Genomic DNA, 72,089 nt, shown 5'->3' on the forward strand with positions numbered 1-72,089 from the left:
GTTCAATGATGTTTTGAGAACCCAACAAAGTCTTAACTAGCACTTTATTTGTCCATTGTAAAGTAAATCAAATCTGCATAAAATCTGCCCTCAAAATAAATTACTGGAAAAAAAAGATATATATTGATACCTTTTGTTTTTTGCACAACAGTCACTTCTGAACTTACCCTTCCATTAAAAAAAAAAGGTAAAGTAGATTCAGTAGTATCAGACTTTAAACTATATTATAAGGTTAGAGTATTGTTGAAGTATTTAAAAATTCCAATTATTTTAAATTTAAATTTTTTAATTTTAATTTGTGTATACATAAAATCTTTGCACCCAAAAATAGGAAGAATGTAGAAAATTTGGGGAAATTTTTCATTAAATCTCTCAGATAAGATGTTATTGGATTGGAATATTGCTATGGTATAGGAAATGATGACCTGGTTGATTTAGAAGAACAATGAAAGACATGAACTTAAGAAGGAAAATGTGAGCCAACTTCAGGAAAACCAATAATAGGAAGAAATAATCATAGTGGAGTTTGTATATATATATATATGTATATATACATATATATATACATAGTGGAGTATATGTATATATATATATATATGTAAGAATATGTGTGTATGTATGCATATATAGAAAGAAAGAGCATGTATGTGATATATGTGGATATAGATATAGATATGGATATATATATATATACATACTTAATTATTGACTTCTTTAGGATAAGGGGAAAAGAAGGGGGAAAAAATAAAGTAAAATATGTGTGATGACTGCGTTAGCACCCTGGGTACCTTAGAATCAGCCCAGAGTCAGGATAAGCAAAAGTCCTTGATCTTTATTCTTGGTCTTTAGAAGTAGGATTGAATTGAATGGAAGCAGAATCTCCTCAACCTTCCTTCTTCCTCTCCCGCCCAGAAGTGACCCTGACTAGTCTTACTCCACCCCCTTCTCCCTCCTACAATTCTCTGTATACACCAATTATCGAGCCAGCACAGGATAGTGGAAAGTGCCATTTTCCAAGTATAAGTTTATAGAGTATCGTCCAATCGGTAATTAGCCTTAAGTGCTCTAATGGACCTCAGTGCATTGACTCAAGGGTTTTAGCCCTTTACAAATATGCACAAGGGAGAACAAAAGAAAGCAACCAGAAAGCAAAGCTGGACAACTCTGAAAACAATAAATACTACAATATTCATTACATAGGTTTTCTTGAAGTAGAAATCTGTTGTTTTTTATCAAATCCTATTATATGGTCTGCTGTATACAAGACAACTTTTTTCATTTTGCATTTAAGTTTAATTATTTTTAATTTACCAAAGACAAAACATCCCTCCAGATTGCATCTTGGCTTTAAATAAAGAAAAACAATTAGTTAATATCACTCACAAACCAAAGAAGCTGGTATTGCTCTATTCTCACCAAGTTAATTTTTCTGAAATGTAATTCTGACAAAGACTCTTCACAACAAACTTCAATGACCTCCTATTACAATCAGGAAAGTATATAAACCCCTCTGTTTGACAGTTAAAGTTCTTCATAGCCTCACACTTTCTCACTCTTTTTTCTTGCAGGATTCCAAATTGAAAACAAACAATCTGGATTATTTCATCCCATGAACAATCCTTCAACATGCCTCTTTTCCAACAGTTTCTCCAGCAGTACTCATGCCTATTTTCAAAGTTCTCCGCCAGTTTTCAGGATGTCAGAGTTCATTTCATTTATATTTCAATTCCTTTGATATATCCGGAGCATGTTCCATATGATCATTATACTTTATAATTCTTCTGAAAACTTTTTCTTCATATCTTATGATGCATCACTTGTAGAATGGTGCTTGTATATTACTATTAATTTCTTCCTATTTTATATCTCAGATGAGTAGTGAAATTTCATGCTTTCTCACTCTTCTATTTTTCTTCTATTTCTGTTTTTGCTGAATGTTTTCAGCAAAAAAATTCAAGTCAACTTTGAATGGGTTATTGTAAATTCTTATTTCATTCTTTCTATATTTGCTTCCATACAGACTCATGGAAGGGGGAAATCAGTCTGCAATCTCAGGGTTCATCCTTCTGGGCCTTTCAGACCAGCCAGAACAACAGAGGGTCCTGTTCTTCCTGTTCCTCCTTATGTACCTGGTCACAGGGCTGGGGAACCTGCTCATTATTCTGGCTATTAGCTCTGATCCCCACCTCCACACCCCCATGTATTTCTTCCTCAGTAACTTGTCCCTGATTGACATCTGCTTCACCTCTACCACCATTCCCAAGATGCTGAATAATCACATAACCAAAAACAGAATGATCCCTTATGCTTGGTACCTGACACAAGTATTCTTCAATATTTGGTTTGCAGGGATCGATAGTATCCTCCTTGCTGCCATGGCTTATGACCGTTATGTCGCTATCTGTGCCCCTCTACACTATAGTACAATCATGACTTTGAAGGTCTGTGCTCTTCTAGTACTAGTGTCTTGTTCTTGGGCTTTTATTAATTCCTTGACAGTCACCGTCTTGCTGACCCGACTCTCCTTCTATGGCCACAATGAAATTCCACATTTTTTCTGTGACCTCAGTCCCCTTTTGAAGTTGGCCTGCTCAGACACCTTCATCAATGACTTGATGGTCTACACAATGGGAGCACCAACAGTATTTTTCCCCTTCATTGGAATACTCATTTCTTATGGTTATATTTTCATGGCAGTAATGAAGATCTCTGGGAGTGGGAAGCAGAAAGTTTTCTCCACCTGTGGATCCCACCTCACTGTGGTCTGTCTCTTCTATGGGACAATCATTGGGGTATACTTCAGCCCCACATCCACCCACGCAGCCCAACAAGATACAGCAGCAACCGTGATGTACACTGTAGTCACCCCCATGCTGAACCCTTTCATTTACAGCCTAAGGAACCAGGACATGAAAAGAGCCTCAAGGATGCTTATCCCTAGGAAACCGAGATTTATCATAAGACTATGAGATATCTTTCTGACCTTTGGTGCCTGTGACCCAGACAACAATCCCAATTCTGTGAGAGAAAATTGGCAAGGAGTCTTCTCTAGTGTCATGTGAAGTCAATTGGTTCCTATCCTGACCTTCTGAGATGATGAGTACAGAACTGGACCATTTGTCAGGATTTCTCATTCCAGTGCTTTTCTACTGAGGCAATTGTGATTATCTAGTGAATCACACTAAGATCATTTAATGACTCAATTCTATATCTGGCTCAGATCCTTTTTATTCAGTTGTGGGTCTAGTCCAATTTCTTTCTTATGAGAAAATTGTATTCAGTTTTGGAAATTGTGGGGAAATGTTACTGCATTATTTACACCTAGCCTCACATGACTGGGAAGCTAGACTACCTTTGTCTATCTGCCTTTTGTTCAAAAACCCTTTACAAAGGATGCAGGTTACACTGACCAGAAACCAAGCCAGATCTAAAACTGATGTAAGAAGTTTTCTCACCATTTTACATCTCAAGCAATCCATGTATCTTGTCTGAAAACTAGCCCCATGTTGGTCAGTCAATTGTGGTTTCCATGTTCCTTTCATTGAATCTAGATATTTGTGAGGGAGCAAGACATCTCTTTATCTAATTTCAGGAAATTGGATCTGTTTGATCTATTTCTCCCTTCATCAGACACATTTCAGACTCCACCTCAAACGATTTAGCAAGTCAAGCCAGGTTGAGTTAGAACTCTGATCTCCTAGACAACAGCCTTCTACAAAAACTCTCTAGACTATGCTGGTTGAACTTTCACTGAGAGATTTCTTTGCTGAAGACTGCCCCTCATACCTTCTAGATCAAGCTTTCCTTAATCTCAATCTTCTTCCTATCTAAAGTAAAGTTACTCCCACATTACAAGGGAAGATTAACCCACACACTGCTGGAAATTTTCATACCCATTCTGAAGGCTGAGAAAGATTACTGCCTTGAAAGGAACAACAGGTTCCAATAATAATTAGATATGGAAAAATTCTGCCTTGGAAAAATTCTGCCTTAGAAAAATAGACATGAGACTACAGAAATAATGTGCTGTTAAATTGAGATTTAGGGAATCTTTAGGAAAGTTCTTTAGGAAAATTCTTATTCACTGGGAATTTCCCAAACAGTACTAGAAAGGATAAATAAAAGAGAACTTTTAAGTTAGGCTAAGATACAAATAACATAACAATTTCAAGATCCATGTGGGAAGATAAAGCATAAAAGAGAGTCAAAAGATTGATGATATATACCTACTTGGGGAAGGAAAGGTGGCAAAATTCTGAGAATCATAAATACTCAGTGTTTAACTGAAAGGGGTATGAATCCTAGCCAGCTTTGATATGTACCAAAAATCAAGATTCCAGGAGACACTTACCAATGGAAGAAGGATGGCAAGAGCAAAGTTATCTTCCAAAGCAGGAGGGCCATAGACATTGAGAAAGATCCAGAGGGACCAGGAAAGCTGAGGCATTGGGACAAGGTCCTGAGGATCAGAAACAGACCCAGGAATAGAGTAAAATAATTGGAGTTATACTTTTGTTTTAAGAAAAGCTCAGTGAGTAGAAGAGGGAGAGATACAACCAGAAATTAAGGTGATATAAAACATAACAGCAATAAAAATTAAACTGATTAAGTAAAATTAATAAGGAAATGAGATTATTCTTAAAGTCCCTTTCAACTCTGACATTTTATTATTATGTGACTATTATGTCTCAGTTTTATGGACTTCAAAGATTATAGAATCTATCTCTAATGGAGAATAAATGGTTTCTACAGCACCAATTTAAAAAATCTCTTAAATACCTCCCTACTGATACTATGTAGATAACATATGACTAGCTAAACAAAAAGTAAGACATAAATGTCATGGAATTTTATTGTAAGGAACAATGTATATAAAGATACCTGGAAAGACTAACATGACTAACACATAGTAAAATGATTTAAGAAAGCAATATTGAAATTATTATAACCATGTAAAGGGAAGGAATGACTATCTCAACATAATTAAAAATGGATACTGAGAAATTGGAAAAACCAAGCTCAATACCAAGAAGAAATAAAAGACCTTTTCCTCCAATTTTTATTGAGATGAGAAGGAGTATAAAAAAGGTTTACAAAATTACATACTTTTGATGATTTTGCTGATTTTTTTCTTTTTCTTTAATTAAAAAAAAAAACCTTCATTATAAGGAATGACTCTCTGAGTATAGGAAGTCAAGTTAAGTGGACACTTGTATGCCTGGCACTATGCCAAATGCTAGGATACATTAAAAAAGCCAAGCAAAAAAAAGTTCCCTTCTCTCAAGGAGTTCATAGTCAAATTGGGAAGGCAACAGGCAAACAGCTATAGACAAACAAAATATATAAACTAAACATAAATTGCAAGTAATCAGCAGGAAAAAAAGCATTAGCATTAAGGGAAACTAGGACAGGCTTATTGCAGAAAGTATTACTTTAGCCAGTACTCAAAAGAAGCTAGAAGGTGGAAATGAATAATGGGATAGTGGAACAGCCAAAAAATGCTCAATCTGGAGTATTTGCAAGAACTATGTGAGAAATAAGGAGGATGGTGTCATTGGATTACAGAATATATGAGATGTCGGAAAAAGTAAGGTGCAACAACACTGGTAAGATAGTGGGACAGGTTATGAAAGTACCAAACAGAATGTTATGTTTGATCCTGAAGGTGGTAGGGACAAAACTGTACATACTCTTTGATCCAGGAGTGTGTCTACTGGGTCTGTATGCCAAAGAGATTATTTAAAAAGAGAAAGACATGCATGTACAAAAATGTTTGTAGCAGCCCTTTTTGTAGTCATGAAACTGGAAATTGAGTGGATGCGTGCTGTGGTATATAAGATAATAGACTATTATTGTGCTTGGGAAATGATGAACAGCCTGATTTTAGAAAAGCCTGGATTTATATGAACTGATACTGAGTAGAGTAAGTAGAGCCAAAAGAACATCATACACAGTAAAAACAAAATAATTTGATAATCAACTGCTAAGCTATGGGACTCTATTGAGAGAGAGTAACAAGGCCACTTCGACCTTTGGCACAGAATAAGTTTTCTGCCCCATTGAAGAAACACCCTTGTTGAGCAAGGAGCAATGATTTGTGATCATGGGAATGGGTGAGCTGGAGGGTCATAGCCAGTGGCTCCATGAGCAGGGATGCCTTAACAGGGCCTCTCACCTGTGAGCAAGTCTCTGAATTGCTGGATTTACTTTCGTCCCATTGGCAGATACCATGCATAAGCAAAGACCAGGAGCTGCTTCTCTGAATGGTGATTGATGATTATCTACTATTCACATGCTGATCACGCTTGCAAAAAAAATCAACAAGACTGTATGGCATAATAAACTGGAGCTCTTTTCACACTGTATGAGTCTTCCATCTTATTCATCTGGTCTCTGAGATCAAAAGGCTCATATGCTTTGATCTCATAAAGATGGCCACAACAATCAACCATGATGGATGTGGCTCTTTTCAATGATGAGGTGATCCAAGGCAATTCCAAAAGCATTGGGATGGAAAATGCCATCCACACACAGAGAAAAATCTATGAAAAGTGAACGTGGATCAAAGCACAATATTTTCACATTTTGCGGATTTCTGTTCTTGCCTCCATGTGAGCTACATCCAGGTAGAATCATGTGAACTTGCTCAGAGTCACATAGACAGGAAGTGACTGAGATTAAATTTCATATCAGCTCTCAATCTACTGTTCTCTCCTTGAAGTGACAAGCATACTTCACTCTTTTTCAGGAAAATGTCTTCTAAGCATCCAAGCCTAGGTAACTGTATTTAGTCTATCAAGTCATTCTTTTAGGTAACAATGGTATTCAGAAGAAAAGTGCCCCATTGTACTCATATCCCAACCAATAGTGTGAGTGTTTTATCATAAGATAGCCCTCATTATATGTGTATGTAGCAAAAATACTTTATGCATACTTCCCATTTTGTCACCCAGAATATTTTCAAAATGTGTGCCCAAGAATCAAGACGTAATAAAACTAATAATTTTTTATAATTTCAACAAGAACATTATGTTTTTAAAACTGCCTTTTTTTCAAGAAGTGCATTAAAGTGGGGGGAGCGGTAACTAAATGGTGCAGTGAATCTAGAGAAAAAGAAGGAGGAGAAGGAGAAGAAGGAGAAGAAGAAGAAGGGGAAGGAGAAGAAGGAGGAGGAGGAGGAAGAAGAGGAGGAGAAAGGAGGAGGAGAAAGAGAAGGAGAAGAAGAAGAAGGAGAAGAAGAAGGAGAAGAAGAAAAAGGAGAAGAAGGAGGAGGAAGGGGAGGAGGAGGAAGAGGAAGAAGAGGAGGAGGAAGAGGAGAAGGAGGAGGAAGAGGAGGAGGAGGAGGAGGAGGAGGAGGAGGATGAGAGGACCTTAAGGTGAAGAATACCAGGATCACTGATGGTGTCTGATGTTGCATGCTAAAACTTAGCAGGTTTATTCACCATTATTTTTGTTCTATCCTGTCAGTGTCAGTCCACTTACTACAAGAAAAACTATGAGAGTGAAGAAAGGCATTTAACACTGAAAGTTTCAGCATTAGTGATGTTTTTGTACAAAGCATTCACACAATAGATTCTTTGACGATTATTTGATAAAGCAAAACAATACAATCCAAACAAAAGCGCACAAGTGGAAATTCATCTGTTTACAAGATGAAAACAGAATTCTACAGACAATTAACTCAGGCTTCATGTTTGTGGTGAAATCTTTAACTTATATAGATCATAAATCTATATGATAGACAAGCAGACACTAAACACTGATGTCTCCCTAAAACAAAACAAAAATGGGGAGTGTCAACACTTTTGAGAATTTAGGGAATATTTTTTCCTCTAAAGCCTACCCCAAACCCTGAAGAATTTGTATATTTGAACTAAGAAGACAAAGAACTGGAACACAAGAGCAGAGGTATTCATTAGCCAAAGCTATATTGTCAGACCATAAAGAATGCCATGGATACTAGAGATGGAGATTCAGTCACCTGGAAAATGGAACTATTGCTTCCTTCCAGAAAATAATAGAAATACAAGAATCATGACTCATAGTGATCGATAGAAAGGCAACATTGACTGGCCACACCTATATAGAGATGTTAAAGGGATGGAAATCAATACTGCACAGAAAATGAAGAGTGTTATTAAGGGAAGCACCAAGATGGAGGGGTAACCACTGAACACGCTTTATCCATTGATTATGCTCCATCTTCTGAAATCTAATGTTTCTTCCTTAGAAAAGATCTAGAAACACAGAAAAACATTTCATTATTTTTAACACAGTAGTGTTAAAAATAAATAAATAAATAAATAAATAAATTGAAAAATAAATTGAACTTGAGCCAATGTTTTCCCTCAAACAAGCTCCCTTGCTAAGGGGCTGGCCTAGAAAATGGACAATTACTTCAACATTTCTGTCTAACAAGGAGCTCTGGGAATTAGAGCTTAAAGTCTAGGGACTTCCTAGAAAAGTACCAACAATACTCATATATCCTTCCTCAGACAGAGCTGAATCCTGTTCTCCTGCTCATGACTTCATTCAAAACGTCAAAATCTTTTTCATCTGCAAGATTCCAGAACTTGAGGTAACTCCCTAATTGAAATTCTCAGCTGTGAGAAGGAGTCAAGGTGAGACAAAGTAGCTGAATCTCTCAGGAACAGAACAAAAATCCCAGGTCAAACAATTAAATAGGAAGATCTATAGAGGCATCTTCTGTTAATTTTAAGGGGAAAATCTCACACAAAGTAATGATGGAGCCTTATAAAATCATAGAAATTTAATCCTTAAAAGGACTTAAGAAAATAGAACAGGACAACTGAAAGGACCCAGAAACATAGACAATCAGATTGGAAATGATTTAGAAAAAAATTAAAATGAAAAGACATCAAGGTTTCTATTCCAAGGAAAATAAAATATTAAAGATCAAAGAGAATTTAGCACCTAGAACAGCAGAGACACATGGGGCTAGAAAGGATCTTACAACATAAAATATTCAAATTTTGAAGGGCCTTCTGACATAAGAGACAGAATGTGAGATTTTGGAAAGACTAGTACATACATTTTCAAATATAAGAGTAAATGGGGTATGGAAGGCAATAATCATTTATGCAGCACCTTCTATGAGCCTGGATCCTCACACCTTTTGAGGTAAGTGATGCTATAGTTCTCTCTTTACAACTGAAATAATTGAGACTGACAGAGGTGAAGTGACTTGCCTAGTAAGTATCTGAGGTCATATTTGAACTCAGAAAAATAAGTTTTCCTTTCTCTAGACCTAGACCTCTATTTACCTAGCACCACATAGCTGGCTCCAAAGAAATGATATGGAGGATCACATGAGTCAGGAAAGAGCAATGAGGCTAGTAACTATGACATTGAAATGTGAAAAACATTTGTTTTTCTGTTAATTTCCTTTATGAAGAAAGGTGACTCTTTCTAAAAAGACTAAAATGCCTAATTCAACTTCCCCCTCTCTTATCTTGGTAAAAGGAAGGAAGGTCAGAATAGAAGGAAAGTGATAACAAACCATTGCCTTCCCTATACAAAATCTGCAGGATTCTGGACATAGAGAAGCTGAATCTGAATTGGCAACAAGAGTCAGGATACAGAATTCATGGGGAAGACTTTAGACCAAAGAACAGCTAATAGGCGTCTGAACTAAAAGATCTGAGAATAAAGAACGGGAGACCCAAAACAGACCACCCATCAAAGAAAAAACTGAAAGAAGGACACTAAGTGCAGAGAACACTGATCTTTAATGAGATTGAAAGGAGTTTAGAACAAAAATATCATACAGCTGCAATATCAATACTGGAAAGAAACGTATATATTAGAATATCAAACTTGGAAAGCATCTCAGAGACCAGCTTGTTAAAGAATCTCAAGTACAAAAATGAATAGATCTGGGTCACAAAATCTGGAAGATCTGGAGATGGAGCCTAACCTGAATAATATGCCAAAGGTATTTCTACTACAAAATGTTGCCTCTATTTCCCAAATATGAAGCTTTAGAGAAGAAAACAATATCTAAACAGGAACAAGGAAATTGTCCTTTTCTAATTTTCAGTTAGGATAATACCCTGATTCTGAATAGGGATGTCAAGAATTTTTGATCATTTTCCTTCCATGCTAAAATTCCTTATTTTTATCAGGATAAGAGAGGGAAGTTAAATTAGGCATTTTTGTCCTCCTTTGTATCTGCCTTGATCCCAGTAATTGTTTCATATATATTATCTTAGGGGAAGTAATGAAAGAGTGCCATGATTGCAACTCAAAGGATCTGATCAAAGTTGATGTAGTATAATGAATACAGGGTTGAACTTTGAACTGCAAAGACTGAATTCAAATCCTCAGATACTTATTGACCATATAGCCATGGTAAACATACTTTCATAGAGGTAATGGATGGTGCAAGGAATAAAACACAAGACCTTGAATCAGGACAATATTTGTTCAAATCTGACCTTAGACTCTTCCCCCACATAATATCCTCAGGAATGTGGGACTCTGTCATCCTAGTGGAAATATGGAGCCACTGATTATTTTTGATGAAGCATTTTAGGAATAATAATTTGTCACATTTTTTGGAGAATGGATTGGAGAGGAAAAGACTGGAGGCAGAAAGACTAGTTAGGAAGCTATTGCAGTAGTTTAGGGGAGAGGTAATGAGAATCTGAACCAGCATGGAAGCCCTGTATGTTAATGGAGAAGACAAATTTGGGAGGTGTTTCTAACAGGGGGGTTTAAACTAGGCAACCATAGAGATACTTGAAAGGAGGTCTAAATTTGAATAAGAAAAAAAATCACATCTTAATATTTACTAATATCTGACTGAAATTTAGCATTTCATACAATTATTTGATATATTTAAAACCCTTATTCTGAGAAGGATCTTTATTGATTCATCTTATAGTTAAAAATAGTAAGACAAAAGATACAAGAAATGTTGAGAAATCTTTTTTGGTGAATAAAATCATTGAATCTTTTAATCTCAGTTTCTTCATTAGTAAAATGAAGATTACAATACCCATAATGATACAGATGTACTAAGTATGGGGTTGTTGTGAAGACTAAATGAAACAATATATCTCATTGATTTTTGACAATTTCTTCTGACATCTTTCCCTCTCCAATCCATTCTCCAAAAAAATGTGACAAATTATTATTCCTAAAATGCTTCCTCAAAAATAATCAATGGCTCATTTCCACTAAGATGTCAGAGTCCCATATTCCTAAGCATATTATGTGGGGGAAGAGTCTAAGGTCAGACATCTTCAGGATGTGAAGTCTGCTAACATTCAAGTATTATTGGTGATGATGATAATCACTATATTGAAGTAAAGGCCAAAACCCAGCCCCTTTCTAAAGCAGGAACCTCTCCTCCAATGTTCATACAAGTAATTAACCATTCTAAGAAATCCCAATTCTTGACTTTTGATATAGAGGTTACAGTTAGAAGCTTGGTGCAGGAGGAGAGAGTGGGGAGAGATCTCAAAGAGATTATGTAGTCCAATTTATCCCAACATATCTGACAGTAAGTACCCTGTCCTTGTTTCCTGTAGGCTCAAAATTCTTATAAATATTTTGAATGAAGTGAAAGATGACACAAATAAATTTTGGGGATGACAAAACACTTCAGGAAATAATATATTTGAATCAGGATTCAAAAAACTCTGCAAAGATGAAATCTAGAAAGTTCAGTTTTGCTAAGACATCTTCAATGTTTGAGAGTTCACTACATCCAAAACTAGACTGACATTGCAGAATCATCTAGCAACAGTTCTCCCTGTTGTCCACTCTAATAGCAAGAGAAACTTTTGAACACTTTACTAATACCTAGGTGTACTGAATTTGCCATTATGGCATAATCTAGCTGTCTATTAATATGTAAAAAAATTAAAAGAGTTTAATTTGATCTGAGTTTTTCATGAAACTAAGATGACTCTTAAATACTCACTACTCATTCTTAGAATGTTAATAAACTGTCTATTCAATCATGACTAAGAATTTGCTGAGAAATCAAAGTCAAGGTCAAATTCAAATTTTTATCTTTATCAAATCTTAGTGCATCTCTCCCATTAGCTATAATCTCTTAAAAATCAAAAACAGTGGTTTAATATTCATATTCCCTAAGAATTTACAGATCCTGAGTTGTTGTTCATCCAGATCTGGTCACTAGGAAATTAACTATGGACAGCCATATTCTCTCTTACTATACCTTCATTTTGCTTGACTTTTAGCTTCATTTTAACAATGCATTTTCCAGCCTACAAGACCAATTCCTTGTTCAAAGAACATGCAATTTGTCAAAAAAGAAATCATATAAGATTTCATTAGTCCTTCCTTCTCTCCTTAATTTTCATCATTCTAGTCATCCTAAATAAACTCTCCCATCTCTCCTTTTGATTTATTCTCCAAAAAAGATCTCAAAAACTCCTTTTCATTATTGATTGATACTACTATGCTGAACTTGTTGTAAATTCAAGGATTCCTGACAAGAAGCACATGGAACTGAGGCACACATTTCTATTCAATCTCCATTCCTTATCCTTGTTTCTATCTTCTGAGCATATGTTTTAAAAATCTGAGATAATTAATTAGCTCCCAATGAACAATTTTTGGTCTCTTCAGACAAATATCTTATTTCTACCTTACCACAAGTATTTGAATCTTAAAAATTTTATTTCTATAATTGAATCTTTTCCATTTTGCAATTATAAAATGATACACTCTGGTCAATGACCTTTAAAGAGCCCAGCAAACCTTAACTAACATTTTATTTGTCCATGGAAAACTGCATAAAATCTGGTCTCAAAACAACTTATTGAAATATAGATAGATAGATACCTTTTATCTTTTGCACTTCTGAACTTGCCCTTCCATGAAAAAAAAATGTAAAGTAGATTCAGCAGTATCAGACTTTAAACAATATTATAAGATGAATGCATTATTGAAGTATAAAAAATTCTGATTATTTTAAATTAAAATTAAATTTTAAATTTAAATAAGTTCTTGTATACATAAAATCTTTGCACTCAAAAATAAAAGGAATCAGGGCAGCTAGGTGGCGCAGTGGATAACCACCAGCTCTGAAGTCAAGACAACCTGAGTTAAAATCTGGTCTCAGACACATCATTTCCTAGCTGTGTGACCCTGGTCAAGTCACTTAACCCCAATTGCCTCAGTAAAAAGTCAATCAATCAATTAATTAATTAAAATAAAAATTAACAAATAAATAAAAGAAAAGAAATGTAAAAAATTTGGGGAAATTTTTCAGAAAATCCATCAGATAAGATATTATTGGGTTGGAAAATTGCTATGGTATAGGAAATGATGAGCTGTTTGATTTAGAAGAACAATGAAAGACATGGACTTAAGAAGGAAAATGCCAGCCACCTTCAGGAAAACCAATAATAGGAGAAAATAATCATAGTGGAGATATATATATATATATATATATGTATATATATATATTTACATATATATGTAAGAATATATGTGTGTATGTATGCAGATATACAGAGAAAGCATGTATGTAATGAAAGTGGATTTAGATATAGATACAAATATATGTATAGTTAATTATAGACTTCTTTAGGTTACAGGGAAAAGGAAAGGGAAAAAATAAAGTAAAATATGCACAACAGAGAACAAAAGAAAACTAACAAGAAAGCAAAGCTGGACAAATCTGAAAACAATAAATGCTACAATATTCATTACATAGGTTTTCTTGAAGTAGAAATTTATTTTATATCAAATCCTCTTATATGGTCTGCTGTGTACAAGACAACTTTTTTCATTTTGCATTTAAGCTTAAATTTTTTTTTAAATTTATCAAAAATAAAACATTCCTCAAGAATGCATCTTGGCTTTAAATAAAGAAAAACAATTAGTTAATATCACTCACAAACCAAAGAAGCTAGTATTGCTCTATTCTCACCAAGTTAATTTTTCTGAAATGTAATTCTGACAAAGATTCTTCTCAATTAGCTCCAATGGCCTCCTATTATAACCAGGAAAGTATATAAACCCCTCTGTTTGACAGTTAAAGCTCTTCATAGCCTCACACTTTCTCACTCTTTTTTCTTGCAGGATTCCAAATTGAAAACCAACGGTCTGGATTATTTCACAATCCCATGAACAATCCTTCAAAATACCTCTTTTCCAACAGTTTCTCCAGCAATACCCAGGCCTATTTTTGAAGTTCTCTGCCAATTTTCAGGATTTGGAATTCATTTCATTTACATTTCAATTCCTTTGATTTATCTGGAGCATGTTTCATATGACAATTGATACTTTATAATTCTTCTAAAAACTTTTTCTTCATATATTACAATGCATCACTTGTAGAATAGTGCTTGAATATTTCTATCAATTTCTTGTTTATTTTACATTTCAGATGAGTAGTGAGATTTCATGCTTTCCCACTCTTCTATTTTTCTTCTATTTCTATTTTTACTAAGTTTTTTCAGCAAAAACATTCAAGTCAACCTTGAATGAGTTATTGTAAATTCTTATTTCATTCTTTCTATATTTGCTTCCATACAGACTCATGGAAGGGGGAAATCAGTCTGCAATCTCAGGGTTCATCCTTCTGGGCCTTTCAGACCAGCCAGAACAACAGAGGGTCCTGTTCTTCCTGTTCCTCCTTATGTATCTGGTCACAGGGCTGGGGAACCTGCTCATTATTCTGGCTATTAGCTCTGATCCCCGCCTCTACACCCCCATGTACTTCTTCCTCAGTAACTTGTCCCTGGTTGACATCTGCTTCACCTCCACCACCATTCCCAAGATGCTGAATAATCACATAACTAAAAACAACATGATCCCTTATGCTTGGTGCTTGACACAAGTATTCTTCAATATTTGGTTTGCAGGGATCGATAGTATCCTCCTTGCTGCCATGGCTTATGACCGCTATGTGGCTATTTGTGCCCCTCTACACTATAGTACAATCATGACTCCGAGGGTCTGTGCCTTTCTAGTCCTAGTGTCTTGGTTTTGGGCCTATACAAATTCCCTGACACACACCATTTTGCTGACCCATCTCTCATTCTGTGGCCACAATGAAATCCCCCATTTTTTCTGTGACCTCAGTCCCCTTTTGAAATTGGCCTGCTCAGACACCTACATCAATGACTTGATGGTCTACACAGTGGGAGCACCAACAGTATTTCTCCCCTTCGTTGGAATACTCATCTCTTATGGTTTTATTTTCATGGCAGTAATGAAGATCTCCTCTGTGAGTGGGAAGCAAAAAGTTTTCTCCACCTGTGGATCCCATCTCACTGTGGTCTGTCTCTTCTATGGGACAATTATTGGAGTGTACTTCAGCCCAACATCCACCCACACAGCCCAAAAAGATACAGCAGCAACGGTGATGTACACTGTAGTCACCCCCATGCTGAACCCTTTCATCTACAGCCTAAGGAACAAAGACATGAAAGGAGCCTTAAGAATTCTTATCACTAGAAAACCAGGATTCAATATATGACTATAAGAAATTTTCCTGAGATTTCCTGAACTCCACAGTGTCCCAGACAATAGCCCCAGTGCTGTGAGAAAAGGTTGAGAAGGAGTCTCCTCTAGTGTCACATAAAATCAATCTTGTTGACTTTATGAAATAATAGGTAGAGAACTGGACCAGTTGTTGGGATTCCTGTTTCTAGTCCTTTTCTACTGAATAAATTGTAGAAATTGAGTGCCACACTGACTCTACTTTATGACTCAGTAGTCAATCTAGCTCAGTTATCTTTCTATTCAATTGTGGGTTTAGTCCAGTTTCTGTCTTATGAGAAAATTGTATTCAATTATGGGATTTGTGGGAAAACTTTATTGCATTGTTTAAGCCTAGCCAGATATGACCAAAAAGATTGTTTCCTTTTCCTATTGCTCAGAGACTCTTACCTAAGGAGATAGTTTCTGCTGATTAGATACCCAGTCAGATCCAAAAATTTATGCATGATTTTATGTCTCAAGAAATCCATGTATCTTATTTAAAAACTAACTCTCTATTGAATCCATCAGTTGTTTCTATATTCCTTTGATTGAAAATAGATACTTGGAGTCTTGGGAGGAGGGGGTAAGATATCTGTCCTTATATTTATGTTAGTTTCAATCTGAGAAAGAACTAGCTCCCAATCTGTTATGCAATTAACATACAATACTTAATAAAATAAACTCAGAAGCTCGAATTTTGTTTCCTCAGACATTTCACATTCTACCCATCACAGTTCTTGCCAGGTCTAGAGAGGTTAAGTTAGGACTCTGACTACCTGGACAAAAGTTTTTTTATAAGAACTCCATAGACTACTCTGGTTAATCTTTCACTAAGAGAATTCTTTACTGAAAGACTGCCCATACCCAGTCCCCAAGATCGAATTTTCTTTTATCTCAATCTTCTTCCAAATTAATGGTAAGATTGACTCCCTACTACTACTGGTGAAGATTTACTCACACACTGCAAGGAAAAGCTTTTCTCCCTCTGAAGGTTGGGGAAGTATTAGTGCTTTAAAGTGAGTGATGGCTTCCAGTAATAGTAAAATACTGAAAGATTCTGCCTTGGAAAAATTGACAAACAAAATAGAGGAATAGTATGTTGTTAGATTGAAATCCCATTAGAGAAATTCTTATTGGTCTAGAATTCCCCAAAAAGAACTGGACAGGGTGAATAAGAGATAGAACTCTTAAATTGTGTCAAAATATAGAAAAACCTAAATGAATCCCAAAGTTGGCCAGAGAATAGGACTTTTAATTACAGCAAGTTACAAGTGTGGAGATTAGACTTTCAATAGAAGATAATGAGACCAGCAAGTATGTCTTTGTTTTGTTGTTTTGTCTGTGGGTTTTTTCCTTAGTAAAATGCAGCAAAATTATTGTCTTCTGTCATGTTTAGTGTTGTTTGTAGATTTTGCAACCTTGAAAGTTATCTAAAAGGAAAATGACGAAAGCCAGGAAGACTGCTGAAAAACTACAGCCAAAGAGTTAACTATGCAAGGAAAGGCTAATAAAATTTCATACCTGAGACAGTGATGTCAAAATCACTTTATCAGTAAAAGCAGGACTAACTAGCACTTCAGGCTGTTAACAAAAAAGAAAGAAAGAGAGGGAGAGGAAGAGAGGGGAAGAAGGGAAGGAGGGAGAGAGGGAAGAAGAGAGAGAAGGAAGGGAGGGAGGGAAGGAAGGAGGAAGGAAGAAAGGAAGAAAGGAAGGAAGGAAAGAAGGAAGGAAGGGAGGGAGGGAGGGAGGGAGAGAAGAAGAGAGGAAAGGAAGAAAGGGAGGGAGGGAAGGAGAGAGAGTGGGGAAAAGGAAGGAAGGAAGGAGGGAAAAAGAGAAGGAAGGAAGGAAGAAAGGAAGGGAAGGAAGAAGGAAGGAAGGAACAGAGGGAGGGAAGGAGGGAAGGAGGGAGAGAGGGAGGAAGGAAAGAGGGAAGAAGAGAAAGAAGGAAAGAAGGAAGGGAAGGAGAGAAAGAAGGAAGGGAGGAAGGAAGGAAGAAGGAAGGGAGGGAGGGAGGGAGGGAGGGAAGAAGGAAGAAAAGAAGGGAGGGAAGGGAGGAAGGAAGGAAGGAAAGAGGAGGAGGAAGGGAGAGAAAGACATTCTTTCCAGGAGTTGTATTTTGAGCTATATGACAGTTTACAAGGAATTCTACATAGAGACAACTGGTCCCCTGTGAAATGAATCTTCTGCCAACTTTTGGGAAATTATGAGAAATAGTATTTTAAAAAATCATAGTAGAAATCAATGTTTGACAAACCACAAAACGTCGTGGATGGGAGGGAAAAGCCACCTTCAAACAACAGAAATGGAGCACCACCCAGGGCTATTTTATAGAAGAGGATTATCCATTAGTGGTACTCTTCTATTAATTCTGATATGAGAAGAAAACAAGCATTTACTTAGTTAATAAGCATTTATTAAATACCTGTTTTGTGCCAAACGTTATGCTAAGCACTAGAGATAAAACTACAGGCAAAAGACAAGAGTCTCTCCTTAAAGAGCTAACAGTCTCTTAGAGAGACAACAAATAAATAATTATGCAAATAAGACAGATAATTAAGAAAAAAATCAGCAAAGGAAAGGCACCAAAATTAAGAAAGGACAGAAAAGGCTTCCTGGGAGTTTTCATTTGGATATTTCTTTCAAGAAGAGAGCAGTTTCAATCTCCTTTCAATTTCTATTTTATACTCTTGTTCTAAGATATCTAGGCAGATTTCTTTTCTGAGTTCTTGAAATATGAACTGTAGGTAGGTGGAGTCAAGAGTACAATATCCAGCTGAACTCTCCCCAAAATCCCCTCCAAACAGGAAGTTCTAGATGGTTAGGTATTCAGAAAACTAGTTAAAAAGAGATTATAGAAAACTCTTTGCTGGCATTTGGATGCACCTGGTGTTAAGTGGAAATTCCTTTGCTCATGAGCATTTCAGGGTCTCATTTAGAGGGTGAAGAAAACTACTTAATGATTGGTCACAAGGGATCAAGGGCCTTGGATATAGTTTCAGGTCCAATAGCTGAAAGAGTACTTTCAACTACAGAGAATCAAGAGCCAGTTCTGGGGAAAGACCACACCTAGACTAGAATAACACCACCTTAGAAGCACCAAAAACTTGCAGATGCCCAGAATCAATTCTGGAAACAGTAACATGAATAACTTGAAATTTAGGATTGTCCCTCTCCACTTCCAGATGAGTAGCACCCAACATCATAATGTTCAAAAGTTTAAAAAAAAAGCTGGAAAAATGAGCAAATAAAAATTAATAACTTGACCATAAAAGTTGCTGCTGCTATTCCTACTCTTGCTACTACCACTAAAGTGAGAATAATGGTGACATAAATGTTCTTTTTTTTATTAAAAAAATAAAAACAGAAAAGGAAAACAAAACAAAATAAAATAAAACAAGTCAAAACAGAATATTGTTATGCATCCAGCAGAACATCAGGGAGTCTTCAAAATATTTAACAACAAATTACTGGTCCAAGAAAGCATATATAATAGTAGAAGAAATTATATTCACAAGTGTCCATCTTTTCTTTATTTCCTTGTAGGTTGTTTGTTCTCTGCTGCTCATTTTTTTTACTTTATTCTTTCTTTCCCTTTTCATTCCCCCCTCAACTCTCCCAAGTAGGCTATAATTAAATAAGGATATATTTATGTATACATATTATATATATATATGTATGTGCACACACACATACACACAGATCTTTTCTATCCCTTCAACTCTTTGCTTTAATTCTGCTCCTTAACTTGTCTTGCTATTACTTAACTTCTCCCCACCCATGGATCCCTCTCTTCTATTCTTCCCTCATCCTTTTCCCCTTGTTTCTTTATAGATTTTGGAAGGTACTATACACTTCATGGTATATATATAGTGTTGTCTATTTAACCCATTCCCAAGGTGAGTAAGTTTGCAGAATTATAAGCCCTCTTCCCCCTCTACTGTCTCTGTATCTATTCTTCCTATGCAATATATTTGTATAACATAATTACTATTTTTTACCTTAACTCTACCCCACTATTTTATTTGAACTGCCCAATGATTGGTGTCAGTCTTAAACATAAGGAATTCATTTCCATATAAAAAACATAAAAAACAATTTTTCTGGGTTAAGTCCTTTGAAATTGATCTTTGATATTGATTTTATACACTAAATTTTGTATTGAGTTCAGATTGGGTTAAAATAAAGTCTTGAAAAACTGCAAGTTTGTTGAATGGTCTTTTTTTTTTCATTCCATCACAATCATATACAACTTGTTTAGCTAGTTCCCAATTCATAGGCATTTCTACACCTTTCAGTTCTTTGTCATTACAAATAGAACTTCTATAAATATTTTAGAACATAGATTTTTTCCTTTGTTCCCATAATCATTTTTGGAAATAGACCTACTAATGGTATCGCTGGACCAAAAGGTATAAGTAGTTTAATAACATTTTAGACATAATTTCACATTGTGGAATTCCAGGAAATGCTTGGATTAGTTCACATGTGCTTTATCTAAATGAAGGCACTGGAAATTATTGAAAATGATAAGATATAGGCCATATGGTAAGATATGGGCTTAGAATTATCACTTCAGCATCCATATGAAGAAAAAGGAAAACCTTCTTTTCCCTACTCCCTACCAACTTTCCTCCTCCTCTTCCCTGAGAAAACAGGCATAACAAGACAGTAAAGGTAGGTCCACATTTAGAGGAAAGATTACCCTACATTAGACTGGATGCTCTTTTCATTGCAGGTGATGGGAAATGAGAGTGATAGGTGCAGCAGAAGGTGGAAGCTGCCTTGCATTGACACTGATGAAGTGGTCATCAAGCCTTTTACAACCTTCCCCCATGGAGTATACACACTTTGTTATTACCCAATTTGATCCTCAAAACAACCCTGTGAGGTAGATATTACTATTATACCTTTTTTGTAGTTCAGGAAACTGAGTTTGATAGATTTTAAGTGACTCTACCACAATCACACAACTATGAAGTTTTTGAGGTCAGATTTGAATTCAAATCTTCCAGACGCTAGTCACAGGCCTCTATACCGTTTGATTATGTGCTCCTTGAGGGCAGAAACTATCTTTTGCCCCTCTTTGCATCCCAAGCACTTAGCACACTGCCTGCCTGATTGATTTATTGACTGACTGTCCACTGCTACCTAGGATATCCCATCCAAAGAACATTAGATTTAAAAGGAGTCAGAGGATCTGAGGTTAGAAATTAGCTTATACTCTAAGCTATATGACTCTGACTGGGCAAGCCCCTTAATTTCCCAAATGAGGCCATAACTAGATGATCAATGGCAACATGCTTCAATATGCTGGAACTAGGCTGCTGTTAAAAATCAAAACTTCCAGTTTATCTGGATAAAAGGAGCAAATCACAAAAATGAGAACAAAACACAACCATGGCACAATGGCTATGACTTGGGGAAACAGTGTGTTTTAGAGGGAAGCTCACTGATCTTGAACTCAGATCACAGGATTCCAAATGATTTCTGATGCTTATGCATTTGACCTTGGGCAAGTCAATAACTGCCCGAAAATTCAGTTTTTTTCCATTCTAAAATAAGGTATTCATACTAGATAGGTGATCTCTGAGGTCCCTTCCAGCTCTAAATCTGTGGTTGTATAATGCTATATGCTAAAAGAGCCAATGGCACAAAGTTTACATAGAATCTGTGTTTTAAGTTTCCTCTCAACCCTGATTTTCTATTGGATATATGCTAAAATCTATTTTAGCTCAGTGCTTCAGGTTCAAAATCTTCTTCCTTGGAGGAGGGCTACAAACACAGGGAGTTCTTAGCATTGCTATCACAGCAGCATTGTGAAAATAAATTGGATAGTTTCATTCAAATTCTTCCCCACAAGAAGCCAAGCCCGAAGAGTCTGGAGTAGAAAGTGGGCAATTACTTGGGGTTAGTTTCTAACAAGGACCTCAGGGAATTGAAGCTTGGGTGGATTCTGTGTAAAAGCACCTACAATGGTACCCACTCATCTTTCCTAGTAGGCAGACCAGATTCCCACTGTCATACAAGCCACCTCAGTCAACACCTCAAGCCTTTTTTTTTTTTCCTAGAAGAACTTATGGATCTAGCTAATTCCCTGATCAATCTATGGGAAGGAAACCTGGGATGACAGAAGTTCTGGGTTTTTCAGAAACAGAATAGAGGATTCTGACCAAATACCCAAATAGGTGAATTTGTAGAAGGCGTTTTCCATTCATCTCAAGGGAGAAAAGTCATACAAAGGAATATGGTGAATGAGTCATAAAATCTTAGAAATTTAATGCTAAAAGGGACTTGAGTATGTCAATTGCCAGAATTGAAACATAGAATTTCCTTTTCTTTTATTTTACATTTCTTTTATCTTTTAACTTTATAGATAGGACTGAGAAATATTTTCCCCATACAATTTCTTCCCATAATTCAGAAAAAAAAATTATCTACTAAAACTCTAATTTTTTCTCAAGTACATCTAACCTTTTGACCATAATGCAACATACTTAATATGATTTCTTTTGTAAATAATGATGTGAAAATCCATTTTATGAGTTTAAAAAATATCTAATCAGAGACTTATAAAGAAAAGTTCCTTTTTTCCATGAGGGAAACATAATACTAAATACCTTTTTGTTACCCTTGAAGAATATATTATTTTGATAGTAATGAAATATTCAGCATATAGAAATCTTAGGTTTAAGACAGTATTTTGGAGTTCAGCTGAAATTTAATTGAAAAGAAAATTGTTTCCAAAATACTAATCATATTACGACTTAGTGACCACAGAATGAAAGTTTTCTGGGCAGTAGGACAAAATGTCCAAATTCCTCAAAGGATCACTAACAGTATATATGTTTGAGATATTTGCATTTTGGTACAAAACATGATGATGATAGGAAATTTGAAACAAGCAATAATTTCTTAATTATGGCAATATGTCAAATAAAATCACTAAATATAGTAACAAAGTCATATAAATTACTGACAGACCAAAAATAAAAATAACATCACGTAGCAATCAATTTTCCAACATTCTTTCAGGGAACATACTGGAAAGAGGTAAATTCTTTGTGTGTGAGAGAAGGGCCAAGATAAACAATTAGAGATGTTAACTAAGAAATTAAAGTAAATACTTAATTATTTTCTCAGGCATCACCAGGACTTTTAGATCAGCAAACATTCAATAGTCAAAAGAAACGATGAAGTATAATTAGTTATACATTTTTATTATAACTGGCAATTTGTCATTAATTTCATTTGGCTAACCATCAAGCAGTAGTTCTGCTAAATAATTTCTTAAACTCAATAAATGCAGGAAGGCAGTCTCATCCCTTTTTTTTTTAACACTAATTCTATGGAAGGTTAATAAAATTTAGCCTTTTGATATGATTTGATAACTTCCCACATACTGCACATTCATTCACAAACATTCACAAGCATTGTACTAAGTGAAGAAAAATACATGAGGAAGAATTGGGATTAAACAACATTCACTAAAATAAATGAAACAAATACAATTTGCATTCTTTTGTATTACATATAATCCATAGCTGTACATCAGATCTATAACTGATGAAGCTTCCAAAATTCCAACTTTGAAGTTTCTAAAATGTTTAAAAAAATAAAACCCCACATACATTCTTTGATCCAAAAGCCTCAAGTTATTATTTAAATATGTTTATATGCTTTTCCTCATTCACCAGTATTCAAAGACATTATTATAGAACCACTTCCTCTCTTTAACCTAGATGAAATATTTGCTGGGTATTTGCATAACAAAAGGGAGTACAGATATAAAACTGACTAATGAAAAACTGGTAAACTGTTGTACCAAAATAATTACTTTCAAAAAAAACTTTTGGATTAAATATGCATATGTACAGATAATACTGATGTTAATATTCATTGTTTTCAAAGTAAAAATTATAGAATGTAATTCTAATTGGTTGTTGATTCACTAGAGTCCTTCTTAAAGGAACCATAAAAGTAATTTCTGTAATTTAAAAAAATCTCTTATTATTATTAAGCATTTTTTATTTTGTTTTATTGTTTTATTTGTTTTATTTATTTTGTTTTGCCTTCAATTTCTAAATTCAGAACAAATGTACTGAGTATGCAGGATTTTGATCTATTCCAAAATGAAGGTTTGGAAGACTAAAATTTAGTTATTCCTAATGATGGGTCCAGACAAACTAACATCTATTAATTTAATTTTGAGTTGTTAATATCTTAGCCCTTTTCAGCTTGGATTGACCCCTTCTTAACCAATAAGAATTAAAAATAGATAAGGCCCTTCAAGAATCAGCCATGAGCTTCATTGGAAGTTGTAATGGTTTACTGATTGCTTGCAGGAAGCTTATTTGGAAGACAAATATACTTGCCTCTGGTTTCTTTTGTACTGCTGGCATGTTAGACTGAAGCTACTGAGGGGCAGGGGAGCAACCAAAGATCTGTGATTGAAAGCAATAGTTAGAATAGTGCTGATGTAACATACTGAAAACTGTTGATTCAGCTTGGATTTAAAATGGAGAAAAGAGGCATGCCAGTAATAGAGGAATTAGCTGTGCAATAAAGTACATTTAAATTCCTTTAAACCAGATTAAAATTAAATCATTACTCAGAAGAAGGAAAAATTTTATTTTCTTCTTCCATCTATATTCATGATCAGTCATGTTTCTCATGTTCTATGAGTTAATATTGATGCTTCCTAATGTATCTGCTTATTGAGAGACTGAAATACATTTTCCCCAACTTCTGGTACTTACATAATTCTTCTGATAGAATCTTTTCTCTCCAATTCAGGTTTACTTGATTGTTGTTCTGAATAGTCAGTCATCACCAGGAATTTGCAGATGGGAGTGTTTTTTTTCATGAACATGAGTAAGAATTAAGAACTTATACTAACCTGTGTAATCCTGTACTATATAGAAGTATTGTGTCCTTCTATGGTAATAATAGCCCTTTCTAAAAGTTTCTGATTCCTAGAAGCTGATATAGAAAAGCCCAGATAATGAAGAATCATCTAGGAATAAGTTATTACTACCACTTCAATATAGCATAAGTCCCAATTATACAATTCTTCCTTAAAAATTTCATTTTAATTAAGTAATTACTTTATATAACATTTTAAGGTTTATAAAGCACTTTATGTTACCTCATTTGATTCTCACAACAAACCTGCAAAAAAGATGCTATTAATCCCATTTAACAATGAAACAATAGAGGCACAGAAAGGTTAAGTAAATTTCCTAGAGTCATACAGATAGTAAATGTCTGAGGAACGATATGTTCTTTTCTCCATAGTCTCTCAGAAATTACTGCCAGTGGTTCAATAATCACATTCTCTACCACTTTCAGGACCTTGTGATATAGTACATCCAGGCTGGTTCACTGGAAAATTCACAAAGAGCATGCACTTGACTGCAGTCAAAGAGCAGTCAAGTGCATTCTTCCCACCCCCTCATTAACCTTGACTTTCAACTCCATATTAAACATGCTTATTCTAGTCTTCTGAACTTATTACTCATGTAAAAATCATTCATACCATGTGGCAGAAAAAAAAGTAAAGAAAGATTTCATGAATCCTGCTTTCTTAATGTGTGAATTTTTTGTGTATTTTCATTTCCACCCAAAATATTCTTATGAATTACTTATGGCTGACCTGTGATAGAATCTTCTAAACTCATATTGGTTTGATCAGCCACAGTAAGACATATGACCCCAACTTTGGTCCTTCTCAAGAATGGAAGATATTATTACACCAACCAGGGATTTCCATTATTCCATCTAACCTGAATAACCTGTCTATCCTTGGTTTAGGCTTTCTCCTTTTCCAAAAAGACTTTAAAAGTTCTTTTTGTTTTTGGGGGGCACTGTGTTGGCACAATGGATAGAGCTCCAGCCATAAAGTAAGAAAGACCTGAGTTCAAATCCAGCCTTAGATACTGTGTGTAAATCTTGTTTCCTCAGCCCCTCAGCTATAAAATGATCTAGGAAAGGAAATAACAAATCATTCCAGAATATTTAACAAGAAAACCCCAAATGGGGTCACCAAAGGCCAGACACAACTGCAAATGACTGAACTATATAATTCATTCCACCACACTGAAATCACTCTGTTCTCTGGCTCTCCAGATAAAATACTTTCACTTGTTTATCTATTTTGTCCATCCAAGGTAAGATCAAATAAAGTAATATTGTAAATTGTGTACCACAATTCCTGGAACAATAATGGGTTCTTAAATGCTTATTCTCTTCTCCCTTTTTCCCCCAAAGTCTAAACTACTATGCTTAGATGCCTTTACAATTCTATCAACAGGGAAGCCCCATGCCTATGTTCCCAGAATTCTTCCAATTTTAGAGTACAAGGTGAAACTGCAAAGTGTTGGATCATAATTTGGAACATGTTTTTCTGAGGTTATTTATTGCTAACAGTTCTGGTTTAGAACTGTTTTCACCCTTTGACCATTGTTTATTGGAGAATATTCTTTGTGGTATGCATATCTTCTCAATTCCCTAAATATTTTGTATCTGACTATTAGCAATGACATTTTCTTTAATGCAATCAAATGTTTCCTCACTATCCCATTTCTCTTCCAATTCTTTTATTGATTATATTCACACAAAAATATGCAAACCAATTTTGAATGAGCTGCTCTAATTTCGTCTCCTTTCCCAATAGACCCATGGAAGGAGGAAATCGAACAAGCATCTCTGAGTTCATCCTCCTGGGCCTTTCAAACCAACCTGAACAAGAGAGATTTCTGTTTTTCCTATTCCTGAGTATGTATCTGATCATAGTGATATGTAACCTGCTCATCATTCTAGCCATTAGAACTGACTTTCTAAGTCAGTGTCTTCTTCCTCAGCAATTTGTCCCTCATTGACATCTGCTTCACCTCCAGCACTGTCCCCAAGATGTTGGTTAACTACATATCTGGAAATAAAGCAATTTCTTATGTTGGGTGTCTGACACAAGTGTTCTTCTTCATCTGGTTTGGAAGAATAGATAGTGTCATCCTTGCTTCCATGGCCTATGACCATTATGTGGCCATCTGTGCCCCATTACATTATACCATGACTATGACCCAAAAAGTCTGTACCCATCTAGTAGCAGTATGCTGTTTTGGGGCTTATATTGATGCCCTGAGTCACACTATTTCTGTGATGCCACTTTCCTTCTATGGCCATAATAAAATGCCTAATTTCTTCTGTGATCTCAGTGTAGTCTTAAAGTTGCCCTGCTCAGATACCTTGCTGAATGATCTGATGATCTACATAGTAGGAGGACTGACAGCCATTATTCCCTTTACCAGCATCCTCATCTCCTACATGTGCATTTTCATTGCAGTCCTGAAGATCCCATCAGCCCACGGGAAAAAGAAAGCTTTCAACACTTGTGGCTCCAACCTTGCATGGTCTGTCTCTTCTATGGAACAATCATTGGAGTGTATTTCAACTCCACATCCTCCCATACAGCCCAAAAGAACACAGCATCAGCTGTGATGTATACTACAGTCACCCCCATGCTGAACCCTTTCATCTACAGCCTAAGGACCAATGATATGAAAAGAGCCTTAAGGATGCTCTTCAGCAGAGAACTAGGTATCTCCCTATGACTATGATATGACTATGATAGCTCAACTATCTGTATCTCAAACAGTTATCCAATATTTTAACAAATTTTCAATAAAATATCCCAAGTATAATTAATAAAGTCAGTTGCTCACCTCTTATCTACACTAGTGGGGATACACTATGATAAGAAGGCTATTGGAGCTTTGAGTTCCTTCTGATTCTATGCACTTCTTAGTAGAGCAATCACATAATCTCCTGTGCCTCAGTTTCCTCATCTGTGAAATGAAGGGACAGCTATGTTTGGATCTGCTCACTAGAGGATTTCAGTACCAGCCCAAATCCTAATCATAGGTGAGGAGTGAAGGGACAGAACTCATGAAGATGGTCAAACAGGAGTCCATTTATTCCAAAATTCAGGCTTATATATCCTAATACACTTACACTTATACTATGCATACATGTGCTAACTATAGGATACTGTGCAGGACTACATAAACAACTGCTATTGTGTATAGATATTTCCTTGCCATTTTAGTATAGTAGCTTTAATTGCAGCACAGGTTGTTATGCTCCCTGACTTCTCAGGAAGACTGAAATACTCCTAGAGGGATGGGGAGCCAAACCAGACACATCAGCAAAGTTCCTTTTTCTGAACTAAAAGGTCTTGTACCTCACCCAGGGTTCCTCACTATTTGTGACCCTTTACACAGATACACAGGGAATACTTTATAGAGTTAAACAAAATGAAATTCTGCAACTTAAAAGTTAACTTGCCTGGAACACTGAACATTCTCCATTTTGAGAGATGGACTTGAACCCTGGCCTTCCTGAATTCAAGATCTACCTCTCTATTTACTCTGCTGCACTGCTGCTCTAAGAAAAGCTGACAATAAAGAGTTTAGATAAACATAGGAAGACTGTTAGGAACTAAGGCAGATATAGTAAGTAGAAGCAGAAGAATAGTATATACACAATTACTCTTAACATGTAAATATTAGGGAGACCGGAATTCTATGTAAGTATGAGAAATAATTGGGCAAATGTATCACCTTGTTTTCTTTATATACATGGGAAATATTGGATGGAGAATATTGTAGGTACCATCTTAAGTCATCAGTGTATTTGTCACTTTCATTAAACTTGAAAAAAAATTTCCAGGGAATAGGGAACATCTAGTAGACATAGCTTGAAGATAAATGAAGGAGCAGGTATGGTAGAGGTGGTAATATGCTAATGAAGATGGGATGGAATGGAATTTATTGTACACACAGGAGTTGGCTTTGGCGAGGCTATGTGTCACCTCATCATGTTAGACAGTAGTAAAAGGCAAAATAATAGTAAAATACATCTTGATGATGTGAGACAATGAGAAAGGGAGCACCAATTAATAGAATCTCTTAAATACCATATATATGATATGTACCATGGACTGGATAAACTGTAGAAATTGAATTTAATGGACTATTACTGTTTTACAAGAAGCAATGAATACAGAGATGCCTCGAAAGACTTACATGAAAAAATGCATAGTAAAAATGAAGTAAGAAAACAAAATGAAAATTGCCACAACAATATACATGGAAAAAATGACAACCTCAATATAAAAAAATGAATCATAAAAAATTACCAAAAATGTAAAACGATCAACTCCAAAAAATAAAGAAGACATTTTTGCCCACTTTGTTATTGAAGTGATGAGTCAATGGGTGTGAAATTTGGTAATTTTCTTGTATTGATTAGTTATGCTGTTTTTTTTTTCTCTTTTTATTACAAAAAGCCTTCATTACAAAGGGATGATTCTCTGAGGGGTGTAAAGTCAAGTTAAGTCAACAAGCACTTATTCAGCACCTATAAGTCTGACATTATGTTAAGAGCTAGGGACACAAAAAGGCAAAAAAAAAAAAAATCAACAAAAGTAAGTCCCTACTCTCAAGACATTCACAACCTAATGTGTTCTAACATCACATTCTAACATAAAAACAATTATGGACAAGTAAAATATGTAGAAAGGATAAATTGGAGATAATCAGCAGAAGGGAAGCACTAGCATTAATGGAGACCAGAATGGGACTCTTGCAGAAAGTGAGATTGTCACCAAGATGCAAAGGAAGCCCGGGGATGGGGATGAAATGAACAGTAAAAATGGTCAGTTTGATGGTGAAGTGTCTTGTGTGAAGAGAAGCAAGGAAGATAGTACCATATTACAGAATACATGAGAGGTAGGAACAAATATGGTCAGACAACACTAGTAAGATAGAGGAGCAGGTGATAAAGGGTTCTGAATACCAAAAAGGATTTTATATTTGTTCCTGAAAGCAATAGGGAGACAAAAGAAAGTATAAGGATGTGCCATGATGACATTTATGCTTTAGAAAGAGCAATTTGACAAGTGGAACTGAGTGGAAAATGAACTGAAAGGTAGAAAAACTTGGAGGAGGGAGAATAGGCAACAGGCTATTATAATAGTTTGAGATATGGGAGGGAATCAAGAACATGGAAAAACAAAATACAAGAATAAAATTCTATTTAAAAATATATATCAGTGAGGGGGAATAGGAATTTTAATGTTAAGTGTTAATGAATAAAACTATTTGGCACTGATGAAAGTAAAAAGGTAAATCAGCATAACAAATTAGATAAGGAAAAAAGTATACTTCCCATTTAGAATCAGCTCTCTACACAGGGAAATCTTTTGTTAAATACAAAATATTGCTACCTTTTAAAAAGTCATGAATATAAAGAAAATTCATAAAAGCATGGAAAAATTATAGGAACTCATCAAGGTAAAGTAAATTAAACAGAAGAAAAATAAACATAATTACAATAATGTAAATTGAAAGAACAACAAAAAAAGAAGGGGAGAATGATGTGTAATTTTAATGAACAATCTTGGGGCTAGAAAAATTTGAGAAAAATATACCTTCCTCTTTTTTCATGAGGGATTATAGATGTATGATACTAGATATATTGTCAGTTGATAGATTGATTGGTTTTGCTAAACAGCATTTTCCCTTTCTTTTTGTTTTTTTTCTTTTTTTGCAAGAAATTATTTGCTGGGAAAAACAGAAGACATTCAGTAAGTAAAATTATAAAAAAATTGTCAATAAAATTTTAAAACAAATACAATGAGATATAGTCTGGATCAAAGCTTTTTAAACTGTGAGTCACATTCCCATAAGGGATCATATAACTGAATGTGGGGGTCATGAAATTATGATTTATTACCAGTTATATGGCTATATAAATATGTAATTGATTTGTTCACTTATTTTATATAATTCACACAGCCAGAATCACATAAAAGTTTCTCTGGCAAAAAAGGGTCACAAGTTGGAAAAGGTTAAGAAACCCAGGTTAGGTCATCTTAAAGTATTTTTTCATTGCTGACATTGGATAATTCTACTATGTAGGATTAAGTGGGTGGAATGGAACCAAGATAGTGGAGAGTAGACAGATCTTTATCTGACATCCTCAGATCAATACCAGATCAAGCCTCTGAAATGGTTTAGGAGTGACAGAAATCACAAATATTTGGAGTGTAACAAATTTCCAGCAAAAGATATTTTGGAAGACATTCAGAAAAAGTCCATTTCAATCTGGGGGAGGGGGAAAAGAGGGAGATAGTCCACCCCAGGTGCTGTGCAGAGATCCTGAGCAGTTTGTCATCCAGGTGCCTGGAAATCTACTGGGAGGCTCTTAATCAAAATACAGCAGCATTGGTTACTCTATCCTGGTTACAAGACAGTGGATCAGCAGGTTACTTGTGAGACATTCAGTGCAAATACAAAAGTCAAATAGTGAGCCTCTGAAGCCCAGAATAACACAGAACTTGGCCATACTCACTCAGGACTGGAAGAAAGCTTGCAGCACTGGCCCAGAGCAGCATAAAAGTTGTCCGTAGAGAAAGCTTGGGAAATTTCCCCTTTGTCCTAAGAGCAAACCTCAACTTTTTTTTTTAATGACCAAAAAAGCAGAAAGAACTCTGACTATACTAGTTTTTATGGAGAAAGAGAACAGATCTCAAACCCTGAGGATCCTAACGGCAAATTGTCTCCAGATGGAGCCCTAAAAGATATGAGTCAGTCCCCATCTAAGAAGACTCTCTTAGAGGAATTCAAAAAGGATCTTAAAAGAGAGTTAGAAGAAAAATGGGGAAAGGAAATGAGAATTTTGCAAGAGAATTTGGAAAAGAAACACAGAAATTATTTGAAGAAAACTCCTTAAAATTAGATTCAATGAAATGGGGAAAAAATATTACTCCTTACAAAATGGATTTGAAAAAGAAACCAAATCATTGAAAAACAGAATTTGTGAAATGGAAAAAAAAATCCAATAAACAAAACACCTCATTTCAAAGTTCAATTGGCCAAATGCAAAAGGAGATAAAAAAGCTAACTTAAAAAAAATTCACTAAAAATTAGAGTTGAACAAATGGAAGTGAATGACTCAATGAGATTTCAGAAATCAATCAAACAAAACTAGGAAAAAAGAAAAAAAGAAAAAAATAGAAGAAAATGTAAAATACCTCATTGGAAAAACAACTGACCTAGAAAATAGATTTAGGAGAGACAATCTAAGAATAATTGCCCTTTCTGAAAATCATGATGAAAAAAAAAAAAAACCTAGGCATCATCTTTCAGGAAATCACAAAGGAAAACTATCCTGATGAACTAGAAAAAAGGATATAATAGGCATTGAAAGAATTCACTGATCATTTCCTGAAAGAGAATCCAAAATGAAAACTCCAAGGAACATTGTAGCTAAATTTCAGAATTATCACATCAAGAAGAAAATATTACAAGCAGCCAGAAGGAAACAATTCAAATATTGATTACCCAAATGTCAGGATTAACCAGGACCTAGAAGCTTCCACTTTAAAGGACTGAAGGGCCTGGAATCGGATATTCTGAAAGGCAAAGGAACTTGGATTGCAACCAAGAATCAACTATCCAAAAAAACTGAGCATTGTGTTTCAGGAGGAAAAGTGGACTTTTGATGAACGAGGTTAATTTCATTTATTTCTGATGAAAAGATAAGAAATGAACAGAAAATTTGGTCTTCAAATACAGAACTCAAGAGAAGCATAAAAAGATAGAAAGGAAAGGAAAAAAATAACTTTCTTTTAAAGTTAAAAACGTATATCCTCTATATCGGAAAATCGCATGTTTAATTCTTGAGATCTGTATCTCTATTATGAGTATAGTTAGAAGAAGTAGATATAATTTAATTTTATTATGATGATATAAAAAACTAGAGGAGGAAAGCAAATTCTACTGAAAGAAACGGAAAATGGAGTCAAATGGGGTAAATTACATCTCATGAAGAGGAAAAAAGACCTATTACAATTGAGGGAAAGAAAGGAGGGGGGTTGAGCATTGTATGAATATTACTTTCATGATTCAAAAAGAGAACATCAGAAACATTTAACTTCACAGAGGAACTAGTTTCACTTTATAGAAAAGTAGGAGGGGAAAGGGGAAAGGAAAGAGGGAGGCTAATAGAAGGTGGAAGAGAAGTAGAAGGGGAAAGGGATAAGAAAAGGGGAAGAGCTTTAAAATGAGAGGGCTGTTTGAGGAGGTAGTAAACAGAAGCAAAATACTAGAAAGGAGGGAAAGTGGGAAAGGAAAGAGAAAAGTACAACTTGGAGAAAACAAGATGGTGGGAAATACAGAATTAGTAATTTTAACTGTGAATGTGAATGGGATGAACTCTCCCATAAAATATAAATGAAGAGCAGACTGGATTAAAAGCCAGAATCCTACAGTATGTTGTTTACAAGAAACACATTTAAAGCAGAGGGATATATTCAGAGTAAAAGTAAAAGGCTGGAGCATAATCTATTATGCTTAAGCTGAAGTTAAAAAAAAAAATAGGGGCAGCAATGCTGATCTCAGATCAAGCAAAAGCAAAAGTAATCTAAAAGAAACAAGGAAGGAAGTTACATCTTGCTAAAAGGTACCATAGATAATGAAGTTAAATCAATAATAAACATATATGCACCAAGTGGTATAGCTTCCAAATTCCTGGAGTAGAAGTGAACTGCAAGAAGAATTAGATCTTTGAAGAAAATTGAATGGAGACAGAAAAGATGCTTTTTTCTCGGTAATACATGGAACCTATACAAAAGTTGACCGTGTATTTATTAGGGCATAAAATCCTCAAAATCAAATGCAGAAAGGCAGAAATAGTAAATGCATTTTTTTCAGATCATGACACAATAAAAATCACATACAATAAAAGATCAGGAGAAAACAGACCAAAAATTAATTGGAAATTAAATAATCTAATCCTAAAGAAGGAGTGGATGAAACAACAAATTACAGATACAATCAGTAATTTCATCCAAGAGAATAACAATAATGAGAAAATACACCAAAATTTATGGAATGCAGCCAAAGCAGTTGTTAGGGAAAGTTTTACATCTCTAGATGCTTACTTTCACAAAATAGAGAAAGAGAAGATCAATGAATTGGGCATGCAACTAAAAAATAAAACTAGAAAAAGAACAAACTAAAAACCTCCAATTACATACCAAATTTGAAATTCTCAAAATAAAACAGAAGATAAATAACACTGAAAGTAAGAAAACTGTTGAATTAATAAACAAAACTAAGAATTAGTTTTATGAAAAAACAAGAAAATAAATAAATCTTTAGTTAATTTGATTAGAAAAAAAGAAAAAAGAAAATCAAATTGTTAGTATCAAAAATGAAAAGGGAGAACTTTTCACCACTCAAGAGAAAATTAGAGCAATAATTAGGAATTATTTCATCCAACTATGTGTCAATAAATCTGATAATCTAAGTGAAATAGAGGAATACTTAGAAAAAATATAGATTGCCCAGGTTAACAGAAGAGGAAACAAATTACTTAAATAATCCCATTTTTTAAAAAAAGACATTGAACAAGCTATTAATCAATTCCATAAGAAAAAAATCTTCAGGGCCAGATGGATTTATATGTGAATTCTACCACATATTTAAAGAACAATTAATTCCAATACTATTCAAAATATTTGAAAAAATAGCAAAAGAGTGCTACAAAATTCTTTTTATGACATAAATATGCTTCTGATACCAAAACCAGGTAGGTTCAAAACAGAGAAAGAAAATTATAGACTAATTTCCCTAATAAATATTGATGCACAAATATTAAATAAAATTTTAGCAAAGAGATTAGAGTGAATTATCACCAGAATAATACTCCATGACCAAGTAGGAGTTATACCAGGAATGCAGGGTTAATTCAATATTAGAAAAACTATTACCATAATTGACTACATCAATAACCAAACTAAAAAGAAATCATATGACTATCTCAATAGATGCAGAAAAAGCATTTGATAAAATCAACCATCCATTCCTATTAAAAACACTAGAGAATATAGGAATAAATGGACTTTTCCTTAAAATGATCAGTAGTCTCTATTTAAAACCATCAGTAAGCATCATATGTAATGGGGACAAACTAGAACCATTCCCAATAAAATCAGGACTGAAACAAGGTTGTCCTCTATCATCATTACTATTCAATATTTTATTAGAAATGTTAGCTTTGGCAATAAGAGAAGAAAAAGACATTAAAGGAATTACAGTAGGTAATGAAGAAACCAAATTATAACTCTTTGCAGATGATATGATGGTATACTTAGAGAACCCTAGAGAACCAACTAAAAAACTACTATAAACAATTCACAAATTTAGTAAAGTTCCAAGATACAAAATAAATCCACAAAGATCATTAGCATTTTTATACATTACCAACAAAATCCAGCACTAAGAGATACAAAAAGATATTCTATTCAAAATAACTGTCAATAGTATAAAATATTTGAAAATCTATCTGCCAAGAGAAAGTCAGGAACTAAATGAACACAACTACAAAACACTTTCCACACAAATAAAGTCAGATCTAATAAATTGGAAAAATCTCAAGTGCTCATATAATAAAAATGACATTACTACCTAAATTAATATATTTATTTAGTGCCATACCAATCAAACTCCCAAGAAATTATTTTACAGACCTAGAAAAATTAATAACAAAGTTCATTCGGAAGAACAAAAGGAAAAGAGTTTCAAGGAAATTATGAAAAAATGCTAAATCTGTTATTTAAAATATTTGCTACTTTTAAATACATGACAGTTATCATGTAAATTCCTTTTATTCTTTTTTCTTCCTTCACACAGTCTGATGTGTGATGATTACCATTAAATACAAATATATAAAATCATTCTATAAATACTTTCATTCATCAATTTTAGTTAATTTGGTAATTGATAATAATAAAAATCACTTAATCACTCAAAGTTGTGCTTAAAAAATACATTGTTAATATATACCATGTTCTCTTGGTGCTGCTCATTTCACTCTCCATTATTTCATGCAGTAGAAATTGTTTCTTATACCACAGTAGTATTCCATAACAATCATATATAACTCGTTTAACCATTTCCCAATTGATGGGCATTTCTGCAATTTCCAGTTCTTTGCCACTACAAATAAAAGTACTTAAAATATATTAGAACATTTGGAAATAGACCTAATAATAATCTAATACCCGAATCCAAAAGCATAGGCAATTTAATAACTTTTCAGGTATAATTCCACATTGTGCAATTCCACAAAATGTGTAGATTAGTTCATATGTGCTTTATCTTAAAGAACCCACTGAAGATTATCAAAAATGCTAAGATATGAGCCATATGGTAAGATATAGCCTTACGAATTATCACTTGAGCATCCATATGGAGGAAAGGGAAGATTTTCTATTCCCTACTCCCAACCAATTTCCCTTATCTTCTTCCCTCAGAAAACAGGCACAGCAAGAGATTAAAGGTCCATATACAGAGGAAAGATTACCCTTCATTACACTGGATGCTCTTCTTATTGCAGGTGATGGGAAATAAGAGTGGTAGGTGCAGAAGAGGGTCTAAGTTGCCTTTCATTGGCACACATGAAAGTGTCACCTAGCCCTTTACAATCTTTCCACAGAGAATATACCCAGCTGTGTTATTATCCAATTTGATCCTCAAAAGAGCCCTATGAAGTAGCTACTATTATTATTCCCATTTTACAAATGAGAAAACTGAGGTAGATAGATTTTAAGTGACTGTATCACACTCACACAGCTTTGAAGTATTTGAAGGCAGATGTGAACTCAAATCTTCCAGACTCTAGACCCAGTACTTTATACCATTACATTGTGAGATCCTTGAGGGCAGGAACCCTCTTTTGTCCCTCTTTGTATTCCCTAGCACTTGGTACACTGCCTGCCTGAATAATTTATTGATTGACTATCCACTACTACCTGAGATGACCCATCTAAAGAGTACTGGATTTAGAAAGTGTCAAAGGACCTGAGGTTGAAATTTAGCTCATCAGTTTGGAACTATGCCCAAAGGACTATCAAAATCTGCATGCCCTTGAAACCAGCATTGTTTCTACTGGGCTGACATACTAAAGAATTCTTAAAGGAGGGAGAGGGATCCACATGTGCAAAAAATGTCTGTGGCAGTCCTTTTTGTAGTGGCAAGAAACTGGAAACTGAGTGGATGCCCATCAGTTGTAGAATGAGGAGTAAGTTATGCTACATGAATATTATGGAATATTATTGTTTTATAAGAAATGACCAGCAGGATGATTTCAGAGAAGTCTGGAGAGAATTACATGAACTGATGTTAAGTGAAATGAGCAGAACCAGGAGATCATGGCAACAACAACATTATAAGATGATCAATTCTGATGGATATGGCCCTGTTCAATAATGAGATGATTCAGGCCAGTTCCAAAAATCTTGTGTTGAAGACAGCCATTTACACCCAGAGAGAGGACTGTGGGAACTGAGTGTGGATCCCAACAGAGCATTTACATTCTTTTTGTTGTTGTTTGCTTGCATTTTGCTTTCTTTCTCATTTTTCCCTTTTTGATCTGATTTTTCTTTTGCAGCAAGATAATTGTATAAATATATGCATATATTAGATTTAACTTATATTTTACCATGTTTAACATATATTTGATTACATGCCATCTAAGACAAAGGGTGAGGCAAAATGGGGAAAATTGGAACACAAGATTTTGCAGGTGTTAATGTTGAAAAATTATTCACATGTATCTTTTGAAAAATAAAAAGCTTTAATAAAAAAAATAAAGAAATTCATACTGCAAGCTATAGATCCTGATTCGGCAAGCTCCCCATTTCCTACATTGTAAATGAGACCACAGAATGAGATAATCACCATAAGGTGCTTCAATATGCTGGGTCTAGGCTGCTCTTAGATAGTGAAATTCCCAATTTTTCTCCATGAAAGGGATGAATCGCAAAAAAATGAATACAAAATGCAACTATGTATGATAGCTATCAATGGGGTAAATAGTGTATTTTATTGGGAAACTCACAGATCATGAATTCAGATTACATGGTTCCAAATGATTTCTGATACTGTTTGACTTTGAGCAAGTCACTGTCATAACTGCCCAAAAGTTTTATTTCTTCACTTCTGAAATAAGGGATTCAGACTAGACAGGTGGTCTCTGAGATTTCTTACAGCTCCAAATTTGTGGTTGTGTAGTGCTGTGTACCAAAGGAACTTCTGAACCAAAGTGTATATAGAATGTATGTCTGAAGTTCCCTCACATCCCTGATTTTCATTGGGCTATATGCTAAAATTTATTTCAGCTCTTAGCATTACTATGACAGCAGCATTGTAAAAATAAATTGGACAACTTCATTCAAATTCTTCCCCACAGGAAGCCAAGCCCAAAGAGACTGAAGTAGAAAATGGACAATTACTTGGGGATAGTTTCTAACAAGGACTTCAGGGAATTAGAGCCTTGGACCCAAGGACTCTTTGTAAAGGCACCTACAATGATACTTACTCACCTTTCCTAGTGGGCACACCAGATTCATGCTGGTACATGCCACTTCAATTGGCATCTCAAGCCCTCTTTTTCCTGGAAGAACACATAGATTTGCTAATTCCCCATCAATCTATGGGAAGGAAACCAGGGAAGACACTAGAGCTGGGTTCTTCAGGAACAGAATAGAAGATTCTGACCAAATATCCAAGTAGGTGAATCTGCAGAAGGCACTTGCCATTCATCTCAAGGGAGAAAACTTATACAAAGTAATATAGTGAATGAGTTATAGAATCTTAGAAACTTCCTGCTAAAAGGGACTTGAGTATGTAGATGGTCAGAAATGAAACAGAATTTCTTTTACTTTCATCTTACATTTCTCGTATTTTTTAGCTTATTGATAGGACTGCAAAATATTTTCCCATCCAATCTATTTCCATAATTCATCCAAAATGTTTTATTTAATAAAAATCTAATTTTTTCTCAAGCACATTTTAATTATTTTAAACCATAATGTAACATATTTAATAGCATTCATTTGTAAATAATCCATTTTATAAGGTTAAAAATATCCAAAGATTGTATAAAGGAAAGTTCCTATTTCCATGAAGGAAACATAATACTATAACATTGTTACCCTTCAAGAATATATTGTTTGATGGTATTGAAATTTTCAGCATATAGAAATCTTAGCTTTAAGATTGCTTAAGTATTTTGGAGTTCAGCTGAAATTTGAGAGAAAAGAAAATGGTTTCCAAAATACTAATCATATTAAGACTTATTTAATATAGAGTAAAAGTTTTCTGGGAAGTAGGACAAAATGTTCAAATTTCTCAAAGGATCTCTAATAACTTGTAACTTTGAGAGATTTGCATACCTGATGTGAAACAGCATGTTTATAGAAAATTTGAAATAAGCAATAATTGCTTAATTAGGGAAACATCCACTAAAATCACTAAATATAGTAACAAAGTCATGTAAATTGCTGACAGACCAAAAATAAAAATAACTTCATATAGAGATCAGTTTTCTAAAGTTCTTTTAGTGAACACACTGGAAAGACAAAAATTCTTTGTGTGTGAGAGAAGGGTCAATATAAACTATTAGAAATGTTAATAAGAGATTAAAGTAAATACTTAATTCTTGTCCAGGCACCACCAGAAAGATTTTTAGATCATGAAATATTCAATAATTGAAAGAGCTAGTGAAGTATCATTAGTTATACATCTTTTGATTATAGCTAGCAATTTATCACAAATTAATTTGGTTAACCATCAGCAATTTAGCTGAACCAATACTTCTGCTAAATAATTTTTCATACTCAATAAACTCTGGAGGGCAGTCTCAACCCATTTTTTAACACTGCTTTAATTCTATGGAAGGTTCATAAAGTTTAGTCTTTTGATATGATTTGATATGATTTCAAACATACTTCATATTCATTCACAAACATTCACAAGCATTTTACTAAGTGATGAAAAAATAAATGAGGAATGATTGGGATTAAATACCATTTGTTAAATAAATGAGCCAAACACAATTTTATGTTCTTGTTTTGATAGCTGTACATCAGACATGTAAGAGATGAAGTTTCCAAAATTTCAAATTTGAAGCTGCCAAAATCTTTTTTTAAAAATACAAATTAAAAATGCACATTCATTCTTTGATCCAAAAGCCTAAAATAATTATTTAAATATAGTTAGATGCTTTTCCTCATTCCCCAAAATTCAAAGTCATCATCATAGAACAATATGCTCCCTTTTACCTGGATGAAATGTTTGCCAGCACTGGTATAGCAAAAGGGAGAACAGATATAAAACTGATTAATGAACAATTGGTAAGTTATTACACCAAGATAATTTCAAAAATAATTTTTGGATTAAATATGCATATGTACAGATAAGATTAACATTAATATTCACTATTTTCAAAGTAAAAATGATAAAATATAATTAATCAGTTGTTCATTCATTAGAGTTCATAAAGGAACCATAAAAATAATTTCTGTGATTTAAAAAAATCCTGTTATTGAGTATTTTTAGTTGTTTTATTGTTTTAATTTATTTTATTTGTTTTGCCTTCAATTTCTTACCTTTGCTTTCAAAATTCAGAGTAAATGTACTGAGTAAAGAGAATTCTAATCTATTCCAAAATGAAAGCTTGGAAGACTAAAATTTAGGTACTCCTAATGGTGGGGCTAGAGAAACTAACATGTATTTATTTTGCCTTGTTAATATTTTAGCACTTTGCAGCTTGAGTTGTCCCCCTCTCCCTTCAGTTGGGCTTAATAATCACAATGAAGGATCAATTAGACCCTTCAAAAATCAGCCATGGGCTTCATTGGAAATTATATGGTACCTTGATTCCTTGCATGAAGCTGTAAGGGGCACAATTTGCCCCACCTTGACTCTGGTTTCTTTTGCTCTACCAATATGTTAGACTGAAGGAACTGAGGGGCAGAGGGAGCAACAAAGTTCTGTGACTGGAAAGCAATAGTTCAGATCAGTGCTAACATAGTTGCTGAAAACTATTGATTCAGCTTGGATTTAAAATGGAGAAAAGGGCATGCCAATAATAGAGGAGTTAGCTGTGCAATAAAGCATCTTTAAAGGTTCCTTTAAAACAGAATAAAATTAAATTATTACTCAGAAGAAGGAAGAATTTTATTTTCTTCTTCCATCTGTATGAGTATTCAGCTGTTTCTTATGTTCTATGAATTTATGTCAATGCTTCCTAATGCATCTGCTCATTGAGAGACTGAAATACATTTTCCCCAACTTCTGGTACTGACATAATTCTTTTGATAGAATCTTTTCTCTCCAATTCAGGTTTACTTGATTGTTGTTCTGAATAGTCAGTCATCACCAGGAATTTGCAGATGGGAGTGTTTTTTCCATGAACATGAGTAAGATTTAAGAACTTATACTAATCTGTGTAATCCTGTACTATATAGAAGTACTGTGTCCTTCTATGGTAATAATAACCTTATCAAAAGGCTTCTAATTTCTAGAAGCTGATATAGAAAAGCTCAATAAAGAAAAGACCATCTTGGAATAAAAGTTACCTCTTCCACATCAAAATACCATAAATCACAATTCTTCAATTCTTCCTAAACAAAGTCATTTGAAGTAATATAAGAGCTAGTGTTTATATATATTTCAAGGTTTGTGAAGCACTTTACCTCTGTTAGCTCATTTGATTGTCACAACAAACCTGCAAAAATGATGCTATTGTCCCTATTTTGCATATGAAATAACTGAGGCACTAAAAGATTAAGTAATTTCCCCAGAGTTACACAGTTAGTAAGTGTATGAGAAAGGATTTGAACTCAAAGTCTTCCTGTCTGTAAATCCAGAACTCTATCTCCTGCAGCAAAATCCCAGTCTTTCCCCAGAGTTTATTCTCATCCCAGAGCTGCATTATACTTAAGAATGGTTCCTTTCTGCTGATTATGTCAACTTTAAACTAAGTAGTAAGTTCCAGGTTTTACTCTGAAGGACTTTCTTGAAGCATTCACAAGAGTAAGAATTTTCCAGACCTACATCAGGCAGCACTATTTCTAAGTCCAATGAGTTCCCTCTGTTTTTCTGGTGGCTGCTAAAGATGAGGCTGGTGGCAGAGACTGGTGGTCAAGGGACTGGACATTAATGGAGCATGTAGAACCAACTCAGGGACCTCTGGAGCCAGAACAGTGGGCTGAGGGAAGGAGTTGATAAATGAGAAGACTGGGGAAAAAGGAAGTAGTTCCAACAAGAAGAGGAAGTATAGGAAAAAGAGAAAAAGGACAAGGAGAAAGAGGAAGAGGAGAAAGAAAGATTCAACAGAACTTAGATTCAAAATCAGAAAGGACAGTATATAAATAGACAGGAGGAGATGCAAGTCTATAAAAGGCTTAAATTCAAAAGAAACTTGGAACATAGAACTTTGGAGTTGAAAAGGGCTAAAAACAGTCAACTATTGGATTTCCCTGTTCCAAGTCTCTCCTCACTCCACTCTATCCTTCACTCAGCTATTAAACTGATCTTCCTTTAGCATAGATCTGACCATATCACCCCCATCCCCAATTTCACAAACTACAATGGCTCTCAATTGCTTCTAAAATCAAATATAAAATCACCATTTGACTTTATAACCTTTTTGAATGACTCATTCCTACCTTTTCTGCCTTCTTACTAAATACTCTATAATCTAGTGACCCTATCTGCCTTTTTCTTTCTCATATAAGACTTTCCATCTCTCTAATCTGAGACTTGCCACTGACTGGTCCCAGAAATTATATTCTTTTAAGTGTAAGCATAGCAAGAAGTTACAGAGAAATAGAATCTATTTTCATAACAAATAGAATTTTAAAAATTGAAAAGGCAATATAATGAGAAGAAATTTGCTAATAATTTGCTTGTACTCACAGTGAAGAAATTTACTAATAAACTAGAAATTTACTAGTAATTCATAGCAAGTCCTACTTCTTTGTTCCAAAAAGTAACTGCACAAACACAGATATATTCCAATAATAGTTTCTCTGGGAAAAAAAAACAAGATGAGAATATTAGTCAACAAATAGACTAGTAAGTAATAGGTAACTAAGTGGTGGACTGTATATAGTACTAGGTTTGGAATTAGATAAACTTGAGTTCAAATTCAGAATTATTTTTCTTATCCTATCCTGTAACATCTCTCCCTTTCTCCACAATCTCTAAGAAATTGCTGCCATTGGCTTCACACCCTCATTCTCTAGCACTTTCAGGATCTTGTGATATAGTAAATTAAGTCTGCTTCACTGGAAAATTCAGGAAAGGCATTCAGGTTCTCTCTTCCCATCCCCTCATTCAGCTTGACTTACACCTAGATGTGAAACACGTTTATTCTATTCTTCTGAACTTTCTCCTCCTGTAAAATCCATTTGTATTTAGCAGAAAAAAACAAAACTAAAGAAAGAGTTCATGAATCTTACTTTTTTAATGTGTGAATTTTTTGTGCATTTTCATTTACACCCTAAATGTTAATATGTATTGTGTCCAACCTGTGATAAAATCTTCTGAGCTCATAATGGTTTGATCAGCCACAATGGGACATACTATAATTTGACCTCAACATAGTGGGATACTTGTCAAGAATGAAACACATTGCTACAATCAACCAGGCATTTTGATTATTCCATCTATTTTGAGTGGCCTGCCTATCCTTGATGTAGTCTTCCTCTTTCTCCAAAAAGACTTTAAAACTCCTTTTTCATACTGCAGGGGCACTGAGGTGGCACCATGGATACAACTCCAGGCATAGAGTAAGGAAGTCCTGAGTTCAAATCCAGTCATAGATACAATAGTCCATACAATTCACTTTTGTCTCAGTCCTTAAGGTGTAAAATGATCTAGGGAAGTAAACAGCAAACCACTCCAGTATGTTTGACAAGAAAAACACAAACGGGGTCACCAAGGGTTAGATACAACTGCAAATGACTGAACTACAATTCGTTATTGGATATCACCACCACACCAAGATGACTCTATTCTCTAGCATTCCAGATAAAATATTTTCATGTAACCAGGGTACACATTTGTATTCATGTTCCATTACTTGATCTTGCTTTTTATCTTCTGAAAAGATATTTTCACAGTCTATGTCAGTCAGTACATTTTTTTTGTACATTTTTTTGTTTCTTTACAGAATTGTTTCTTCTCTTTCTCCTCAATTCTTGAGTGCATCTCATTCCTCTTTGCCCTGTAGAATATTAATTCATGGGATAAAAATCATCTCTGAACTCTTTGAAATTTGCTTGTTCAAGATCTAGATTATGAATCAGATAATGCTTTCATTGTCCTTTTTCATAGATTTTCATTTAAACTGGTCACATTATTTCAAGATACTCATAATTTCTGCCCCAAAAAACATTTCACCATGTTGATTCAGAATCATACATCCCCTTGCCATTCTTTTAAAAAAAATGCTATTATAATAATGCAAAAGAAAGATGTGTCATCTATTGTACTATAGACAGAAAAGGGGCACCAATTTGTTTGCATAATTATCTTTTCTTGTCTCTCTACCAAGATTGTGATCAATTTCCCAAAGCCTTGATGCATTTATTCAGTCTTGGTAGGTAGATTATTAAAAACTATTACAAGAGTATTGTTTCTCTTTCTCTTTGCATTGATCCTTAGGAAATGGATTTATTAATATTTAGTATTCATTTTGCTAAATGTTAGAGATACAAAGAAAAAATTTTATAAGTTTCTGCTCTCCAAGAACTCGCGATCTAATCAGAACACAATATGACAAGAACTATATACAAATCAGATATGAATAAAGAATAAATTGTAGATAATCAATAGAGGGAAGGCAATAAATTAGGGGAGAGGGAAGCAACATATTCATGTAGAAGATGGGATATTAGCTAAGACTTGAAAGAACCAAGGATGCCAGAAGATGGAAATAAGGAGGGAGAAAATATAAAGGAGGATAGTTAGTGAGAGCGTCTGGAGTTTGAAGATGGAATATCTTGTGTGTGAAACCACAAGACATCTGGAGTCCCTAGACCACAAGAGTATATGAGATAAGTGTGGATAAAGACTGAAAAGATGGAAAAGGAGTGGACTACGAAGGACTTTGAATACTAAATAGATGGTTTCTATTTTTCCCAAAGGTGATATGAAGCCATGTGAATTTGTTAAATAAGTAGAAGACAGGGTGTTTAGGAAGGTCAGTTTGATAGCTGAATAAAAGATGAACAGAAAATAGGTAAGGAAGAGAAACAAATAAGTAAGTCAAGGTATGAGGAAATTAAAGCCTTCATCAATGTGGTGGAAGGATCAAAGAAAAAGGAGGTATAAAAGAAAGATTTTATGAAGGTAAAATCAACACGACTTGGCAAAACATTGGCTATGGGGCTGGAGTGACTGAAAGTAGAGGATGACATCTAGATTACAAAACTGATAAAGTGGTATCTTCAACAGTAATTGGAAAGTTGTAATAAAGGAAGTTTTTAGGAGAAAGATAACAAATTCAGCTTTGGACTTATTTGAGATTTTCAATACGCAACTGGTGACATAAGCCTAGAGATGAAGGGAGAAGCTAAAGGTAGATAAATGGATTTGAGAATATTTCCATCGAGATGATAATTGAATCGACCATACTTCCTTTGTCTGGTTCTTAGATTTCTTCCCATAAAAATATTGTCTGAATATACAGCATTAAATATCAATCACTCATTTATCCATTTTGTCCTTTTAAATAAAGAATAACTTTTCAAGGTAAGATTAAATGAAGCAGTATTTGTAAAGTATGTAGCAAGGTGCCTAGAAAAATAGAAGGTTCTTAATAAATACTTACTTTCTTCTCCCTTTTCCATCAAAAACGAAACAATTGTTTTTTGATTTCCTTTGCAGCTCTATCAACAGGAAAACCCCATGGATATCTTCCCAAAATACTTCCAAATTTTCAGAGTATAAGGTGAAATTGGAGAATATTGGATCATTATTTGAAACTTTTCTTGAAATCATTTATTGCTAACAATTTTTGTTTAGAAAAATATTTGTTGTCATTCTTTGACTTTTGTTTTTGGAAAATATAACGTGTTATAAACCACCTCTCAATTTCCTAAATATTTTGGATCTCATACTATTAGTAATGACATTTTCTTTAATGTAATCAAATGTTTTCCTACTATCTCATTCCTCTTCCAACTCTATCTTTATTGATTTTATTCATGCAAAAATATTCAAACAAACTTGAAATTAACTGTTCTAATTTTATCTTCTTTTCCAACAGACCTATGGAAGGAGGAAATCAAACAAGCATTTCTGAGTTTATCCTCCTGGGCCTTTCAAACCAGCCTGAACAAGAGAGACTTCTATTTTTCCTATTCCTGATTATGTACCTGATCACAGTGCTATGGAACCTGCTCATCATTCTAGCCATTAGAACTGACTCCCACCTTCACACCCCCATGTACTTCTTCCTTACCAATTTGTCCCTTGTTGACATTTGCTTCACATCCAGCTCTGTCCCCAAGATGTTGGCTAACTACATATCTGGAAATAAAGCAATTTCTTATGTTGGATGTCTGACACAAGTGTTCTTCTTCATCGGGTTTGGAGGAATAGATAGTGTCATCCTTGCTTCCATGGCCTATGACCGTTATGTGGCTATCTGTGCTCCATTACACTATACCATGATTATGACCCAAAAAGTCTGTGCCTCTCTAGTAGCAGTGTGCTGGATTTGGGCTTTCATCCATTCTCTGATTCACGCTGTCTCTCTGACCCGACTTTCATTCTGTGGCCACAATGAAATCCCTCATTTCTTCTGTGATCTCATTATTGTCATAAGAATGGCCTGCTCAGACACCTTGCTCAATGACTTGTTGGTCTACACAGTAGGAGGACTGACAGGTGTCATGCCTTTTATCGGCATCCTCATCTCCTACATGTGCATTTTCATTACTGTCCTGAAGATCCCATCGACTCATGGGAAAAAGAAAGCTTTCAATACTTGTGGGTCCCACCTAGCTGTGGTCTGTCTCTTCTATGGAACAGTCATTGGAGTGTACTTCAACCCCACATCCACCCATACTGCCCAAAAGGACACAGCATCAGCTGTGATGTACACTATAGTCAGCCCTATGCTAAATCCCTTCATCTACAGCTTAAGGAACAATGATATGAAAAGAGCCCTGAGGATGCTTTTCAGTAGAAAACTATGTCTCTCACTATGATTGTAGATATCTGCTGGCCCTGGCTGCCTTTGTCTTAAACAATTACCAATGGTTTAAATTTTTTTCAATTAAATTTCCCAAGTGTAATTAATAAAGTTAGTTGCTCACCTCTTACCCTACACCAGTGCGGATGTATGTGCTGTGATAAGAAGGCTATAGGAGCTTTGCTTCTCCTTCTGGTTCTATCCACTTCTTAGCTCAGCAATAATTAATGTCCTGTGCCTCAGTTTCCTCATCTGGAATGAAGGGGCAAGTACACAGGGAGTACCTTATAGAGCTAGACAAAATGAAATTCTGCAATTTTGCTTTCCTGAATCACTGAATTGCCTCCATTGTAAGAGGTGGCCTTGAACCCCAGCCTTCCTCATTTCAAAATATACCCATCTATTTTCTATGTACCTCCTGTTCTACGAAAAGCTGACAATAAAATATTTAGCCAAACATAGGAAGGCTCTTAGGAATTAATGGAGAACAAAGTAAGTACAAGCAAGAGAATAATATATACATTATTCTAATCATACAATTAGAAAGAATTGTGAGCCACCTGCACCCAGAGAGAGGACTTTGGGGACTGAGGATAGATCACAATATCTATTTGCATTTTTTTGTTGTTGTTGTTGCTTGCTTTGGGGGTTTTCTCATTTTTTCCTTTTTAATCTGATTTTTCTTTTGTAGAATGATATTTGTAGATATATGTTTAGAAGAACTGTACGTGTTTAACATATATTGAATTGCTCATTTTCTAAGGGAGGGGGTGGGAGAGAAGGGAAAGAGAAAAAAATTAGAACAAAAGGTTTTTCAAGGGTGAATATTTAAAACTATCTATGCAGATATTTTGAAAATACAAACTTTTTGAAAAAGAAAGAAAGAATTGGGGAAATGGACCACCCTGCATTCTTTACATACATGGGAGACTGTATGTAAAAATATTATAATAGATGAAATCATCCATGCATTAGTTGCTTTCATTAAATTATTTTTACAAAACTTTCCAAGCAACAAGAAACAAGCATTTTTAAGCATTTACTATGAAGGAATGATCTAGTAGACATAGAAAACTTGAAGATAAGCAAAAAAAAGCAGGAATGATAGAGGGAAAAATATGTTAATGAAGAAGGGATGGAATGGGATTTCTTGCGCACATAAAGGGCTTCTCTTTGTCAAAGCAAAGGGTTACCTCATCGTGTGAGATAACAGTGAAAGGGGAAATAGTGGCAGAATGCATGTAGGTGATTTGAGAAAACGAGAGAGAAACCACCAGTTAATAGAATCTCTCAAATACTATAGATACAATATGTTTCATTGCTAGATAAACCATGGGAAATGAATACAATGGAATATTACTGTATTTTATGAAGTAATGAATACAAAGATGCCTGTAAAGGCTTACATGAACAAATACATAGTAAAAAATGAGACAAGGAATATTAAAATTGCTACAACAATGTGAATAGAAAAGATGACAACCTCAAAATAAAAAATGAATGCTGAGAAATTACAAAACAAAAAAAAGATAAACTTCAAGAAAAAAATAGAAGATACTTTTACCCACTTCTTTACTGAGGTGAAGTTAATGGATGTGGAACATGACATATATCAGATAATATTCTTTTATTGATAGGCTTTGCTGATTTTTTTTTCTTTTTCTTAAAAAAAAGGGCTTTATTATAAGGGACGACTCTGAGGGGTGGAAAGTCAAGTTAAGTCACCAACCTTTTATTAAGCACCCATGTGCCTGAAAGTATATTAAATGCTATGGACACAAAAAAGGCAAAAACAGCAATAATGCCAAAAATCTTAGTCCCTTCTCTCAAGAAGCTCACAGTCTAATGGGATCTAACATTAGAATGTGATGTGATTATTTACTATTTCTTTTAAATGCATGAAAAAGTTATGTAAATTGCTTTTTTCTTTTCTTTTCTTCCCTCCCACATCCTGAGCTAGAGATGGCTACCATTAAACACAAATATATATAAAATCATTGTATACATACTTCTATTTATCAGTTGTAGTTAATTTGGTTATTGATAATAATTAAAATGATTTAATCACTTAAAGTTGGCACTTAAAAAATATTACTGTTACTATATGCAATGTTTTCTTGGTGCTGCTCATTTCACTCTCCATTATTTCATGCCCACTTGTCCATGTTTTTCTATGATTATTGAGCTCATTGTTTCTTATGACACCGTAGTATTTCATCATAGACATATACAACTTGTTTAGACATTTTCCAGCTAATGGATATTTCTGCAATTTCCAGTTTTTTGGCACTACAAATAGAATTCCTATAAATATTTTAGAACATATAAGTTCTTTTTTTGCTTCCATATTCATTTTTGGAAATAGACTTAGTAATGGTATTGCTGGATCAAAAGCCATGGGCAGTTTAATAGCTTTTTAGGTATAATCCCACAAAATGGTTGGATTAGTTCACAAGTGCTTTATCTTAGAAAAGTCACTGGGGATTATTGAAAATGGTAAGTTATGTGTCATAAGGTAACATATGGGCTTAAGAATTATCACTTCAGCATCCATATGAAGGAAAAGAAAGATTTTCTATTCCTTACTCCCCAGCAACTTCTCTCCCTCAAAAAACAGGCATAGCAAGAGATTAAAGATCCACATTTAGAGGAAAGATTGCCCTTCATTATACTGGAAGTTCTTTTTATTACAAGTGATGTGAAATGAGAATAGTAGGTGTGACAGAGGTACTGTCACGAATGGTACCAAGCCCTTTACAAAATTTCCCCAGGGAATATACACAGCTTTGGTATTATCCGATGTGATCCTCAAAATACCCTTATGAGGTAGAGATTACAATTATCCCCATTTTGCAGTTGATAAAACTGAGGTAGATAGATTTTAAGGAAGTACCACACTCACACAGGTTTGAAGTATTAAAGGATAGATGCGAACTCAAATCTTCCAGACTGTAGACCCAGTATTCTATACCATTATATTGTGAGCATCTTTAGAGTGGGAATTATCTTTTGCCCCTCTTTGTATCCCTTGCACTTAACACACTGTCTGCCTGACTGATTTATAGATTGACTATCCACTGCTACCTAGGATAACCCATCCAAAGGGAAATGGATTTAGAAAGTTTTAGGAGACCTGACGTTGAAAGTTAGCTCATACTACAAGCTATGTGACTCTGACTGAGTAAGACACCCGTTTCCTCCATTGTAAAATGAGGCCATAGATCTACATGATTATTGGTAAGATAGTTCACTATGCTGTGTGTAGGCTGCTGTTAGAAATTGAAATTCCCAATTTCTCTGAATGAAAGTAATGAATCACAAAAGGGAGAACAAAATGTAATATGGACAATGACTATGACTTAGGGAAATAGTATATTTTAGGGGGAAACTTAGTGATCCTGAACATGGTTACAACTGATTTCTGATGCTTGTTTGACCTTGGGCAAGTCACATAACTGCCCAAAAATTCTATTTCTTCAGTTCTGAAATAAAGAATTCACACTAGATAGGTGGTCTCAGATCTCTTCCAGCTCTAATTTGTGGTTGTGTAGTGCTGTGCTCCAAGGGAAACTCTGAATCAAAGTTTAGATAGAATCTGTCTTAAGTTCTGCCTCAGCCCTGATTTTCTGTGGGCTACATGTTAAAATCTATTTCAGCTCAATGCTCCAAGATCCAAAGTTCTCTTCCCTGGAGGAATGCTAGAAAAACAAGGAGTTCTTAACATTGCTATCAAAGCAGCATTGAGAAAATAAATTAGACAACTTCTTTCAAATTCTTCCCCACAGGAAGCCAAGGCCAGAGTCTAGAGTAGAAAATGGACAATTACTTGGCCATTAGTTTCTTACAAAAACCTCAGGGAATTAGAGCCTTGGACCCAAGGACTCTATGTAAAAGCACCTACAGTGGTATCCATTCACCTTTCCTAATGGGCAGACTAGATTCTTGCTGTAATACGAGCCACCTAGTCAACATTTCAAGACATCTTTCTCATGGATTTGGCTGGTTCTCTGATCAATCTATGGGAAGGAAACCCAGGAAGACATTGCAGCTGGATTCTTCAAAAACAGAATAAAAGATTCTGACCAAATACTCAAGTAGGTAAATCTGCAGAAAGCAATTTCCATTCATTTCAAGGGAAAAAACTCATATTAAATTATATGGTGAATGAGTTTTAGAATCTTAGAAACTTCATGCTAAAACAGACTTGAGTGAGTAGGTTGTTAGAATTGAAACAGAATTTCTTTTACTTTTATCTTACATTTCTCTTGTATTTTAGCTTTATTGATAAGACTGCAAAATATTTTTCCGATTCAATCTCTTTCCATAATTCATTCAAAAAAGATTTTATCTACTAAAATTTAAATTCAAAAATGAATCTTTTCTAAAGTACATTTTAATTATTTTCAACCACAATGCATTTCTTTTGCAAATAATCATTAAAAAATCTATTTTATGAGCTTAAAAATGATCTAATCAAAGATGTATAAAGGAAAGTTCCTGTTTCCATGAGGAAAACATAATAGTAAGTACTCTTTTATTATCCTTCAAGAATGTTTTGCTTTGAAAGTAATGAAATATTTAGCATACAGACAGTTTAGTTTTAGGATTCCTTAACCATTTGGGAGTTCAGCTGAAATTTAAAGGAAAAAGAAATTGTTTACAAAATACTAATCATATTAAGTCTTACTGAACACAGAATTAAAGTTTTCTGGGAAGTACGACAAAATGTCCAAATTCCTCAAAGGATCTATAACAACATGTATGTTTGAGAGATTTGCTTGCTTAGTATGAGACATCATGATGATAGAAAATTTGAAATAAGCAATATTTCTTAATTAGGGAAACATGTCAACTAAAATCACTAAATATAATAACAAAGTCATGTACATCGCTGAGAGACTAAAAATAAAAATATCTTCATATAGAGATAAGTTTTCTAAAGTTCTTTTATGAAACAGCTTAGGTTGACCCCCTCTCCCTCCAGTTGGGCTAACCAATCAGAATGATTAGGCATTTCAAGAATCAGTCACATACTTCATTGGAAGTTGTATGGTTCTTCCCTGATTTTGTACACATAACTTTGTTGGGGCACAACTATAATTGCCTCTGGTTTCTTTTGTGCTACCAATATGTTAGACTGAAGGCACTAAGGGGCATAGAAAGAAACCAAAGCTCTGTGACTGGAACATAGTACTTCAGATCAATGCTGACATAGTGTGCTGAACACTACTGATTCAGTTTGGATTCAAAATGGAGAAAAGGGGCATTTCAATAGTAGAAAAGTTAACTGTGCAATAAAGTAACTTTAAAGTTTCCTTGAAAACAGATTACAATTAAATTATTACTTAGAAGAAGGAAGAATTTTATTTTCCTCTTCCATCTATATCCATGGTCAGCTGTGTTTATGGTTTTCTATGAGATAATATGCATCTGCTCGTTGAGAGACTGAAACACATTTTCCCCAACTTCTGATATTTATATAATTCTCTTGATAGAATATTTTCTCTCCAATTCAATTGTACTTGATTATTGTATCATCATCAGGAATTTACACATGGGAGTGTTATATTCATAACCATGAGTCAGATTTAAGAATTTATACTCAACTGTGTAATCCTGTAGTATGAAGGGGGACTCAGCCCCTATATGAAAATAATAACCCTTTCTAAAGGTTTCTGATTTCTAGAAGCCGATATAGAAAAGGCAGCAAAGGAAAGATCATGTGGGAATAAAAGTTATTCCTTCCACCTCAAAATACCTTAATTTCCAATTCTTCAATTCTTTCTAAACAAAGTCATTTGAATTAAGTAATATAAGAACTAGTGTTTATATCACATTTCAAGGTTTAGGAAGCACTTTACCTCTGTTAATACATTTGATTCTCACAACAAACTTGGCAAAAAAGATGCTGTTATCCCCATTTTACACATGAAACAACTGAGACACAGAAAGATTAAGTAATTTCTCAAGAGTCACACACTAGTAAGTGTCTGAGAAGGGACTGGAACTCAAAATCTTGCTGTCTCCCAAGTCCAGAACTCTATATCTTGCAGCAAACATCAAAGTTTATAAGCTATTTTTTCATCCAAGAATCACATTCTACTTAGGAATGGTTCCTTTATGCTGATTATATCATCTTTAAACAAGGTTGTAAGCTCTAGGATTTATTCTGAAAAACTTTAATCTTCAAGCACCCACAAGAGTAAGAATTCTCCAGACCTACATGAGACAGCACCATCTCTATGCCCAATGAGTTCCTTGCCTTCTTTTGGTAGCTGATGAAGAGGAGGTTGGTCAAAGCACTAGTCACTGATGAAGCATGAAGGGAACCATATAAAACCATTTCAAGGACTTCTGGACCCCGAACAATGGGCTGTGGGAAGGAGTTAGCAAATTAGAAGGCTGAGGGAAAAGGGAAAACTTCTTACAGGAGGAGAAAATATAGGCAAGAGAGAAAAAGGGCAAGGAGAAAGAGCAAGAGGACAAGGAAGGATTCAACAGAATTTAGAATTCAAAATCAACAAAAAACTTGGTATATAACTAAACAAGAGGATTTCCCTAGCTAATAAAATGTTCAAGCTCAAAAGAAACTTGGGACATGGAACTTCAGAGTTGTAAAGGGCTAAAAATAGTCAACTATTGGGTCTCCCAGTTCCAAGGCTTTTCTCACTCCACTCCAAACTCCAATCAGCTGTAAAACTCATCTTCCTTTAGCATAAATCTGACCATATAATTTCCATCCCCAATTTGACAAAATACAAAGCCTCCCAAATGCATCTAGTATCAAATGTAAAATCACTGTTTGACTTTATAACCTTCTTGGATAGCCCATTCTTATCTTATCTGCCTTCTTACTAAATACTCTCTAAACTAGTGAAACTGGCTACTTTTACATTTCTCACACAGGAGACTCCATCTCTCCAGTATGAGACTTGTCTCTGGCTGGACTCAGAAATAGTATTCTTGTAGGTGTAAGTATGGTAAGAAGTTTCAAAGAAATAGAATCTATGTTCATAACAATTAGGATTCATAGAACATTTGAAAAGACAATATAGAAAAGAAATATACTAGGAATTTACTTGTACTCATAATAATGACATTTCCCATTAATTCATAGAAAACCCTATTCCTTTGTTCCAGAAAACAACTGTATACAGACATGTCCAAATAATTTCCCTGGAAAAAAACAAGATGAGAATATTAGTCAACTAGTAACCCAGTAATTTAGAGTAGCTAGGTAGGTCATTGCATGTAGTACTAGATCGGAAGTTAGATAAATCTAAACTCAAATTCATAATTATTTTTCTTATTATATCCTGTGATACCTCTCCCTTTCTTCATGATCTCTCAGAAATTGCTGCCAGTGGCTCAACACTCACATTTTCTAGCATTTTCAGGACTCTGTGATATAGTACATCCAGTCTGGTTGACTAGAAAATTCATGAGGAGCAGTCAAATGCTCTCTTCCCATCCCTTCATTTACCTTGACTCACATTTGTATATTGAACATGTTTGTTCTAGTCTTTTGAACTTTGTCCTCATTTGAAAACCATTCATACTATTTAGCAGAAAAAAACAAAAGTAAAGAAAAATTTCAAAAGTCCTACTTCCTTAATGTGTGAATGTTTTCTGCATTTTATTTCGACTCTAAATGTTCATATGCATTATTTGTGTTGGACCTGTGATACATAATCTTCTGAGCTCGTATTTCTTTGATTGCCACAGTGGGACATACTATAATTTGACCCTAGCATAGTGGAGCTATTTTGGTCCTTTTCAAGAATTGAAGAAATTGTTACAACCAATCATTTTCATTATTCCATCTACCTTGAATGACTTATCTATACTTAATTTAGTCTTCCTCTTTATCCCAAAAGACTTTAAAAGTTCTTTTTCATTTTTGGAGGTGTGGGGGGGGGGAGGTACTGAGGTGGCATAGTGCATGGAGCTCCAGGAATAGAGTAACAAAATCCTGAGTACAAATTCAGCCTCAGATACAATTTGTGTTAGTATGTACAATTCATTTTACCCTGTTTGCCTTGTAAAATAATCTAGGGAAGGAAATAGCAAATCACTCCAATATATTTGACAAGAAAAACACAAATGGGGTCACCAAGAGTTAAACACAAATGCAAATAATTGAACTAGAATTCATTATCAGATATCACCACTACACTCAGATCACTCTATTGTCTGACATTCCAAAGAAAATATTTTCATGTGTGTGGGAGACATCACATTCATCTTCCATTACCTGATCTTGCTTTTATCTTCTGAAAAGATATTTCCTCAATCTATAGTAATCAGTGCCTTTGCTGTATACCTTTCTTGGTTTGTTTCTTTAGAGAATTATTTCTTCTCTTTCTCCTCAAAAATGTTTGAATTTTAAAATTTTAATTCTTGAGTGGTTCCCATTCCTCCTTGCCCTGTAGCATAATAAGCCATGGGATAAAAATCATCTTTGTGAACCCTTTGAAATCTGCTTGTTCAAGATCTAGAGTATGAATCAGATAGTGCTTTCATTGTCCTTTTTCATTAATTTTAATTTAAAATGGTGGACATCAATTCAAAATTACTATCCATAATTACTATCTCAAAAACTGTTTTCTCTATGTTGATTATATTTATATTCAGAATCATACATCTTGAAATTCTCTTTTAAAACAAAATTACTATTATAATAAGCCAAAAAAGCAATGTATCAGCTGTTGTGCTTTGGACAGACAAAGGGCATCAACTTTCCTGGATAATTATTATCTTTTCATGTATCTCTACCAAGCTTGTGATCACTTTCCCAAATCCTTAATGTATTTATTCCCATTTGGTAGATAATCTATAATGAACTATTAGAAGAGTACTGTTTCTCTTTCTCTTTGCATTGATCCTTAGCAAATGACTATTTAGTATCCATCTTGTTAAATGCTAGAGATACCAAAAAATATTTTTAAAAGTTTCTGCTCTCCAAGAACTCAGAGTCTAATTAGAAGACAACATGAAAAGAACTATATACAAACCAGATATGAATAAAGTATAAATTGTACATAATCAACTGAGGAAAGGTAGAGGGAGGGAACATATTCATGTAAAAGATAGGATATTAGCTAAGACTTGAAGGAGCAAAGGAAGCCAGAAGATGGAAATAAGGAGGGAGAGAATGGAAAGGAGGACAGATAGAGGAAGTATCTGGAGTTTGAAGTGAGCATCTTGTGTGAGGAATTGCAAGATGGCTGGAGTTACTGCACCACAGGCTATATGGGGGAAGTGTGGTTAAGAAGACTAGAAAGATGGAAGAGGTACATACTATAAAGGACGTTGAATACCAAACAGATGATTTCTATTTTTCCCAGAAGTGATAGGAAGACACTTGAGTTTGTTAAATAAGGGGAAGACATTGTATTTAGGAAGATCAGTTTGATAGATGTTGTGAAAGATGAACAGAATATAAGTAAGATGGAGAAACCAACAAGCAACTAAAAATATGAAGTGACTAAAGACTTCACCAAGATGGTATAAGGGTCAGAGAAGAAAAGCAGTGTGAAAGAGACATTTTGTGAATATAAAATCAACAGGTATTGCCATAATATGGAATATGAGGCTGGGGTGACAGAAAGTAGAGGATGATAACTGTTATAAAACAGAAAAAATGGTATACCTTCAACAGTAATCACAGAGTTGAGTAAAAAGTAAGTTTTTAGGAGAAAAACAACAAATTCACCTTTGGATGTGTTTGAGATTTTCAATAGGCAATTGGAAATATAAGCCTAGAGATAAAGGGAAAAGTTAGCAATAGATAAATAGATTTGAGAATTATTTGCATTGAGATGATAATTGAATCCAACAAACGTCGTTTATCTGACTCCCCTAAAAATATTATCTCAGTATACTGTACTATATATCCATCAATCATGTATCTATTTTGTCCTCTTAAGTGAAGAATATATTTTCAAGTTAAGATCAAATGATATAATATTTATAATGAGTGTAGGACAGGGCCTGGAACAATAGTAGATTCTTAATAAATGCTTATTCTCTTCTCCCTTTTCCAACAAAATGTAAAGCACAATTTTTGGATTCCTTTGCAGCTCTATCAAGAAGGAAACTCCAAGATTAACTTTCCAAAATTCTCCCAGATTTTCAGACTACAACATGAAAATTCAGAGTACTGGATCACTATTTGAAAAATGTTTTCTTGAAGTCATTTATTGTTTGTTTTCATCCTTTGAATGAATTTTTATAAGAGCGTCCCTTGTGTTACAAATCTCTTCTCAATTCCCTAAATATTTTATATCTCAGACTTTTGGCAATGACATTTTCTTAAATACAATCAAATGTTTTCTCACTATTCCATTTGTCTTCCAATCTATCTTCATTGATTTTATTCATACAAAAATATTCAAACTTGAAATGAATTGTTCTAATTTCATCTTCTTTCCCAACAGACCCATGGAAAGAAGAAATCGAACAAGCATCTCCGAGTTTATCCTCCTGGGCCTTTCAAACCAGCCTGAACAGGAGAGACTTCTATTTTTCCTATTCCTGGTTATGTACCTGATCACAGTGCTATGGAATCTGCTCATCATTCTGGCCATTAGAACTGACGCCCACCTTCACACCCCCATGTACTTCTTCCTTACCAATTTGTCCCTCGGTGATATCTGCTTTACATCCAGCACTGTCCCCAAGATGTTGGTTAACTATCTATCTGGAAATAAAGCAATTACTTATACCAGCTGTCTGGCACAAGTATTCTTCTTCCTTTTATTTGGAGGAATAGATTGTGTCATCCTTGCTTCCATGGCCTATGACCGTTATGTGGCCATCTGTGCCCCATTACACTATAATATGATCATGAGCCAAAAAGTCTGTGCCTTTCTAGTAGCACTGTGCTGGTGTTGGGCTTGTATTGATGCCCTGATTCACACTGTCTCTCTGACCCGACTTTCATTTTGTGGCCACAATGAAATCCCTCATTTCTTCTGTGAACTCAGTGTGGTCATAAGGTTGGCCTGCTCAGATACCTTATTCAATGACTTGATGGTTTACATAGTAGGAAGCCTGATAACTGTTATACCCTTTATCTGCATCCTCATCTCCTACATGTGCATTTTCATTGCTGTCCTAAAGATCCCATCGACTCATGGGAAAAAGAAAGCTTTCAACACTTGTGGGTCCCACCTTGCTGTAGTCTGTCTCTTCTATGGAACAATCATTGAAGTTTACTTCAGCCCCAGATCCACCCATACAGCCCAAAAGGACACAACATCAGCTGTGATGTACACTCTAGTCACCCCCATGCTGAACCCTTTCATCTACAGCTTAAGGAACAATGATATGAAAAGAGCCCTGAGGATGCTTTTCAGCAGAAAACCAGATCTCTCCCTATGATTGTAGATATCTGCTGGGTCTTGCTGCCTTTGTCTCAAACAATTACCCAATAGTTTAACAAAATTTTAATTAAACTTCCCAAGTGTAATTAATAAAGTTAATTGCTCACCTCTTACCCTACACTAGTGGGGATGTACTAAGATAAAAAGTCTATAGGAGATTTGTTTCTCCTTCTGGTTCTATCCACTCATTAGCTCAGCAATCATCTAATGTCCTATGCCTTAGTTTCCTCATCTGAGGAATGGAGGGGCAAGTACACAGGGAGTACCTTATAGAGCTAGACAAAATTAAATTCTGCAATTTACAGACTTGCTTTCCTGGATCACTGAATTGTCTCCATTATAAGAGGAGGCCTTGAACCCTAGCCTTCCTGATTTCAAGACATACCCATCTATTTTCTATGTCCCTGGTGCTCTAAGAAAAGCTGACAATGAAGTGTTTAGCCAAACATAGGAAGGCTCTTAGGAATTAATGCAGAACAAAATAAGTAAAAGCAGGAGAATAATACATGCATTATTCTAATCATGTAAAGGAGGGTGGGAATCCTGAATTTTGTGTAATTATTAGAAATAATTGGGAGCCACCTGCACCCAGAGAGAGGACTGTGGGGACTGAGCATAGAACACAACATAGTATTTATACTTTTTTGTTGTTCTTGCTTGCTTTTGGGCTTTTTTTCTCATTGTTCCCTTTTTAATCTGATTTTTCTTTTGCAGCATGATAATTGTGGAAATATATATAGAAGAACTGTACATGTTTAACATATATCAGATTGCTCATTCTCTAAGGGATGGGGTGGGAGCAAAGGGAAGGAGAAAAAAATTGGAACAAAAGGTTTTTCAAGGGTGAATATTGAAAACTATGCGGATATTTTGAAAATAAAAACTTTTTGAAAAAGAAAGAAAGAATTGGGGAAATGGACCACCCTGCATTCTTTACATACATGGGAGACTTTGTATGTGAAATATTTTAGATAGATGAAGTCATCCATGTTTTTGTTGTTTTCATTAAAATTTTTAACAAAACTTTCCAGGTAACAAGAAACAAGCATTTTTTAAACAATTCTTATGAAGGGATGATCAAGTAGACAAAGAAAATTTGAAGATAAATGAAAGAGCAGGGATGGTAGAGGGAGAAATATGCTAATGAAGAAGGGTTGGAATGGGATTTCTTGTGGGCATAAAGGGGCTGACTTTGTCAAAGTAAAGGGTCACCTCATCCTGTGAGATAACAGTGAAAGGGGAAATAGTGGCAGAATGTATCTAGATGATATGAGACCATGAGAGAGAGAGAGAGTAACAGTTAATAGAATCTCTAAAATACTATACATACAATATGTTCGATTGCTAGATAAACAGTGGGAAATGAATAAAATGGAATATTAATGTATTATAAGAATTAATAAATAGAAAGGTGCTTGTAAAGGCTTACATGAACACATACATAGGAAACAATAGTAAAATTGTAAAGTATTTCCTAAACCTTGAAATGTGATATAAACACTAGCTCTTATATTTTACAATGCGAATGGAAAAAATGACAACCTCAAAATAATTAAAAATGGATTTTGAGAAATTACAAAAAACAAGATCAACCTCAAGAAAAACCAAAAGGTATTTTTACCCACCACTTTACTAAGGTAAAGGGTTAATAGATGTGGAACATAGCACATAATATCAGATGATTTTCTTGTATGGCATTGTATTGTATTTTCTTGTAGGTTGTGCTGATTTTTTTTCTCTTTTTTCTTAAGAAAGGTTTTATTACAAGGATGACTCTCTGGGGGGGTGGAAAGTCAAGTTAAGTTACCAAGAATTTATTAAACACCTATGTGCCTGGCATATGTTAAGTGCTATAGATACAAAAACAAAAACAAAACAAAACAAAAAAGAAAACCAACAGACAAAAAAACACCTTACTCTTTACTCTCAAGAAGCTCACAATGTAATGGGGTCACAAATCACATTCTAACAAGCAAACAACTATGGACAAGCAAAACATATAGAAAAAATAAATTGCAGATAATCAGCAGGAGGGAAGCACCAGCACTGAGGGAGACCAGAACAGGACTACTGCAGAAGGTGAGATTGTAGCCAAAACTGAAAGGAAGCAAGAAAATGGAAATTAAGAAGGAGACAATAGAACAGAGAATAAACAGTAAAAATATGTTCAGTCTGGAGGTGAAGTGTTTTATGTGAGGAGAAACAAGAAGGATGGTGCCATTGTATTACAGAGTACATGAGAGGTGGGGACAAGTAAGGTCTAACAACACTGGTAAAGTAGGGGGGCAGGTTATAAAGTGCTTTGACTATCAAAAAGCATTTGAGGGAGCCAAGATGGCGGAGAAGGCACACAAGACTTTCTAAGCTCCTCTCATTCCCCTCATAACCAAGTATTTAATCCAGCTTCAAAAATAGCTCTTCACTGCTTAAATTCATGAAGATCAGAAGCACTACAACTTACAGCTGAAGTAAATCTGGAAGATGGCCAGGAAAGGTTTGTCCTGAGGGGCCAGGCCAGGAACAGACTAGCACAGGCAGCAAGAGACTAGCGACCTGAGCAGACCAGGGGTGGGGGTGATCTCTGTGGCTAGAGAAGTTATAGAGATGACTCTATTATAGGCTAACTGCTCTGCCTTGATTACAAAGCAGTAAACTGGCAGAGAAATTGAAGCCTAAAACAGAGGGCACTCTAAAAACACCAGAACCTAACAAGATCTGACTGTAGCTACTCAAACCCGGAAGTGATTCAGGCAGACTGTAACACAGCCCTGCAGCCACATCCTGCAGTTCAGGACGTTTGTGGGGGTAGTTACAAACCCACATGGCAGGGGAGCACAACCTGGGCAGCCTCTAATCAGCACAGTGGGGGGGGCTCAGGCTGGGGCAATAGAACTTCCCCAGCAGGACTGTGCTTCCCCGGGGCAGAGACACTTCCGGTCCCTGCAAATCCATTCACTGCTCAACTGCTAATACCCACAGCCCCAGGATGGGATTTGGCTTGGGGTAGTGAAACTCTCACTGCTCAGCGTCTAGCCCCAGGGCAGTCGTTATCTTACACAGCAGGGGTTCTTTGCAGGGCACTTTCCCAGCTTGGCCCTGCAGGCCTTAGTTACTTCCTGGTGGAGAATTCTTTCCCAAAGCACTCCAGTATCTGGCTGCTTTGTGCAGCTGGCTAGCAGGACAGCTACCTGTCCATCCACTTTTCACTGCTCTGTAGAGGAAGCTGGTAACCTCCTGGCCTTGAAGGCAGACCCTACAGGCTTTAACAAAATGAGTAAAAAAATCAAAAGGACAATTGATAGTTTCTATTCAGAAAGAGAATAGCTTTTCAACCCTGAAGAGACTAATAGCAGACAGTCTCCAGACAATTGTTGGCCCCAATACAAAAGGCTCTCCTAGAAAAGACTATTAAAAACCTTAAAAGACAGCTATAAAAAAAAAATGGGGAAAAGGAAAGAGAAGCTATGTAAGAGAGTACAGAAAAGACATATAACTCACTAAAAAAAAAATTTGATAAAGTGGAAAAAGAAAACAACTTCCTGAAATGTAAATTGGAAAAGGTAAAAAAACTCCCAAGAAGTGCAGGGAAACAGAATTTGTGAATTGGAAAAAGAAAATAACTCACTAAAAAAAAAAAAAAAAAAAAAAAATTAGTGAAATGGAAAAAAATTCCATAGATCAAAACAACTCATTTAAAAACTCAATTGTATATATATACAAAAAGAAGTAAAAAAAAAAAAAAAAAAAAAAAGCTAATGAAGAAAATAACTCATTAAAAATCAGAACTGAACAAATAGAAATGACTGATTCATTGAGACAGGAAGAATCAGTCAAGCAAAACCAAAAAAAAATGAAAGATTGGAAAAAAATGTCAAATATTTACTTGGAAAAACAACAGACCTGGAAAACAGATCTAGGAGAGATAACGTGAGGATCATCGGACTACCCAAAAATTATGATGAAAAAAAAGAATCTAGATACTATTTTACAAGAAATCATCAAAAAGAATTGCCTAAAAGTAATAGAACCAGAAGGTAAAATAGGTGTTGAAAGAATCCATCGAATACCTTCTGAAAAAGACCCTAAAATAAAGACTCCAAGGAATATTGTGGGCAAATTTCAGAATTTTCAGACTAAAGAAAGCAGCCAGGAAAAAACAGTTCAAATACCAAGGTGCCACAATAAGGGTCACACAAGATCTGGCTGCCTCAACATTAAAGGATCAAAGGGCCTGGAATTTGATATTCTGAAAGGCAAAAGAATTTGGAATGCAGCCAAGAATAAACTACCCAGCTAAGGTGAGCATTTTTTCCATGGAAGAAGATGGACATTTAATGAAACAGAGGAATTCCATCTATTTCTAAGGAAAAAAACAGACAAATAAAGAATTTGATCTCCAACAACAGGACTCAAGAGAAGTAGAAAAAGGTAAAAGGAACTCTTGAGAACTGTATTTCTGTTGTGAATATACATAAAAACCACATGTATAATTTGATTTTACTGATATAGCATAAAAAAGGGAAGTAGAAATGGAAAGGGGATAATGTCAGAAAAAGGGAAAAGGGGAGATAAAAAGAGGGAAACTACATGTGATGATGAGGCAAAGGAAACCCATCATATCTGAGGGAACTTAGAGAGGGGGAGGAACATTGTGCAAATCTTACTCTCATCAGAGTTGGCTCAAAAGAGGAAATAATTGACATATTTGTTTTACAGAGAATCTTCTCTCACCTCATTAAAAAATGGGAGAGGAAAAGGGAAAAGGAAAAGAGTAATAAGGGAAGGGTACAAGAAAGGGGAAAAGATTCAAAGGGAGGAGGGAGGGATACTAAAGAGGGAGAGCTGGGTGATGCAAGTGGGACCAATAAGTTTAATACTAGGGAAGGGGGTAAGGAGAGCAAGAAAAAGATAAGCATAATCTGGAGATATTAGGATGACAGGAAATACAGAATTAGTAATTTTAACCGTAAATATGAATGGGATGAACTCTCCCTTAAAGCGGAGGCAGATAGCAGATTGGATCAAAAGTCAGAACCCTACAATATGCTGTTTACAGGAAACACATTTAAAACAGGGAGATACATACAGAGTAAAGGTAAAAGGCTGGAGCAGAATCTATTATGCTTCAGGTAAAGTCAAAAAAGCAGGGGTAGCCATCCTTATTTCAGATCAAGCAAAAGCAAAAATTGATAAATCTTTGGCAAATCTGATTAGAAAAAGGAAACAGGAAAAATCAAATTGTTGGTCTTAAAATGAAAAGGGAGAACTTTCCACCAATGAAGAGGAAATTAGAACAATAATTAGGAGTTACTTTGCCCACCAATAAATTTGATAACCTAAGCGAAATGGATGACTACCTCCAAAAATATAGACTTCCCAGACTAACAGAGGAGGAAGTAAATTGCTTAAATAGTCCCATTTGAGAAAAAGAAATAGAACAAGCTATTAATCAACTCCCTAAAAAAAATCCCCAGGACCAGATGGACTTACATGTGAATTCTACCAAACATTCAAAGAACAATTAGTCCCAATGCTTTATAAACTATTTGAAAAAATAGGGAATGAGGAGTCCTACCAAATTCCTTTTATGACACAGACATGGTACTGATACCTAAACCAGGTAGGTTGAAAACAGAGAAAGAAAATTATGGACCAATATCCCTAATGAATATTGATGCTAAAATCTTAAATAAAATATTAGCAAAAAGCATTTGATATTTGATCCTGAAAGCAACAAGAATCCAAAAGAACTTAAATGTCATGGTCCAATCTATGCTTTAGGAAGACCAATTTAACAGCTGAGTGGAAGATGAATTGGAATGGAAAAAGACTTGGAGGTGGGAAAATAGGCAACAGACTATTATAATATAAGAGATATGTTCAGTAAGTAAAATTGAGAAAAAATTGTCAATAAAATTTTAACACAAATACAATGAGATACTGTCTATATTAAATGTTTTAAATTATGAGTTGCAGTCCCATGAGGGATCACATCATTAAATTGTGATTTATTACCAGTAAATATTTGATTTGCATACTTATTTTATATATCCACATAAAAATAAATATCCCTGGTAAAAACGGGTTACAAGTGGGAAAAGGTTAAGAAGCCCTAATTTAGATCATCTTAAAGGTCTCTTTCATTCCTGGCAATGTATTATTCCACAATATAGGATTAAATGCTCCTTTCATTATTTTCTAGCTGTGGGCAAGTTATTTAACTTCTCTGGGGCTACATTTCATAGAATAGTAAAAGTACTTTCAAGCACTTTGATGATCATGTGATATAAACAGAGAGCAGCAGAAATCTCTGAAACAGCACGAATCAATAATTCATTCATTCAACAATCATTTACTACTAATCATTTCTTACTTTACTTCCAGGTCTTTGGAAGTGCTATGTAAACTGACACAAAAAAATGAAATTGTATCTCTGCCTTCAAGGAACTTACACTCTATCAGACGGGACAAAACATAGAAAAATAAGTCAATAAGTCATCACTTTTGACTGATTATTCATCTTTGGCCATGTGAAAAGTATAATACATGGGAAAGGGAAAAGATGATAAGAGGGAAGGTGTAAAAAAGGAGGCAGTGGCCAGAAACAAAACAGACTTTCAAGGAGGTATAGAATAAATATTAATATCTCATCTGCTTGCAGCTATGATAACTTACTATATTCTCTGTTACTAACATTTTGAATTGCTAACATTATTTTACTGTGTAAAAATAAAACTACATTCAATAATCAATTTATATTATGCATCATGTACATTCTTGGGAGAGTCAAGGGATTGTCCTTGGCATGGACTCATCAGGTAAAGTATGGCTAGCCATGGAACTACACTGAAATGAACCTCAATTCCCTCATGATCTTCTTCTATATATACCTAATTCCTTCACTGAATGATCATCACCAAGTGACAGAAATAATTTTTTTCCAGCATTGACATGTATCTTCTAAATTATGGAGTTGCTGAGTCAAGTGCCAGATGCTCAGAGGGAAAAGAGTGATTTTAAGAGTATACTTGTCAAAAAGATAGCCACTGGAAGGATCATCCTATAGCTTGGGAACTTAAGAAAGTCAGCCCAGGGATAGCCAAGAGAGCTGGAACTTGGGACTGGATTGCACAAAGCAAGTATGAGGTGAATTTGCAATATCTGCATATGCTATCAAGCTGACATTACTTTTATAAGGCAAGTATGATGAATACAACAAATGATTTGAGATATCTTTTTTATTTCTCAATTTATCCATGCATTGAGGGCTTTGAATCTTGTAAATTTTTCAAGGTGGGGGTAAAAAACAATTGTCTGTGTATCAACAATAATTTATTAGAGGAGTATAAGCTAATTTGGGGAATATTAGTACATTTGGTGTGGTGGATGTCTAACTATTTTGAAGGCTGCTTTCCTCCTTCGGTGTCCACATAACTCATCAAGTTCTCTCCTTTACCTTCAAGAACCTGTAGCATATTCAGCAGACAGGCTAAATCAGGTTGATGATAACTTAGTAGTCTCAAACCCATTGGTGAATTAGTGGGCTGTCTACACCAAGCATGGGAAAATTTATCCTGACTGAATAGATTGATGAGAATAATTTGTTCCAATAATCAGAAAGATAGCTAACGCAGGTTCTATAGAAAATTTAAGAGCTTTGTTACAAATCAAAGAAACCAAGGTCATCCACTGAAAACTGAGCAGTTTCAGCAGTCTTGACTTTTATATTACCACTGGATTTTGATGAGTCTAAAAGGAGTGAATCTGACTGCTTCCTGCAACTTTGCCTCACTTAAATGCAGTTTATGCATAAGTCAAAAAATATCATCTATCTTTTTTTTTTTTTTTTTTTACCATTTTTAGCTATTTCAAAGTCCTGTGGTGAAAGACAATTGATGAAGCAACAGGTAAAGATACTACTAGAAGCTGTAACCAATACACTGAACAAACATGGCCTAGACCATAGAGTCATCTTCTTACTAGCAGTAGTGGGATTCAAGAGTGCCCTGGGTATCTGAGCAACCTGTCTAAGGACTATATTGCTGACCAGGCATGAGAAAGAAGCTAGAAAAGATATCCTAAAAATTGTCCATTTTACCTAATCTAATCCTGACACGCTTGCCATGGCAGAAGGACATGCTATGCTATAGTCAAACACAAAATGGTAATTATGCATGCTTATGGACAATATAAAATCCAGTAGACCAAAAAAATCACATAGCTCTTCTTATAAGGAAGCTCAGCAGTTAGCCCATTCAAATTTTAGTCCTAGGTAAGAAAAAAATTCAGTCAAATCAAAGCCGGCTTGCCAAACTCAGACCTGGATGCATGTTTTATAGGAATGGCGTGAACCTGGCATAAGTTTTGCAATCAAAACTAATCTAGTCAGAGAGTGTTTCTAGAAGTGTGGCCAAGATGGCAGAGTTAAGCCAGGAAGCTGTTCCAGCTCTCTCAATTTCTCTTGAAAACCACATGAAAGCAAGTTGCTGAAAAGAGTCTGATGGAATGAAACCACTCTCCGGTTCAAGACAGATTCAAAAATTTTCAGCTGATAAGAGTGCCTTAATAACAGTAAATCAGCAATTAAAATTCTCTTTTCTGGCTCAGTAGAAAAGCAGATCAGTGGGAAAGCCTCTAGTCCCAATTCAGAAAGCAAATTCTGAGAACCCAGGATGTTCCCTGAAAAAAGAAGGCAAAGTTATACCCTGCAAATACAAGGATTCCTGTGCTCAAAGCCAAGATCAGGAAGCTTGAGAAAGCATCCACTTTACCCCAACAGCAGAGCTTAACCATAAAAGTAAAAAAAAAAAAAAAAAAAAGAAAGAAAGAAAAGAAAAGAAAGAAAATATAAAAAGAAAAGGAAAGAAAGTGACAAGAAACACAAAAGAATTTTGACCGTATAAAGTTACTCTGGTGATAGGGAAGAACAAAACACCAACTCAGACAAAGACAAAATGACCACAGAGGAAATCTCAAAGACAGATATGACATGGTCTCAAGCCCAAATAGTCTTTTGGTAGGGATCATGAAAGATTTTTAAAAGAAAATAAGAAAAATATAAAAAATGAGAAAAAATCAAAGGTATGCAAGAGAGTGTCAAGGTTGGAAAGGAAGGCAATTTCTTTAAAAATACAATTGGTCAAATAAAAAAAAATCCACTGAAGAAAACAACACCTTAAAAAGTAGAATTAACAAAATGGAAAAGGAGATTTTTAAAAAGCTAACTGAAGAAAATCACACATTAAAAACTAGAATGGGGCAAATTGAAGCCAATGACTTTATGAGACATGAAGACTCAGTCAAACAACTAAAAAGAAAGAAAATGCCTCATTGGATAATAGATGACCTGGAAAATACATCCTGGAGAGACAATATAAAAATTATTGGTCTACCTGAAGACTATGACCAAAAATAGAGCCTGGATAGCATTCTTCCAGAGATCTTCAACTGTCCAGATACTCTAGAAACAAAAGATGAAATATTCATAGAAAGAATCCATCAATCACAATTGCAAAGACATCCCACAAGAAAAACTCAAAGAAACATCATTACAAAACTCCATAACTACAACGTCAAGGAAAAAATACTGCAAGTGGCCAGACAAAAATAATTCAAATATCAAGGAGCAACACTCAGGATTACCTAGGATCTGGCAGCTTCCACAATAAAGGTTCAGAGGACCTGAAATACCATATTCTGGGAAGGCAAAGTATGTGGAATTGAAAACAAGAATTAATTACCCAGGGAAAATGAGCATCATATTTCAGGGGAGGTGATGCATCTTCAATGAAATAAGATACTTTCAATAATTTCTATTAAAAAAAAACAGAACTAAACAGAAATTTTAATATACAAACACAGAACTCAAGAAAAGCATAGAAAGATAAAGAGGAAAATATATATCTTATTTAAAGGTTAAGCTGTTTACATCCCTATGTGGGAAAATGATATCTGCAACTCTTGAGAATTGTATCTGTTACAGAGACAGACAGAAGGGGGCATCACATGGACAGAAGGTATGTTTGGGTGTGGACTTTGATGTGAAGATATCAAAGAAAAAAACATTAAGAGGTGGAAAGAGAACTGTATTGAAAGAGGAAATGGGATGTATAGTGGGACAAATTAGATCACATGAAGAGACACAAAAGATCTATTAAAATCTAGGAGTCCAAGGGAGCGAGATGAGCATCGTCTGAAGTTTGATCTCATCAGTTTTGGCTCTAAGAGGAATAAGTTAATCATTCAGTTGGATAGAAATATATAAAACCCAAAAAGAAGTAGGAGAGAAAGAGGAAAGAAAAGGGATGGGCTGGATAGAAAGGAAAGCACAAACACTAGGGGGAAAAAAAGGTTAAAGGAGAAGTGAGTGGTGATACAAGATAAGGTAGTGAATGGGGTGGATCGAAAAAAATTAAAAAACAACCAAAACACTACTGAGGAGAAGGTAGTAAAAGAACAAAAGAGCTGGGGAGAAAATGGGATGGAAGGAAATACAGAGCCTGTAATCATAACAGAATGTGAATAGGATGAGCTCTCCCATAAAACAGAAGCAAATAACAGAATGGATTAAAAAATAGAATCCTACAATATGTTATTTACAAGAAACCTACCTGACATAGAGAGACACATATAAAATAAAGGTAAAAGGCTGGAACAGAATTTTTTATACTTCAGCTGAAGTAAAGAAACCCAGGGTAGCAATTCTGATTTCAGATAAAGCAAAAGTAGAAATGGATCTAATTAAAAGAGATAAGGAAGGAAAGTACATCTTGATAAAGGATACCATAAACAATGATGTATTAATGATATTAAATCTATATGCACCAAGTAGTAAACCATACAAATTCCTACAGAATATATTAAGCCAGTTACAGGAAGAAATAGACAGCCAAACTATAATAGTGAGGAACCTCAACTTTTCCCTCTCAGAATCAGAAGAATCTAACAACAAAATAAACAAAAAAGAAATTAGGGAGCTTAATAAGATCTTAGAAAATCTGAGATATGATAGACATCTGGAGAAAAGTGAAACGAGAAAGAAAAGAATACATAATTTTCTTGGCAGTACATGGCACCTACGCAAAAATTGACCATGTATTGGGGGATAAAAACCTCACTATCAATTTAGACCACAATGCGATAAAAATTATATTCAATAAAAGACCAGGGAAAGATGGATAAAACCAATTGGAAATTAAGTAATCCAATTCTAAAAAGTGAGTGAGTCAAAAAACAAATCACAGAAACTATCCATAATTTCATTCAAGAGAATGACAATAATGAGAGTAGATATCAGAACAAAAGGAAAAAGCCATGGGAGAGGGGGAAAAAATGGGGGGGGAAAAGTGAACATAGCATGTTTTGATTTATATTCAATCTCCATAGTTTTTTTTCTGGATACAAATGGCATTTTCTATTCAAAGCCTCTTGGATTTGCCTTGGATCACTTAAATGCCAATAAGAACATAGTTTTTTATACTTCATCATCGAACATGCTTGTTGTTATTGTGTACAAAGTATTCCTGATTCTACTTGTTTAACTCAGCATCAGTTCATTTAAACCTTTCCAGGCTTTTCTAAAATAAGCTTGTTCATCATATTTATAGAACAATAATATTCCATTACCTTCATATGCCATAATATATTCAGTCATTCCCCAATAGTTATTCTCATCTTTAAGACTCTGTGTCTCCTTTTCTAAGTTAGTTAACTTTTTTCCATAATCTTATTTTTGTGGAATTTCTTCCACAATCTTCCTCTGCTCTGCCCTATGACCTGGAGTCCGAGATTAAAAACTCCACCCTCTTGCAAGAGTCCAAATTCAGCAGGATCCCTGTCCCACTGGTTCTATACTAACAGAATGTGCTGGTGCCCTTTCACCAAAGGCTGAGTCTTTCCAGTCAGCTGGGCCTGCCATTCCTAATCAGCTAAGGTTCCCTCTGTCTTCCCAGACTTAGACCATGACTCCCCTTGCTATCTAGGAGGAGAAAAGTTTCTGTGGTTCCTCCTGAGATGCTAGCCAAGCCCATTCAGCCAAAGAGGACCCCAGATGGTGTTTCTCTGGAGCTAGCCTGGAAGTGTGTGCACTTCAGACTAGTTAATCCCTGGCCTAGAGTCTTTCTTCAGATCTTCTTAGGTTGTATCAGAAGAATTCCTGTTCTGCACCAAGTCTTCTTGATTTTTTTTACCAGTCCGTGTTAACACTGCATTGCATTTCAGTGCAAATTTTTTCTTTGCTGGGGGGAGGGGGGAGAGGAGGAATCTGGAGACCTTGAAATTTACTAACCTATTCTTCCATCTTCCCAGAATGCTCCCTCCATAAATTTTAAAAACATTATAAAAATAGGTAAAATCAAAACCTCAAAGAAAAATTCTAGCTGACCTCAATGCCTGCAAAAATATCTGGAAGCATTAAAGAAAAAAGATAAGAGTGAGAAGACAAACACCGTGGGAAAAAATTAGAGTGAGTCCAGGAAAATTATGAAAAGAAAAACACTGGCTTGATAGAAGAGGCACCAAAAGGAAAAAGTATTGAAGAAAATAACAACAACAACAACAACAAAAACAGGACTAACCTGATGAAAAAAAAAAAGGCATCAACAAATTACTAAAGTAAACAACTCTCTTGTGAAATGATCCAACAATTCTGGAGAGCAATTTGGAACTATGCTCAAAAGGCCATAACTGTAATGCCGGAGAAACTGAGGCAGGAGAGAGATTAGAGAGTTTTTTAATAGTTTATTAATTGGAGAGTATAATTGACTGGACCGGACTCTCGTCTCAAATTATCCAGTCAGATAGAGATAAAGATATACTGGGACCAAGGAATCCATGTTGGTCCCAGGGCTGTCATCTCAAAGAATGAAGCAGCCCCGAATAAGAGCGGCCTCTTCCTTTAAATAACCCTAGAGACAAAGACCGCCCCCCCAAAAAGCAGGAAGGCTTCTGTCAGGTTGGGGGGAGACCATAACTCCTAAAAGCCCAGAGACAGGATGTCTGAATACCCAGAGATAAAGATGTCAGTGAGGTATCTTGGAATATTTTAGAGGGGTATTGTAAATTCTTGAGGACAGGGGAGGGTCAGGAGTTCTGCTCTCTTGTTTATCTTGCTAGCAATATATAACCTTAGAGTAAACGGTCCCCAGTCTTAATGGACTAGAGTGGGTTTTTACGACTAAGGGGATTTAACAGAACAGCTAAGGAAACTGAGACAAAGGAAACTAGTTCAAGGGAAACCAAGTCAGAACGGTTAAAGAGAATTGTGGCATAACATAACCACTGCATTCCCTTTAACCCAGCAATGCCCTACTGGGTCTGCATCCCAAGAAAATCATAAAGGAGGAGAAAACACCCATATATGAAAAAATGTTTGTAGCAGCTCTTTTTCCAGTGGCAAAGAATTGGGAAAAGAGTAGATATTCATCAATTGAGGAATGGTTGAAAAAGTTATGGTATATGAAATTAATGGAATATTATTGTTCTATAAAAAATGATGAATGAGCTGATTTTAGAAAGGCCTGGAACTCCAGTATGATTGTGTCTCTTTCCAGGAACTCCACTGTGATTGTGTCAAAAAATACATGGAAAGCTAGAAAGATAGGCTGAAGCTAGGTAATTAAGAATTATAATAGTCATTTGGAGGCATATTTGTTTAACCTCTCTTTTGCTACAAATCAGAACTTCATGTGTTGTTTCATTGATTGTCTGGACTGAAGAAAGTGCTGGAGAAAAAATTGAAAACACAAATGAAACGAAAAATTCATTTGTGTGCACATTTCCCCCCTTAAATGTAACACCATACCATGCTTACATTATGTGAGTCTGAATTTCATACCCTTAATTTCACACATGGTCTCAAGAAGCATTTTTATATTTTCTGATCAAACTAAAGGATAAACACTTCAAATAGAATGACTACATTATTCAAAATCACAAAATCGCAACACACAGGGAGTCAGAGCAAATCTAACTTCCTATGAATATAGTTGAAGAATTTGTTTTTAAATTTTTTATCTAATTTATGAATAAAATGAGCATTTCCATAATACTATAGTAGTTGAGAGGACCATGATAAAAAAGAAAACACAAATC

At 34.9% G+C, this 72,089-nt stretch overlaps 5 protein-coding genes across 5 annotated transcripts; all 5 read left to right on the plus strand.

Annotated features, from left to right (window-relative positions):
• Positions 1 to 1,558: 1,558 nt before the first annotated feature.
• On the plus strand, positions 1,559 to 2,969 carry LOC100927070 (olfactory receptor 1361-like). The gene has a single exon (XM_031948141.1). The coding sequence runs from the start codon at positions 2,025 to 2,027 to the stop codon at positions 2,967 to 2,969; it is 945 nt and encodes a 314-aa protein (XP_031804001.1). The 5' UTR covers positions 1,559 to 2,024.
• An 11,551-nt stretch (positions 2,970 to 14,520) lies between these two features.
• Positions 14,521 to 15,912, plus strand: LOC100927328 (olfactory receptor 1361-like). The gene is made up of 2 exons (XM_003763091.2): positions 14,521 to 15,451; positions 15,895 to 15,912. Exons 1-2 carry the CDS (start codon positions 14,546 to 14,548, stop codon positions 15,910 to 15,912), a joined length of 924 nt encoding a protein of 307 aa, XP_003763139.2. The 5' UTR covers positions 14,521 to 14,545.
• Positions 15,913 to 26,168: 10,256 nt separating this feature from the next.
• LOC100927586 (olfactory receptor 1361-like) lies at positions 26,169 to 27,101 on the plus strand. The gene is given in 3 exon segments (XM_012544168.1): positions 26,169 to 26,335; positions 26,337 to 26,896; positions 26,899 to 27,101. Coding segments are annotated over 3 exon segments (930 nt in total).
• Positions 27,102 to 45,685: 18,584 nt separating this feature from the next.
• Positions 45,686 to 46,627, plus strand: LOC100916098 (olfactory receptor 1361-like). The gene has a single exon (XM_003763187.1). The coding sequence runs from the start codon at positions 45,686 to 45,688 to the stop codon at positions 46,625 to 46,627; it is 942 nt and encodes a 313-aa protein (XP_003763235.1).
• A 10,427-nt stretch (positions 46,628 to 57,054) lies between these two features.
• On the plus strand, positions 57,055 to 57,996 carry LOC100915842 (olfactory receptor 1M1-like). Its single transcript, XM_003763186.1, has one exon. It carries the CDS (start codon positions 57,055 to 57,057, stop codon positions 57,994 to 57,996), a length of 942 nt encoding a protein of 313 aa, XP_003763234.1.
• Positions 57,997 to 72,089: the final 14,093 nt, after the last annotated feature.

This window comes from Sarcophilus harrisii, chromosome 1, assembly GCF_902635505.1.
Source record: "Sarcophilus harrisii chromosome 1, mSarHar1.11, whole genome shotgun sequence".
Taxonomy (NCBI): Eukaryota; Metazoa; Chordata; class Mammalia; order Dasyuromorphia; family Dasyuridae; genus Sarcophilus; species Sarcophilus harrisii.

Bases quoted from the DNA above. Each gene is read 5' to 3' on its own strand.
- LOC100916098 (XM_003763187.1), top strand. From the start codon at position 45,686: ATGGAAGGAGGAAATCAAACAAGCATTTCTGAGTTTATCCTCCTGGGC.
- LOC100927328 (XM_003763091.2), top strand. From the start codon at position 14,546: ATGGAAGGGGGAAATCAGTCTGCAATCTCAGGGTTCATCCTTCTGGGC.
- LOC100927070 (XM_031948141.1), top strand. From the start codon at position 2,025: ATGGAAGGGGGAAATCAGTCTGCAATCTCAGGGTTCATCCTTCTGGGC.
- LOC100915842 (XM_003763186.1), top strand. From the start codon at position 57,055: ATGGAAAGAAGAAATCGAACAAGCATCTCCGAGTTTATCCTCCTGGGC.